Genomic DNA, 71,231 nt, shown 5'->3' on the forward strand with positions numbered 1-71,231 from the left:
ATAAACAAAATGTGGTCTATACATAATGCACTATTTTCCAGATATAGAAAGCAAGGAAATTCTGATGCAGACAGCAACATGGATGAACCTTGAAGACATTATGCTAAATGAAATAAGCTAGTCCCAAAAGGATAAACACTGTATGATTTCACGTGTATGAGGCACTGAGAGGAGTCAGATTTGTTGAGACAGAAAGAAGAATGGTGGTTAGCAGGGGCTGGAGAGCTTCCCAGGAAGTGCTAGCAGTAAAGAACCTGCCTGCCAATGCAAGAATCTTGAAGAGATGAGAGTTCAATCCCTGGATCAAGAAGTTCCCCTGAAGGAGGGCATGGCAACCCACTCCGGCTTGCCTGGAGAATCCCATAGACAGAGGAGCCTGGTGGGCTACAGTCCATAGGGGTCACAAAGAGTCAGACATGACTGAAGTGACTTAGTACACACACACACGGGCAAGGGCAGGGAATCGAGAGTGTTTCTGGCGGGTACAGAGTTTTAGTTTTGTGAGACAGCCAGAGTTCTCTGGATGGATGGTGATACACAGCAGGGCACGAGCAATTTCACAGTAATGAGGAGATACTTAACGGCACTGAACTCTGCATTTTAAAATACGCTTTATGTTATATATATTTATCAGAATTTTAAAAAATGAACAGTGAAAAAAAAAAAAACAGAACCCCTCAGTTTGTAACAGAGCCAGCCTGGTGTCCTGGAGGATGTTAGAAGATGGCCTTTGCAGATGTAACCAGTTAAGAGCTCTCACTGGACTTGGGGGCACTGGTGTGGAGCATCCACAAGCCAAGGAAGGCCAAGGGTTCCTGGCCTCTGCAGCAGCGAGGAGGGAAGGAGCACATGGAGCACATGCTCCCCCAAGCCTCAGGAGGAGCCGACTCAGCTGACACCTGGTTTCTGGACCATCGGCTTCCCCAACTGTGACAGCACACATTTCTGTTGCTTAAAGCCACCTGGCCTATGGTAGTTTGTTACCTGAGGAAATCAAGACAGGGTCAAAGCTTCCCTCCATCCCCATATGTTGACTTTTCCTCCTTCCATAAAGCAGATGGGATTAACAACTATGGCCTCTAGCTTGCAAGGAGATAGGCCTCAGCGTGCCTCATCCCAGAAAATAAGCCGTAGGTCATCAGTAAGAAAGGAGATGCATTGTTGGTAAAGTGTTAGTCACTCAGTCCTGCCTGACTCTTTGTGACCCCACGGACTGCCACCCACCAGGCTCCTCTGTCCATGGGATTTTCCAGGCAAGGATACTGGAATGGGTTGCCATTTCCTTCTCCAGGGGATCTTCCCAACCCAGGGATCAAACTCGGGTCTCCTGCGGTGCAGGCAGATTCTTTACCGTCTAAGCTACAAAGGAATCCCAGATTGTCGGTAAATTCCCTGCTAAAAAATGCTTCTGTGTTTAAAAACTGTGCTGGCTTCGCCAAGGAGGGAAAGTCGGTGGGATGAATTGGGAGATTGGAATTGACCCATATGCACTACTGATACTACATATAAAATCGATACCTAATGAGAACCTACAGGGAACTCTCTTCAGTGGTCTGTGGTGACCTAAATGGGAAAGAAATGCAAGAAAGAGGGGATAGATGTATATGTATAGCTAGTTCTTTACCGTCTGAGCCATCTAGTTTTGATCCCTAGGTCAGGAAGATCCCCTGGAGAAGGAAATGGCTACCCACTCCAGTATTCTTGCCTGGAAAACCTCAGGGACAGAAGAGCCTGGTGGGCCACTGTCCGTGAGTTGCAACTAACACTTCATGGCTAGTTCACTTTGCTGTACAGCAGAAACATGTAACTGTAAATCAACTACACTCCAATACAAATTAATTTTTAAAAATTAATCAAATATATAGTGGCTGGCCTAAGTCACTTGGGTTTAAAAGTTATGTAAACAACTGTTTCAGAGAAAGAGGGGAGGGGAGGGCTGTGCACACATGTCCCAGGTCACAGGCACACGGGCACTGGGAAGCCACATGGGCTCCAGCTGTCACCCCCAGGGGTGTTGACTCTATGGGGGCAGGGGGAGTGGCCTTGTTTTTTGTCCTGGTGAGTAAATAATCCTGTGTCATAGTTACAGAGATCTTGGTTGCCACCTTTGTTAAGTTACATGAAGCAGTGTCTGCTGAACCCAACAATTTGGGCTTCTTATTAATATGCCTGCACACCAAAAAGATATAAAAGCAACAATACTGCACCACGTTGGAAGTCTAAAGTCACAATCAACATACTGATACTTAACTCTGGGCTAAGCACAAAAGGGTACATTGCAGATACTGGCAGATGAGCCATGGCATTCATTCAATAAACTAAGCATATTTCATTTAGTTAGATCCACCCTTGTCTCTGACCCTTATGAAAGCATCCTGCCCTAGAATCACTGATGCCAACCTCCTCTTCCTGTTCTTCCTCCCCACCCCACCCCACCCCCAGGTTGGTTGACAATTTTTGCATCTGCGAAGGATACAGTGTGCCTCGCTGCCTCATGTATGAGATTTACGTGGAGACCTGTGGGCAGAATGCTCAGAACCAAGTCAACCCAGCCATGTTTGGGAAGGTCTGTTGTGAAGATAAAAATACAATGTCCACTGAGTAAAAAAGTATGCAAGTTATTAATAATCAATGAGGAAATGCTGGGGTTTATTTGGGTCTAAGTGGGTATTCTGAAGGAGATCAGCCCTGGGATTTCTTTGGAAGGAATGATGCTAAAGCTGAAACTCCAGTACTTTGGCCACCTCATGCGAAGAGTTGACTCACTGGAAAAGACTCTGATGCTGGGAGAAATTGGGGGCAGGAGGAGAAGGGGACGACAGAGGATGAGATGGCTAGATGGCATCACTGACTTGATGGACGTGAGTCTGAGTGAACACTGGGAGTTGGTGATGGACAGGGAGGCCTGGTGTGCTACGATTAGTGGGGTCACGAAGAGTTGGACATGACTGAGCGACTGAACTGAACTGAACTGAAGTGGATATAACCGGCCTCACCCTGGAAACCAGCCAGATGATTAGCCTACTTCCTCACACCTTCCCAAAGCCATCCCATCCTTTGTCCACACTTCATAGTGAGGGGCCAGGAAAGGGAAGGGTGGGGTTACATTCACCAGAGAGAATGCAGCTCTAGCAGCCCCAGAGACCCGCAGCGTTCAGCCAGGCTTGCCGGGTCATTGTTCCTGCATAGACATGCCACAGCTCAGGACGCCACAAGCACTAAGAGCTACCTTGTGAGGTCAAACAGCTGATCCTTCCCACAATTTGCTCATATCTAGAGAACTCTTGGGCTCTCAAAGGTTTCTTCTGGAGGTTAAGAGCTCTGCCAGGGGCTTTGTTTATACCACGCAATACGCAGCAAATGTTAGCACAAGGATGGCCCATCTAAGACCCTCTACATCCAACAAATATTCATTGAGCAACTGCTACTTCAGCACTGTTTTAGATGCTGAGAGTACAGCAATTAACAGAGAACAGAGAGAAATCCCTGCCTTCACTGCACTTATTACTTTTTTATTTAAATTTACTCTATTTATGTTTTTATTTTGTCTGCACGTGGGCTTTCTGTAGTTGCAGCAAGCCAAGGTTTCTCTCTGCTTGTGATGCTTGGGTTTCTCAATGCAATAGCTTCTCCGGTTGCAGAGCAGTCTCTAGAGTGCAGGCTGACTAGTTATGGCACATGGGTTTAGTTGGTCTGTGGCATGTGGAATCTTCCCGGACGGACCAAGGGTCAACCCATGTCCGCTACCTTGGCAGGCAGATTCTTAACTACTAGACCACTGGGGAAGTCCTGTATTTATTATTAATATATTATAGTTGATGGAGACAGATAAAGAATATAAAATATATAGTCTATTAGATTGTGTAAATGGAGAAGGCAATGGCACCCCACTCCAGTACTCCTGCCTGGAAAATCCCATGGACGGAGAAGCCTGGTGAGCTGCAGTCCATGGGGTCTCGAAGAGTCGGACATAACTGAGCGACTTCACTTTCCCTTTTCACTTTCATGCATTGGAGAAGGAAATGGCAACCCACTCCAGTGTTCTTGCCTGGAGAATCCCGGGGATGGAGGAACCTGGTGAGTTGTGTGTGGGGTCGTACAGAGTCAAACGCAACTGAAGTGACTTAGCAACAGCAGCAGCAGCAGATTGTGTAAATGCTAAGTAGAGTAGAAAGAGTAAAGGATCCATGTGTGTGTGTGTGCCTGTGTGCATATGTATATGGATGTGTGTGTTAGGGGAAGGGCTGTAATTTGAGGGGAGGCAAGAAGTAACTTTTGAGTCCAGACTTCCAGAAGATGAAACAGTGAGTATGGGGTTATATGAGCAAAGAGCAGAGCAGGCAGAGCCAATGTCAAAGACGAGAGGCAGGAGGGGGCTGACACAGAAAGGAGGCTGCAGTGGTTGGAGGGCAGAGACCAGGAAGAGAGGATCAGAGGCTCAACTCTGGGAGGTGGGAGAAGCCCAGGTGTGTAGGGGTCAAATCCTGGGTGTATTTGGAAGACAGCCAATAGGATTTGTTGACGGAAAGAATTATTAGAATCACAGAGCTTAATTGTTATTAAAGTAACAATAATAGCTTTCATATTGCATCATATTTACTTTCAGTCTGGTTTTCAAGAATAGACAGAATCCACTCAAAACAAGTTAAAAGGAGAATTTTTATTATTATCATTTTTTAAATTTTATTTTGGCTGCACTGGGTCCTAATGGTGACATGTGGGCTTCTCTAATCGCAGCACTCGGGATTCATTGCCCTATGGCATGTGGGATCTTAGCTCCTGAGCAGGGATCGAACCTTTATCCCCTGCATTGGAAGGTGGATTCTTAACCACTGGACCACCAAAGGTCTCGAAAGGAGAATTTTTTTAGAGGGATATCTCATTTAATCCAATGGCAAGAAGTTTGACTGGACCTCATAGAATCTAATCTAGTGCTGCCCAATAGAAATGTAACAGGAGCCAGATATATAATTTTTAAATATTCTAGATCCTCCTTTTCAAAGTTTTTAAGGTGAAATTGATTTTATAAATTTTAAATTTTATCCCAAATATTCAAAATAATGTTGTTTCAAGATGGAATCAGTATTTAAAACTCACTGAGTTGTTTTGTTCATTCTTCATGCTAGATCTCAAAGATCAAATGCATTATTTTACACGTTGGTTTTCAGTCACCTAGTCGTGTCTGACTCTTTGCAACCCCATGGACTGCAGCACACCAGGCCTCCCTGTGCCTCACTATCTCCCGTAATTTGCCCAAGTTCATGTCCATTGCATTAGTGATGCCATCCAGCCATCTCATCCTCTGACACCCTCTTCTCCTTCTGCCCTCAATCTCTCCCAGCATCAGGGACTTTTCCAGTGAGTCGTCTTTTCGCATCAGATGACCAAAATACTGGAGCTTCAGCTTCAGTATCAGTCCTTCCAGTGAGTATTCAGAGTCGATCTCCCCGAAGATTCACTGGTTTGATCTCCTTGCTCTCCAGGGTACTTCTAGGAGCCTTCTCTAGCACCACAGTTCAAAGGCATTAATTCTTTGGTGTTCTGTCTTCATTACAGTCCAGCTCTCACAACCGTACATGACTACTGGGAAGACCATAGCCTTGACTGTATGGACTCTTTACATGTACAGCCCATCAATCAGACCAGCCCATTTCAAGTGCTCAGTGGCCACTTGTGCCTGCTGGGTCCCCTCTCAGACAACCTAGACAAGATTCTGAGTCACCAGGCATCTCCTCTCTCCCTCTGGTGTGTCTGTAAACCACTGTGATGCTGCTTCTCTTGCCAGTCCTGCTCCAGGCCCATCCCAGAAGCCAGCTTCTTCCTCCAGTGTCATGATTTCCCATGATGGCTGCTTGTATGGTGCTTGCTTCCCAAGATGCTTCACTTGACCTTCTGCTCCAGGGCCTGACCCTGTAACGATCTGCAGGCAAAAGAGGCCTGCAGGAAGGATGGGTGGGTGGGAGGAAACAGTTGGCATCTTTAATGCTTGGTCTTGTGACAGCCATCCGCCGAGGCAGATAGCATTAAAAGTCAAGGAACGAACCATGAGTGACTAAGGTCAAGGTTCCCACAGCTTGCTGCAACGCTGGGGCAGTTGACTTCATTATGGACTTCATTCAACTGACTTCATTCAGACCTCTTTCCACCTGTTATTCCCTCAAAAGTATCCTGTACTCCCAAAAGACCTTGGCGGTCACTGGTCCAACTCCATATCCAATGACAAGCCCTTCAAAGTCACCTCCAGCTGGGAGCTTTGTATGAGAACAGAATGCCCTCTGGGGACAGACACGCCTGGGACTCAGAGCTGTGAGGGGGCAGCGTGTTTTTATGTCTCCGTTACAAGGAAGTGACTCTTCCCCTGGGCAAATAGTCCTCCCCCAGGATCCGTGCTTGGCAAGCAGAACACAGGCGGATGGAAAGCCGCCTGGCTCCTTGCAGGCCTTGGGGCAGCTCACAGCCTGCAGGATCAGACCCCCACAGGAGGCCCCTAGCTGGTGCTGAAATGACCTGGGAATAAGGAGCCTGCTCACGGGCCACAGAGGTGTCAGTCCAGCCTCCTTCCGGTTTCCAGTCTTTCTTCCCTTCCTGTCTGCTGCCTTTCTCAGTGTTCCTCAGTGGACAGAGTGGAACTGGTTCCTGACATGCCCTCAACCTTCCATCCACTCACGGCCTGATTCTCTCAGGTTCTTTTGTTCTTTTAAACAATATGATAAGCATCTGTGAATCCACCACCCTATAGGAACCATGTGGTCAGAAACCCCTCTCCCCGCCTTCCCCAGCTCCTGGGAACCATCAACCCCTTCATCATTATCTTGCCTTAAAAATTTTTTTTAATTTTTTTGGGCTGCATTGTGCATTATGTGGGAGCATTAGTTCCCCAACCAGGGATGCTGCCTGCACTGCCCCTGCATTTGCAGCGTGGAGTCTTAACCACTGGACCACCAGGGAAGTCCCTTTCTTGCCTTTTTAAAAAGAATCTTACTACATTTATATCATTTCTTTTTTTCTTAAACTTTTGATCCCCTTAACCCAATTTTGCCCATGCCCTACCCCTCCTGTGACCTCTGGCAACAACCAATCTCTTCTCTGTGATCAGTGAGTTTTTTTGTTTGTTTGTTTTTAGTTTTGCTTTTGTTTTGTCACTGTTTCTTAGATTCCGCATATAAGCAAGATCATACCATCTTTGGCTTCCTCTGTCTGACTTATTTTATAGATTGCATTTCTTTCAAAAAGCCCAGTTTTAATTTTTGTGGCTTGAATTTTTTTAGAAGGAAGATCATGTTATGTGTCATCTTTGGGGACTTGTTCCACTTACTCTTATATCAAGACTCCTCTACATTCATTTGACTGCTGTATAATATTTCAGTTGATTCGTTCACTCTCCAATTGATGAGCATTTGAGTTGTTTCCCAATTTTGCTGCTGTGAACATTCACATGTGTCTCCTACTGTGCACGTGGAGCTGTTCTCTTGGGCATGTGTCTGGGGGTTAATTTGCAAGCTGATGGGTTGTTTGACATCATTTTCTGAAATGATGGCTCCCATTGGGCTCCCAAGGGCAATTCTGTGAATTCCAGTGATGTTTCCACTGATACTCACTTCTCCACTGAATATTCTTGGCTCCCAACTTTTAACTTCCCTGCCCATTTGTTTCATTATGACTTCAATTTATTGGTGTTTCTCTTCAAAGACAGGTTCCCCAGGGGTACAACTCAGTGTCTCAGGAGGGCTCAGGATGGAGCTTTTATTTGTATTTTTTGTTACTTTTTTGAGTACTAACCTTTTTATCCTTCCCTGCCATTATGTTGGTTTCATTTAAAGCTTGTGGTCAGCAAAAGTAACCCTTCATTTTTTTTTTTTTTAACACATGAATTACAAGTAAGGTGGCTCAGTGATGAAGAATCCACCTGCCAATGCAGGAGACACAGGAGATGCGGCTTCAGTTCCTGGGTTGGGAAGATCCCCTGGAGTAGGAAATGGCAATCCACTCCAGTATTCTTGCCTGGGAAATCCCATGGACAGAGGAGCCTGGTGGGCTACAGTCCTGGAGGGTTGCAAAAGAATCAGACAACACTGAGAGACTGGGCACAGGCCTCCCAAAACTGCTTTGTAAACTGTAAAACACTCCAGATAAATAGAATATTTTATCCTTGTTATCAGATTGTTGTCAATGCAGATGGGTGTTGGAACCCAAGAGTGGCTGTTTCCTTATTCTAAGTTGCAGCTTCTTAGTTCCGACCTGCTGAATCTTCTACACTCAGAGTCATCTGCTGTCAGCTGCTGAAGCTCACACTTGGCCCTCCCTCAATAAATCAAAAGTGATGTGGGCGTGAATGAGGTGTTAGGCTCTGGAGCTCCCTGAATGTCTCTGGGTGAGGTCTTCCAACCCACCAGGAACTCCCCAGCTGTCTTATCACTCAGCCCATATTTTGCCCTTTCATCACTCAACATATTGATTGGGACACTTCCTCTAAGGCTTTTGAGTCTGGGCATCCTGGCACTACAGCACTTTCCTTATCTGGCAGCCTTATCAGATGGGAATGGGGTGACTTGAGCTTGACACATTTGGGCTCTGGATCATCCCTGCCTCCTTTTTTAAGAAACCTAAGGCTCCTGTTCAAAACCCATCTTCGATTTCCTTCTCAGTCGTTTCTCATCCAGGGTGGTCCCACTGCAGTGTTCCACAGAAAGTGTTAAAAAGAGCCTCCGGTATGATCGCGGGCATTTGTCCAGCGTTTTTGATCTTCCAACTTCCTTTCAAATCCATCCCCCAAGACACTGGGGTCCTGGCTTTCAGTTCCTGTTGGGAATTTGCCCAAAGAATGAGCCAGTTCAGTGTTGCTGGTCTTGGAAAGGGACTCTGAGTTGCTGAATCTGTGACTCAAAGAAGGGAGAGGAAGGGGAAAAGGATATGATCCCAAAGCTTGTTTACAAGAGAAACAACAAAATACCCACTTCTCACTTCCTGCCTCTTCCCCTGGGAATAGAGTTGATTCCAGGTTCCACACAAGTTCCTGTGCAGATGTTGGGGTGTTTCTTGCTCTGCTCCACAGTCCCGGGTACATGGCGGGTCATCTCACTCCCAGTGCAAGTAACAGGCTTACGAGGATGAGGAAACTTCCCAAACGCTGACTTCCTTTTTTTTAAAGTAGCATTTCCTGATGCTTTTCTGATTATGAAATAATACATTCCCTTAATAGAAAATGTGGAGATTCAAGAAACGTGTACAAAAGAAGAAGGCAAATGTTGGCCATGGCCTCATTGTCCAGAAATGCAGCCTGACCTCCCTAGAAATCCTTGGGTGATACAAAGCTCCATTGCCATTCTAGTTTACCAAAGGGTACCTGCCTAACAAGATCCAGCCCCACGTGACATCCACACTCTGAGCTGAGGTTAAAGTGGAATGATTTCCCCAATCCTCCAGCAAGGTTTCTCATGAGCAGGCTACTAGGAATGGGGACCTGCTTTTCCTCCCTCCCCTCTCCCACCACCTCTCTGGGTTTTGGGAGAAGTAAAAGTGGACGGAAAATTTCTACCACACATCTTCACATTTGGGGGCTAGGCAGACCCTTGTCTCCTGGTCCCCCCCCCCCACCTGTGGCTTCTGCAGGGCAACCCTTGAGAATGTTCTAGAATGCATCCCTGGCTTTAGTGAATAACTCATTCCAAAACCTGACTGCCCATCCTGGGGCCTTGCTAGGCAGAATCTGGGCCCTCTCACCTGTCAGCTTTTGTTTTTTTATGATTTTTTTTTAATATGGACCATTTTTTAAAATTTTCTTAAAAGTTTTTTATTGAACTTGTTACAATAATGCTTCTGTTTCATGTTTTGGTTTTTTGGCAATGAAGCATGTGGGATCTTAGCTTCCTGACCAGGAATCAAACCCACATCCACTGCATTGGAAGGTAAAGTCTTTACCACAGGACTGCCGGGGAAGTCCTCTACCTGTCAGCTCTTTACCACTTGTGGCCAGCGTCTGGGTGTGGAAACTTCTCAGCCATTCTTGTCTTGAACAGGCTGTGGGTATGTTGGAGCCAGGGCAGTGACCACAGTCCTCGGCCTGCCCCCAAGGCCACTGGCCAGCTGTCTCTCGTCGACTTGGAGTCTGGTGCCCAAGCCAGACATTGAACGCAGGGGCCTCAACATCAGTCCTTGACGCTAATTCTTGAATCTTCTTCCCCAGGGTCTGAGGTGATTGGACCACCCCATCCTACCCACTGTTCACAGGTCAAGGGATGATCTGAGGGAGTTCTGAGGGAGAGAGGCTCTGAGGGAGCTGTGAGCAAGATAAGGTCTGCAGGAGCGCTGAGCAAGCAAGGCTCTGAGGGAGGGAGGGCTGGCTGAGGGAGCCAGGCTTTCAGGGAGCTCTGAGTAAGAGGGTCTGAGGGTCTGAGGGGGCTCTGGTCCAGAGACTCTGAGGGAGTGCTGAGAACGGGAGGCTTTGAGGGAGCTCTGATCCAGAGAGGCTCTGAGAGAGCCCTGAGCAAGACAGGGTCTGAGGGGCCAGTGTGGGAGAGAGGCTCTGAGGGAGCAAGTCTGGGGGAGCACTGAAGGAGGGAGAGTCTGGGGGAGCACGGCTCTAGGGGAGCTGGAGTGAGGGATGGTCTGCTGGTCTGAGGGAGCTCTGATCCAGAGAGGCTCTGAGGGAGTGCTGAGCGAGAGGGGGTCTGATGGTCTGAGGGAGCTGTGATAGAGAGAGACTCTGTGGGATCTCTTAAGGAGGGACTTTTTTGAGGCAGCTCTGATTGAGGGAAGCTCTGAGGGAGCCTCGATGAAGAGGCGCTGAGGGAGCTCTGAGTGAGGAAGGGTCCTTGGGAGCTCTGAGTGGAAAAGGGTGTGAGGGTGAGGGAGCTCTGGAGGTTGGTGTGAGTTAGTTCTGAGGAAGAGAGGCTCTGAGGGAGCTCTGAGTGAGGGTGGGTCTGAGGCAGCTGTGAGGGAGGGAAGCCCTGAGGCTCTGAGGGAGGGAGCCTCTGAGGGAGCTCTCTCCTGTGGCTTATGTTTCGCGTCCCTTTCGGTTCTCCTTCCTTGATTTGGCCTCATGACTTTGATGTTAATTGTGCCAGACCTAAAGCAATTATACTCCAATTAAAATATATGTAAAGTAAATATGGAAAAAAAAAATAACATTCCAGACCTGCCCTCCTCTCCCTTTCTGTGCCTCCACACAGGGTCCGGCGGGGCGGGGGAAAGTGGGGGAGCCTTCCTGTAGGAAGAGGTAGGGTCTGAGGCAGGCAGGAGATATGTTTCATGACATCCAACCCTCCCACTTGGAAGCTGAGAATAAAAGAGAGAGGAAGGCAGACCCAGAGACGTAGAGAACATGGAAGAAATCATTACAGGGCCGCCTGGAACATCCTGCCCTCCTGCTCTGTAGTTTTGTAGTTTTACCAGGATACAGGATTTCCCTTTTCAACAGTCATGCACTTGGATACTATGTTTGTCACGGACCTTCAGACAGAACAGACTTCTGGTTTTTAAAAAATATAATTGGTCATAGATATCATATCAGTGCTAACAGAATGTACATCAGAAAGACAGTGGGTAGGGAGGGAGGTGGGAAGGAGGCTCAAGAGGGAGGAGATGTGTATACCTATGGCTGATCCATGTTGATGTTTGACAGAAACCAACACAGATACTGTAAAGCAATCATCCTTCAATTAAAAATAAATAAATTAAAAAAAAAAAAAGATAGTGGGGATGGGGACTTCCCTGGTGGTCCAGTGGTTAGGACTCTGCCCTCCCAATGCAGGTTTGATTCCCTGGTTGGAAAACTAAGATTCCACAGCCACTTGGCATGGCCAAAAATAAATAAATAAATGATGGGGAGATGAAACATTGAGTCAGAAGTAGCTCTCATTTAATATTTTGTAACATTTGCTAGCAAAATCTTTCAAATGAAAAGTAAATGAATACATTTTAACATGAAAATGCCAATCACATTGGAAAAAGGGAAGTAGCATGATGGACTGCTTTGCAGTGTCAGTAATGCCCTGTTTTTAGAGGATTTTTAATGACACGGGGAAATGTTTACAGTACAAGGTAGGGGGAAGAAAGTGGGAAGCAGAGCTGCTGACACGAGAATTGTGACGATGCCAGTATTTCCAGCGTAGACTTGCAGAATCCACTCGCACAGGAAGGCTTTGGAAAAAAGTCAGGAATGAACTGCATTGGAGTTTACATGGTGGTTCCCTTGGAGTGCTGTGTTTCCTTCTTTATACTTGTCTGATTATTCCAAATTTCATTTATTTGTATTTTCTTTATGATTAGAAAAGAGGGAATGCAGGTTAAACATGGCAAAAGATGAAGCTGAAAGTTCTATTTCTAAATTTTAAAATTGCAACTTTAAATCTAACTTATTCTTTTAGCTTGTGCACTTGGTTTTCCCTGATCTTGGCACCCGGAGGCTGGGAACGAGAGGCAGTGCCAGGTAGGTTGATCATTTTGGTTTTATTCTAAATGTTAAAAACATACATTTTGAAAAATCACAAAATGGATGACCAAAAAGTACAAAACTAAACAAACTATAAATATCAACTCCTCCCAAAGAATTCCCATAATTAAATGAAATTCCCAGTGCCTGATACAATTCAGGTGATGCCAGAACCGAATTTGAGTCTCTGTCTTCTCAAGAGATTGTGTTAAAGTACAAAAGTCACACTGTATTTTTCTGTTTCCACACTTTCAATGTTTAGACATGTAAATGTCTAATAGTTAAGTAATGATAGCCCTAGAACAATAAAACTATTTTAATTACTCTTTGAACTAAAATTGCTAAGTGTTCCATCTAATTCGCATATTTGAATTATATTCAAGAGACCAAGGTACCCAGGTGATATTTTTAACACAAAAGGAAATTCCAGTATTATCGGGTGTATCCTGTTATAATTATCACTCAGTTATCATTGTTACTTATTGTTTGTTTTAAATCAAGAAAAGTCAGGAGAAATCAGCGAGAGCAAGAAATCACTAAGAAGGGACAGAAGCCAAGTTAGGGAAGGACTTGCCACCCATGAAGGAGTTGAAGGCATGGGAAGTGTTTGCCAAGTTAAGCATTGGGCAATAGTTAATTTCAAAAAAAAAAAAAAAAAAATTTGGGCTGCTATGAGCCCATACAAGCTGCTTCCTTTCCTGGGCTTAGCAGAGGAGGAACCAAACTTCCTTATGGGGGTTTGAGAACCTGAGTCCATTCAGCAGAGGGAACACTGGCGTTGGTCTGCATTTCTTTGAGAAAGTTGATGGCAGAGACGACAGGAGGCTTTCCCTGTGGCATCTCTCATATTCAAGTGTCATAAGTCAGGAAAGCAGAGGAGGACATACGCGAGCTTGTTTCAAAGCCGATGCGTGTGAGATAGTATGAAATGGTCCACCTACCAGAGCCTGGTCAGGCTGAATGACTGATTAGCTTTTCCTGCTAAATGGGGTCAATGATGAACCCTAGAGAACAGCTCTAAGTCTTCCTTGGCTAGGCTGTCCTGTCTCTTCTCCCAAGCCCAGTTAGTGGTTTGACACCATCTTTAAGACCGTGTTTATTTTTCAGGTATCATTACGACGGAATCTGTATCAAGAGAAGTTCTTTCTTCTATGCCCAGTACTGCTACCTTCTGGGTGGAAAAAGGTGCACCAGGTTAGTACCTGTCACTTAGGTACTTTGGTCTTGGTCACAGCCTAGTTCATATTAGGACCGTTTGTACTTGCGTTGACTCGAACTGGCTCTTTGGCTGTTGTGCCATTCATCCTTCTTAAGGATGGAAACACGCACATCACATCAACACTCCTCTGACATGCACGTCAGTCTCTGGCAACATCGTCTGCCAGAGAAACGTGTACCACGTTCATTTCCTCAGTTACCACTCATTTTCATCATCATCTCAACGGCCAGGGCCATTTTGCACTGTCTTTGCTCTTCTCCTCTGTCAAATTTGACAGAATTGGCCATGTCCTGCTTGAACTTGCCTTTAGCCCTCAGGACTCTGCGTCATCCAGTCCCTTCCCTAGAATGAGCCCTTCCCTTCCCCACCAGGGCAGGCATCTCCCAGAGACCCGTCGCTTCATCATTAATGACGTTTCCTACACTTTGACCCCAGGACACCGCATTCTTTTCTGTCTCTCACCTGCCGTTCCCTCCACGGATGAGTCCTCCTCCTGAATCACTTCTCCTGCTCCTCGTCTCACCCACCCCCAGGGACGTTCTGTTGGGCCATCTCCTGGATGTTCCCATGCAGAGGACCCACTGGTCCCTCCCACTGAAGAGGTAGAACTTTAACTTCATTCGCTCCCTCCCATCACCTCTGCCTCTTGACGCCCTCTTTTCCATCTGTGATCCCAAGAGATAGAACCTATGCAGAGGATCACCCCGCAGCCCTCCCTGACTCCCGGGTCACAAGTCCTGTTAATTCTCCCCTCCTGGGTCTCCTGATGGCTCTTCCTGGTTACAGGTGTTTCCTGTATGTCCTCATCGTCTCACATCAAGATTATTTTCATGGGTCCTATGTAAGCTCCCTCCCTTCACCTCACCACTATCTGAACACAGCCATGAGACTAACCTGCCCCCAGTTCTTCAGTTTTTCTCTTTCTTGCTCGGAAACCTCAGGAGCTTGCTCTTACCTCCTGTGTAGAGCCTACAGCCCCCTCTTCCCAGACTGGTGACCGTCCCCAGCTCTTTCTATAGGCACTTCCCATCCACGTTGCCAGTTTCTCCCGAATGCACAGCCTTGGTTTCAGCCATGCTAGCTTTGCTCGGAGGACATCAAATGCGTGTCTGTCTTGGCTCCCCATCATCCCGTCCTTGCAAGACATCATTCCTTCTCTCTCAATCCAGCTATCAATCCAATTGCTTGGATGAATCCCCAGGGAATTACAGAGTGGAAAAAAACCATCTCAAAGGGTTCCATACTGTGTGATTTCATTTATAAAACATTTTGAAATGACAAAGTTTTTTTCCTTTCTAGTTGAAGGGTAGTTGATTCACAATGTTGTGTTAGTTTTCAAGTGTAGAGCAAAATGATTCACACACACACACACACACACACATACACACATATTCTCTTTCATATTCTTTTCCATATGGTTTATCACAGAATATTGAATGCAGCTCCCTGTGCTCCACAGCAGGACCTTGTTTATCCACCCTATGTATAACAGATTGCGTCCGCTAACCCCAGCCCCCAAATCCATCCCTCCCCCACCCTCCTTGCCTTTGACTACGTCAAGTCTGCTCTCTATGTCTGTGACCCTGTTTGTGTCTTGTAGATTGGTTTGTTTGTGTCATATTTCAGGTTCCACAAATAAGTGATATCACGTGGTATTTGTGAAATGGCAAAATTTCTGGAATGGAGGACAGCTTCCTCGTTGCCGGGAGTTAGGGGCGTTGGGCTGAGGGAGCAAGAGATGGTGCAGCCGTGGTCACCTTGTGATAAGACATGCACTGTGTCCCAGCCGTGGTGCTGGATGCAGGCATTTCCACAGGCGAGCTACATGCCCACATGCAAAAATGAGTTTAAGGAAGGCTTGGGAAATCCGAGTGAGATCAGTGGATTTGTATCAGTGTCAAAACCAGATTGTGATATTGTACTAGAGTTTGGCAGGATGTCACCATTGGGGGAGATCAGGCAGAGGTAAAATGGAGCTCTCTGAATGATTATTTTATTTTTTATTGGAGTATAATTGCTTTATAATGTTGTGTTGGTTTCTGCTGTACAATAAAATGAGTCAGCCATAGGTATATGAATACCTATATCCCCTCCCTCTTGGACCTCCCTCCTTTCCCCTTGCTCCATCTCCACCCCTCTAGGTCATCAGAGAGTGGATTCTGAAAAAGAAAAACAAATATCGTATATTAACGCATATGTGTAATCTAGAAAAATGGTGGTGATGAACCTATTTGCAGGGCAGGAGTAGAGACAGACATACAGAACAGACTTGTGGACACAGCAGGGGAAGGTGGGGTGAATTGAGACAGGAGGATTGACATATAGATACTGTATGTGTGTAAAACAGACAGCTGGTGGGGGCCTGCTGTTAGCAGGGAGCTCAGCTCGGGACCCTGAATGATTTCTTACTTCTGCTACCTACATTACAAATGAATCAAACCTCACCCTTCAGTCCAGGAAAACATGTGATGACAGGTCCTAGGAAATGGCCAGTCTTCCCCTGCCGACGTCTTCTGCTGGCATCCATCCCCCCTTTGGCAGTTAGAGTCTGGATTGTCCCTGAGTCTCAGAGCCCTCCTCACGCTGGCCTGTGTGCATGTGTGTGTGTGTGTGTGTGTTGGGGGCCGGGGGGCTGGACAGGTAGCACACGTGTTCACACAGTGTCCTAACCAAGCACCTCCCCCTGTCCTCACACACCGAGGAAGGCAGGTGGCTGTGTCCGCCCAGGGCACACCCTCAGGTCCCGCTGTTACAGGCTCACTAGCATTCAGAACCCGGAGGGGATCCCCCAGCCAACCACAGACCAGCATCTTCCTTGTTCCCCAGAGTGACAGCTCCACTGAGCCAGGCGCTTCTCTGAGGGTGCAGCCAACTGAGGTCTGATTAGCACTTTCCTGCTAATATTTGCCTCGGGAAGGAGAAGGCATCTGGATTTTTCAAGGGCATCTTGTGTGTGTGTGTGTGTGTGTGTGTGTGTGTGTTTTCTGGACCTCATGTTAAGGAAAGAAATGGAAACCGCGGATGAGAGCATCAGGATAGAGATTTGGCTGGGAGCCAGGCTAGTGGCTTTAAGGGACTCTGGGGGTTTTTTGCTTTCTCATCACTGCCACCACCAGGCACTGCAGAAAAAGCAGATAATCTAATTAAAATCAGTTTAGTCTTGAGATAAGCCCCTGTCTCCTCCCTGTCTCCCCATATTGTCCCTCGGAGCCCCTTCAGAGGAGAAATTCTACTGTCAGCTCTCTGCCACCATCCACCCCGCCCTCTCCTGACGCCAGCAGCTTAGCAGGAGGACAGGATCCCTAGCCTGGGACCTCTTTCACTGGACTCCTCACAGGTGGCCCAGGAGCAAGCAGACCCGGATCCCTGGTGTCAGAGCGTTTGTTTTCCCTGGAGGTGAGGGAGGGGGCGGGGTGGACGACCGTGTTGTGGTGGATCCCACTGAAAACTGCTGAGGCAGCATTTCCAAGGAGAGACCAAGATTTGATTTGCAAAACCAACGAGCAGCTTGAGGCTTTTTTTTTTTTTTTTAAGGAAAATGACTATAAATATGCAGCGTGTGCCAGATGCAAAGAAGCCCTTTCCCAACTCCAGGGCATTTCTTGCCTTGCTCCCCTCTCCAGGGTAACATCTTTATACAGGGAACAGACCTTCCCAGATCCCAGTCTTGTTTAGCTGGCAGCCGGACTGAGCCCTGGACCAGGGTCTAAGCGCTGACCTAGAAATTCTTGGTGAATGGAGGCCAAAGTATAAAATGCTCTGTTATTGTCAGGGGAAGGAGAGGGAAATGGAGAGAGTGTGTGTGTGTGTGAGTGTGTGTGTGGTTGTCACATCTAGAGAAACAGCTCTGCTTAACATGTTTATTCTCCACCTCGTAAGCAACATTCCTGGCTGACATGTCACAAGGAAAACGTTGTCATTTTCCAAATAGATGAGTCCCTGGTCTATCTAATGTGACTTCTGAGATTAGTGGGACGGAGGCCCAGGTTTCTCTCAGGACATATGAAAACTAGCCCTTGCCCTTATCCGTCCCCCAGTCCACACGCACGCACACACACACACACACACACACACTCACTCAGCTTTTCCAACTTAGCATATTAAAAGCCTGTAAAAAGCTTCTAAAATCGGGCCTTCCCAAGTCACGCCTGCCTTTGTTCTCTGTGCGTTTGTTCCTCTGCCAGCTCATGAGCTCAGGGGGCTGCCTGGCAGCCCGCAGAACCCAGGACCTTGGGTCCATGGCTGGCTGGTTGTGCCCAGGGGAGCAGAAAGGCTCCAGTTTATCTTTCACATTCATCACCCTGGGAGGGCGAGTTCAAGGGAGCTGTCAGCCAAGCAATCGTGGGCACCGCAGACCCAGAACATCTCGGTGTCTTTCCCACGGAGTCCACGTGGCCCCACTGCCTGCAGGAGGTAAACCCTCCTGGGGCCAGCCCTCCCCCGACAGCAGGGCTCTGCTGCATCCCGGGCGGCCTCCTTCTCAGGTATAATCAGGGGTCCAAGTTGCAACCCGCACTTGGGCCGTGTCCACCCTGTGCTTCGCAAGGCTGGTTGGAACTTGTTAAGGTGTGTTTTGTTTTTTTTTTAAATAGGCATTACCTGGTTGTTGTCTAGCAGCTCACAAAACATAGGTGTGGAGGGTCCCGCCCTGGACTGCACCCTTGCTGGGGGGAGGTTTGAAAAGCAGGTGAAGCTCCCAAACCATCTCACCTGTTCAAAGCACCCCTCACATCCTCCTCTCCAGCCCAGACGCCCAGACGTGCCGTCTGTCTGCCGAGGAGGCCTGGCTTCCGGTTGCCGTTTTCCCTCGGGAACGACAGACTTTCAGCAGTTTCAAAGGTGTCCCGTTAGATCATCATTTTGCAATTAAGTTGCTCATAAAAATCTAATGGGGATAGAGTTAAGCAATGTAAAATCAACAGCCCCCAGCACAGAAAATAAGGAACCCACGCCCCTCAGCCACACTCAGCCAATCCAGTTTAAAAAGAAGGCTGTTCTTCCTAATGGGAAAAGAATGAAAAAGAATAGATATATGTATGTGTATAACTGAATCACTTGACTGCACACCTAAAACTAACACAACTTTGTTAATCAACTCTGTGCCAATATAAAATAAAATAGATAACCAGCGAGGACCCACTGTATAGCACAGGGAGCTCTGCTCAATATTCTGTAATAAGCTAAATGGGAAAAGAATTTGCAAAACAGTAGATAGATACATGCATATGTGTATATAACCACTTTGCTGTATACCTGAAACTAACACCACATTGTTAATCAGCTATACTCCAATATAAAATAAAAATTTTAAAAGTTGTTCTTTTCCACTTTGTTTCAAAACCCTCGCATCTTCTTTGCCCTCCTCGTGTGCATTCTTTATTATCACACATACGTGTGTCTTACAGCAGTGGTCCCCAGCCTTTTTGGCATCTTCCTTTGCCCTCCTCGTGTGCATTCTTTATTATCACACATACGTGTGTCTTACAGCAGTGGTCCCCAGCCTTTTTGGCACCAGAGAGCAGTTTCGTGGAAGACAGTTTTTCCATGCCCTGGGGTGGGAGATGATTTCGGGATGGTTCAAGGGCGCTACATTTCCTGTGCACTTTATTTCTGTTATTATTGCATCAGTTATACCTCAGGTCATCCAGCATTAGCTCCTGGAGGTTGGGGGACCCCTGTCTTAAAAGACGAAAGAGTGGAAGAGGTAATAGTGATGAAGATGTGAAGTCAGAGCTGGATTTCTGGCTCTGTGAATTGTTTCTTGTTTCCTGTACATAACTGGGGAAAATAATGAATTACTCTCCACTACATAATGGGTTGTTGTGAGGAGTAAGGGGGAGTGAATAAGGCACTTAGCAATGGGCAAATGCTCAGTGTATTTTAACCGTTAGTGTCGTGTGTGTGCTTAGTGCAATCAAAAGGATATTAAATAAAGCTTTTTGCAATCATAAGACCTACCCTGATATGAATACATACATTGACTATTTAACTTGAGATGTAAAAGTATCAAGTTGATAAAAAATAAAATGGGAAAAAAATATATCAAGTTGAGAGGCTTCCCTGGTAGTCCAGTGGTTAAGACTCTGAGCTCCCAACGCAGGGAGCACGCGTTCAGTTCCTGGTTGGGGAACTAAGACCCCACATGCCGCATGGCACGGCCTAAAATTTAAAAAACAAGTTAAGGGTGTCTTAACCAGATTCATTCCCTGGGTCAGGAAGATCCCCTGGAGGAGGAAAATGGCAACCCACTCCAGGATTCTTGCCTGGAAAATCCCATGCGCTGAGGAGCCTGGTGGTTGCAAAGAGTCAGACACCACTGAGCAACTAACACACACTCCTAACCAAAAACAGAGTCGTTGATTCATGTTCTTTGAGTAAAAATGGAAATGAAGTCCATCAACGGTGAGAAGATGAAACACCTTGCCTCCACAGTCTGAGGCTGAACACGTCCGGGACGTGAATTCTGTTTTATTACATTTTTATCTTCTTACCTTTGTAATTGCTTCACGTTGTTGTTTCACTGCTGTTAGGATGATTTGCAAGGGCAAATGATGATGCCAAAATGATGCAAATGAAAGTCTGGATTAATGACAAATGATGTCAGAACCTGAGAATGTGGATGCAAATTGTAGTTAAGCTAGAAGAAAGTTATATGCCAGAAAGCATATTCAGCTAACACAACACTTTCGGGAAAAGGAAAAAAAAAAGGCTGAGTCGTGTGGCATATAATCATGTCCCAGCCCTCTTTACGCTGGACCCTTTTTAGCCAAATTGATCATAAAAGCTAATGAAAGTCAAATGTGTTTTTTATGTGTCTACACTGTGCTGAGTGAAGCAGACAGTCTGCAGGACCCAGAAGGGACCCTGACCTTCCTCTGACCCCCTTTGTGAGGCTGGGAGAATCTGCTAACCTTCATGCACACCCTGGAGACTCTGAGCGAAGGTTACAGGCTCGGGGGGTTGGAAAAGTTCTTTTAGTGGTGGGAGATTGTTATTGTTTAGACGCTCGTTGGTATCCAACTCTTTGCGACTCCATGGACCATAGCCAGCCATGCTCCTCTATCCGTGGAATTCTCCAGGCAAGAATAGTGGAGTGGGTTGCCATTTCCTTCTCCAGGGGCTCTTCCCAACTAAGGGATGGAACCTACCCCATCCTTCCCCTTCGTCGGGTGGAAAATTGAAGCTCTCAGAGCTCAAGCGACACAAATAAGAGCAGCCAAGGATGCCTGTTCTGTTGTGGAGTTAGCTGCCACCTCCTTCCCAAGCTGCCCTTCCCTGTCCCCCAGCAGTTAAATCTTAACCGCCTGGGCCCTGCCTGTGGGGCAGGAGCCAAGGGGACAGCCCCCATGGAAGCCAAGTGACCTCTCCGAGCCGACTCACCTCCAGGTAACTCCTGTGCCCTGGCTTTGTTTCTGTTGTGGTCATTTGACAGCTTTTTTGTTTCTGTTTAGTCACTAAGTCATATCTGACTCTGCAACCACATGGACTGTAGCTCACCAGGCTTCCCTGTCCTTCAGTATCTTCCAGACTTGGCTCAAATTCATGTCCATTGAGTCAGTGATTCTATCTAACTGTCTCATCCTCTGTCGCCCCCTTCTGCTGCTGGTGAGTCAGCTCTTTGCATCAGGTGGCCAAAGTATTGAAGCTTCAGCTTTAGTATCAGTCCTTCCAGTGAATATTCATGGTTGATTTCCTTTAGGATTGACTGGTTTGATCTTGCTGTCCAAGGGACTCTCAAGAGTCTTCTCTAGCACCACGGTTCGAAAGCATCAGTTCTTCAGTGCTCAGCCTTCTTTATGGTCCAGCTTTCACATCCGTACATGACTGTTCGAGAATGGACTGACCCAAACCTAAGGTCAAGGGAGAGCTCCTGGGACTTTAGAGAGGCTTGAAGGGGATGAAGGACCTTCCTGCATGAGATGAAAGCCATTTTCCTCCACTTCCTTCTGACTACCACCATCCCAGGCCATCCCTGCCTTGAAGACCTTGAACTTGCATCCAGAAGCAGAAGCAGAGTGTTGGTCTGCTACCTCACACCACGTGCACAGAACTGAATCTACTCTCCATGATGACATGTGAACCCACATGGTGTGCTGACATGGACCTTACATATTATTCCTTCGCAGTTTCCTTGTTCTGTGAAAGTGCCCTGCCCCATCCATTGACTCACAGGATATTATTATCATTTCTGAGTTGATCATTTTCAAAGCTCTAAATCAGAAAATAGAAGACTTCATCTGCATGATGATTTTTCTTTTCTCACCAGAGCAAGTTCTAACCATGAGGACATCATATTCTTGCTTCTGAAGGGAATAAACTTTTAAAAATAAATATGTGATTGTCACAGTTATACAATGAATTAAAAAAAAAAACTTTAAGCAGGTGATAATCAGCAGTTGTGGAGAGAAACTTGGAGGAGGGTTTTGAAATCAAAGTTGTGTGTGTGTTTGTGTGTGTGTGTGTGCTGAGTCGGTTCCGATGCAACCCTATGGACGGTATTCCCCCCACACAAATAACCTCACTGCAAAAGAACCTTTATGCCTGAGCTCAGAAATAGGGGTCTAACTAAAATTATTTCTCTCTTATCTGTTATGTCACAGTGGAGACATTGTTGCCTTTGAAAAGTCTACTAATTATAACCGCATTCTCCAAGAAGAAGGAGCAGTGAGTGTTGAATAAAATAGATTTGCTATGATAGACCCTGAAATACTCAGTAATTGTTGAATTAGATGCAATTATTTTCCTGTGTATAATGTTATTATGGGCAGCCCTTAGCCACTCACCCCCTGATCCTCAAGGCAATGCTGGCTGATAAAGAGGGAGCATCAGGTGAGGAGGAAGCTGGTGGCTGCTCTCAGTGAGCGCAGTGCCCGTGGGACACAGTTGGGGTGGCACTCCTAGCCCTCTGGGTAGGGCGAGCAGTTCAGAAGACCTCTCTGTCCTCCTGTGGCGTGTAGACAAGGGCCTACTGCAAACCCACATGAACGATCTGCTAAGCAAATTGAGTAGCTCAGAAGTGAATAGCTCGGTGAGAAGCTTAGGAAGGCTCAGAGTGCAGAATGAGAAAGCCAAGGAGGATATACTGACCCTGGAGCTGTGCTGCCACAGAGCAGGCCATTAGGTTGGAGAGGATGAGGGGGACTCCCCCGACCCTGGTGCAGTCCAGCAGGGCAGGCTCTGGGGCTCAACTTCCAGCTTCCCAGGAATGCTCTCACCTACTCTATTAGAATGGAAATTATTCAAAAGATGTCAGGGAAATCCTGAAGAAATCATCTGAGTACAGTCCTTCATGCAAATCAGGAGCAGCCATGCCTCCCCTTGCTCCGGGGTGGGAGTAGGGCAGGGAGGTGAGCAGCAGGATTGTTGAGTTCACTTTCTGCCGCATGGCCTTTTTCCATTCTTAATGAAAATGTTTTATATTCTGTAATCTGTTCTTCGAAAGGCAAGTCAGTGCCCCTCACTTTCCTTGTTCATTCGGCCCTGAGATTTTATATATGACTGACCATTTCTGTAATCCAGGGATAGTGACCCAGACAGGAGATGGTTTTAGTTCAAGGGCGGACAACGGTGTAGACAAGCATTGTAGAATGTGTTTATGGCATCGGGTTTTTCATAGGCAGGCTTTTTGTTGTTATATTCAGCATCTGTGGGCTTCCCAAGTGGCACTAGTGAAGAACGCACTTGCCAGTGCAAGAGATAGACGTGGGTTTGATCCCTGGGTCGGGAAGGTCCACTGTAGGAGGGCATGGCAACCCACTCCAGTATTCTTGCCTGGAGAATCCCATGGACAGAGGAGCCTGGTGGACTACAGTCCATAGGGTCCCAAGGAGTTGGACACGACTGAAGCGATTTAGCACGCACACACACATACAGCATTTGTAATGCAAGGTCATTTTGAAATATTAAATATGTAAAATATTAAATCCTAATTGCTCTCTGGTGACTAGAGAGTATAGTCTTATAGAGGAAGGTTAGTATCATTTTCAATGAAACAAGAGGAAATAGTTGCTGGGATCAAGAAAGTGCCCAGGGGTGTGGATGAAAGATTAACCTATAGTAGCAGTGAATAATTATTATCTGACTTAAAGAAATAATCTGTGTGAAAATGGTTTTAGGGTGACAATCATTCACCGATCAAGACAGAACCCATTGGATCCCCTTTGTCTGAATTCAGGAGATGTCCATTCTGGGAGCAGGAACTGGCAAAGAAATACTCCTACCACGTGGTAGGCTTGGGACTTCCCTGGTGGTCTGGTGGTTGAGAGTTTGTGCTTGCATTGCAGGGGACATGAATTTGATCCCTGGTTGGGAAGTTGCACATACTACACAGGGTGGGGAAAAAATTTTTTTAACAGTAAGATTGCACACATCAGGGAGACTAATGCTCCGTGCCTTGCTGCCTAGGGCAGTAAATGGCTTCTTAGTCTGCCAGTGATCACAGTTGTACAAAATGAACTAAGATTTGCCTTCTGCCAGGCCCGTGAGGACTGTCATTCCCTCCTGGGCTGGGTGATGGTCAGGAAATTCAGGGCTTCTCCTCACACCCTATAAAAAGACTCCACCTGGGATCATGTCACATTCTAGAATGAGGGTCTCCATCACTGAGCAAGAAAGAGGTCTGTATATTTTCTAGCAACTGGGTCTGGGGGCATATGGAAGGGGAAATTGGGCTTTAGAGGGAAAGGTGGCAAAGATCGGTGGTCTTTAGAGTGGGTGGTACAGACCCAGAAATAAATGAGTTATGGCATCAAAAACGAAGTGACTTCAATTTTAGTTGAAGTTATGCATTACCCCACATGAAATGAAAATGTCGCTCAGTCAGGTCCGACTTTTGTGACCTCGTGGACTGTACCCTACCAGGCTCCTCTGTCCATGGGATTCTGCAGGCAAGAATACTGGAGTGGGGTACCACTTCGCATAACTATCAGTAAAAACACACGGCCCCAGGAAAGAGTTTGGTTGATGCCACAGCCAGATGGTATTATTATAGGGCCTGCAATGCAGGAGACCTGGATTCAATCCTTGGGTCAGAAAGATCCCCTGGAGAAGAACATGGCAACCCACTCCAGGATTCTTGCCTGGAGAATTCCATGGACAGAGGAGCCTGGTGGCCTGGAGGCCACGGGGTTACAAAGAGTCAGAGCCAGCTGAGCCGCTGACACACACTAGGGCCTCGGCAAGGTCTGTGAGAAGCAGGTAATTCTAGAAGTGGGCTGCCAGCCGAAACGACTCTCTGTATCCTCCTAGGTGGCCTTCCTTGCTGATGAATACTGCAACTGTTGTCAAGACATTCTGCAACGTGTGAGGAACCAAGAACTCGAGAGGGTAGGGTTTTATCTACAAAACGCAAGCATTTATGACTTGTTCTTAACCTTTCGGCTTGAAAAGACCCCTCAAGGGATGTGGAGTAGGAATTCATCGCACTAAAGTGCTTAGAATGCAGCTGTTTTATAGTCAGTGAGCTCTTGAAGGTGATATTTTTATTCAGTTTAATCATCTGGAAATTTTCCAAGGTGCTCATATGGATAATTTTACGCTTTAAATATAAACTCAGCTATTTTTAGATCCTAATTCCAGCTGATCTGGAATAAAGTACTGATGGCCCAGTGGTAAAGAATCTGCCTGCCAATGCAGGAGACGCAAGAAACATGGGTTCTATTCCTGGGTCGGGAAGATCCCCTGGAAAAGGAAATGGCAACCCACTCCAGTATTTTTGCCTGGGAAAACCCATGGACAGAGGAGCCTGGTGGGCTACAGCCCATGGATTCCCAAAGAGTTGGACACAATTTAGCGACTAAAGAACAACAACTTTATTTACCCTGGGATTCTCAGAGATGGTTTTCAGAGCTGTTATTGATACATGCTAATGCACAAGACGGAGAAGGCAATGGCACCCCACTCCAGGGCTCTTGCCTGGAAAATCCCATGGACAGGGGAGCCTGGTGGCTGCAGTCCATGGGGTCGCTAAGAGTCAGACACGACTGAGTGGCTTCACTTTCACTTTTCACTTTCATGCACTGGAAAAGGAAATGGCAACCCACTCCCGTGTTCTTGCCTGGAGAATCCCAGGGACGGGGGAGCCTGGTGGGCTGCCGTCTATGGGGTCGCTCTGAGTCGGATACGACTGAAGTGACTTAGCAGCAGCAGCAGCAATGCGCAAGAAGCAGTTTGAAGCAGGGTGCTCTGACATGGGAATCATCAAGAGTGGATTGTATTCTAGAGTTGGCCATGAAAGGCATGAAGAAATCTTTTAACCATTCTGAATTCTATCTTTTACATATAAAATGAAACTCCAGAGAAGCAAGTGCACATTTAAATGAAAAGTCTTCTGAGGCTTCAGTGTTCTAAGCACTTCCGCTTTGGGAGATAATATTTACTCAGCATGAAGGCATTTCATGCTTTGTAGAAAACATTGGCCTGAGGGAGGGACCAGGCTGTCTTCAGAGTGACCCCTGGCCTATTAACACCATGTTATAAACACCCCCCAAGTTGAATATCCAATCCACTTCTTCTTGTCTACGATGCTTCATCAAGTACTAACTGAATACTTACCCTGTGACCAGCACCATTTCCGGAACAAAGAGGGTATTCCCTTGGAGTCTTGAGAAGCTGATAGTGTGGTACTGAAAGGAACAGTGTAAGCCAATGAGTGTGATATGGTATGGAAAGTTCTAGAACACAGTGTGATCGAACTGTTCTCGGCTCCCAAGAGAAGAAAAACAGAGACGCCTGGAGAAGTTTCCCCGGAAGAGGCCATGTTGCGGGCGAGTCTCATAGAAAAGCAGAAGTCCAACAGACGCTACATGGGGGAGAAGAGGGATTCTGGGAGGAACGCATGGTGCAGGCAGAGGCAGAGGGTGGTCACAGGCGTCACAGGACAGGAAGGTGGCTATGACCGGATTTATGATCTCACCGGCCCCGTGGGAAACCCTGACTTATTGAGAAGGTGGTGGGTTGGCAGTGACATCAGATGCCATATTATGGGAGCAGAGGGTGGGGAGGAGGCTTTGCCACAGTCAAGGTGACAAGGAAGGAGGGCTGGGTCTGGAACAGTGACAATGACGTCAGAGAGAAAGAGGGACAAATCAGAGAAATATTTCTGTAGCAGGCGAATCGGGATGGATGACTCGGAACGTGGGAGGCGGGACGACGGGTGGGCCGAGACAGTGCTCTCTCATCCAGACCCATGAGCCCCAGAAGCCTCCAGCCTCGGAGTCAAAGGATTCCTCCTCCCTGCTCAGGCTCTTGTTTTTATCATTAAATACCAGAGTCTCTTTGGAGATGTCTTCTTTTGAAGAGAAATCTGAAGAGATTTTCAAATCCGGGGTCAGCACTCACAGCCTACACAGAAGAAACAGCTTAAGAGTCTGGGGTTCTTGGAGTACCTGGAGTCAGTACTGTGTTGCCTCAGGATATCTGAGCTGCAGAAATCTCAGAAGGCGAGAGTCTTCATGAGCTGGCAACTCAGATGGGCCACCAGGTCCACATGGGAGGAGATAAAGAAAGGGCCCTGCCATTTTGTTTCTCAACAGAAGTCTTTAAAGAAGGCTCCTGAGGCTCGGGGAAGAATGGACACATGTATATGTGGCTGAGTCCCTTTGCTGTCCACCTGAAACTATCACAGCACTATTAATTGGCTAGACGCCAATACAAAATAAAAAGTTAAAAAGATGCAGCTGGCTTTCAGGAGGTACACTCAGAATAAAGTGGCAAATACATTATGGAATTATAGGCTCTTTTACCAAGGTTTATAGCATTAACCCAGTTCATGATAAAATGCTATTTCACTTTAAAATGAATAAATATTTTGCTAATAATAAAAAGAAGTACCCTTTGTAGAATCACACTGGCTCCCTTTAGCTGGCACTGTCCTTAGTCAAAGCTATGGTTTTTCCAGTAGTCTGGTATGGATGTGAGAGCTGGACTATAAAGAAAGCTGAGTGCCAAAAAATTGATGCTTTTAAACTGTGGTGTTGGAAAAGACTCTTGATAGTCCCTTGGACAACAAGGAGATCCAACCAGTCCATCCTGATGGAAATAAGTCCTGAATATTTTCATCGGAAGGACTGATGCTAACGCTGAAACTCCAATACTTTGGCCACCTGATGCAAAGAGCTAAGTCATTTGAAAAGACCCTGATCCTGGGAAAGATTGAAGGCAGGAGGAGAAGGGGACAACAGAGGATGAGATGGTTGAATGGCATCACCGACTCTATGGAGAGGAGTTTGAGTAAGCTCCAGGAGTTGGTGATGGACAGGGAAGCCTGGCGTGCTGCAGTCTGCAAAGAGTTGGACACGACTGAGTGACTGAACTGAACTGAACTGTCGTAGGTGAATTCCAACATGATGTCAAGGAGGAGGCAATGTATCTTCGGTTATATGTGGTTACATGTCTTCTTGAGCTGAAAATAATTGAAGAGGTCAGTCAGTCACTGAAAATGCATTCTGAACTCTGGTTTGTGCCCCAGGGCCCGATCTTCGTCCTACTGTAATCAGTAGAGCCCCCTTGTTATCATAATCAGCCTTCCTTCTAGAAAACTGCCTCAGGACCAGTCTTCCACCCACCCAGCAGGTGCCCTCTGATGGATGTAAAATCACTTCTAAAATACAGCTTGGGAGACCTTCCTTAGTGCTCCAGTGGCAGACTCTGTGCTCCCCAGGCGGGGGGCCTGGGTTCCATCCCTGGTCAGGGAGCTAGATCCCACAAGGCACACTAAGAGTTCAATGAAAGTGAAAGTGTTAGTCGCTCGGTCATGTCTGACTCTTTGAGACCCCATGGGCTGTAGCCCGCCAGGCTCCTCTGTCTGTGGGATTCTCCAGGCAAGAATACTGGAGTGGGTTGCCATTCCCTTCTCCAGCGGACCTTCCAGACCCAGGAATTGAACTTGGGTCTGCTGCATTGTAGGGGATTCTCTAACATCTGAGCCACCAGGAAGCCCTAAGAGTTTGTATGCTGCAGCTGAAAGATCCTGTGTGCCACAACTGAGACCTGGAGCAGGTCTTAGTTATATTATAGATAAATTTATTATTTATTAATAAATATCATTTATAAAGCATTTATTTATTAATAAATAATGAGATTTACTTACTTAGATAAACATTTTTAAAAGTAAAATACGATACATTAAATACAGCTTGGAAAAGCCGACAGGCAAAGCTTTCCATGGGTTGGAATGAAATTCATCCAGTTACCGTTCAGGGTTGATGAACTGCCTGTGGGGGACTGGTCTCACCAGGCACAAAAGCAGGGCTCAGAGCTATGTTCTGTCCCTCACGTCAGGTGGAGGACTTGCTGATGTCCTTCTGGAAGTCTCTGCAGCAAGACACAGTGATGCTCCTGTCGCTGCCCGACGTGTGCCGGCTCCTTAAGTGCTACGACGTGCAGCTGTACAAGGTAGGCTGTTCCTTCCAGGTGCTGGCTTGTGTCCTGTCCAGAAGTTGGTACCCAGTGCTGGGGGCTTCCCAGGTGGCGCTGCTGGTACAAACCCGCCTGCCAGTGCGGGAGACGCAGGAGAGGTGGGGTTGATCCCTGGGTTCAGGAAGATCTCCTGGAGAAGGAAATAGCAGCCCACTCCAGTACTCTTGCCTGAAAAATTCCATGGACAGAGAAGCCTGGCGGGCTACAGTCCATGGAGTTGCAGAAAAGTTAGACATGACTGAAGCGACTTAGCATGCACACACTGGGGTTAGAGCCACAGCCCTCACATTCTGGGGTGTCCATGGATCTCAGATCTTCTGAGAAATCAGTGGTGGAGCCAGTGGACCAGGAGCCTTAGATCTTTTCCTCAGACTCAGTTTTCCTTTCTGAATTCACTGAGAATCCAAGTGACCTCGTGTAGAGAAAAAGCCAGTGAGTGTGATACAGTCTGGAAAGTTCTGGAACACAGTGTGATTGCACTGTTCTGGGTGCTCAAAGGAAGAACAGAGATGCCTGGAGAGGGCTTCCCAGAGGAGGCCATGTTGCTGGCAAGTCTCGCAGGAAAGGGGAAATTCTACGGACTCAAAACGGAGGAGAACACACGTGCAGGCAGGAACACGTGGGGCAGGCAGAGGCAGAGAGTGGTCACAGGTGTCACAGGGCGGGAAGGCCGCAGTGACCGGACTTACTGCCTCACTTGCCCTGTGGGAGACTTGGGACTTCCTGAGGAGACGGTGGGTTGGCAGTGACATTGATGCCATATTATTGGAGCAGAGGGTGGGGAGAAGGCTTCGCCACAGTCAAGGTGACAGGGGAGGAAGGTTGGACTGAGAGATCCGATGACACTAGAGAGAAAGAGGGACAAATTAGAAAGAGGGACAGACACAGGGTGACCGGCCGAATTGAGTCAGAGTCCTTACTCTGATGTTTCAACAAAAGAGGACTTTTAAAAATAGGTAATTGGAACCGTTGCTTTGGATTGTACACAGCTTCTGGGGTTTGTAGGTTTGTTTTTTGAACTCTGTGTGTAGAATGATTAATTGTGGTTTGGGAGTCAATTATATGTAATTTCTGGAGTGAAATGTGCTTTCCTTAAGCTTGTCATGAACTTTTACCTTTTATTTTATATTTTTTTTTTTAGGGAAAAAAAAATATCGGGCTTCTAAAATTTTTAACATAAAGGTTGAAAACTTGAGGCTGGGTTCAGCCCTTAAGTATTTTGGTTTGACCTCAAAACCAAAACCAGTCTCAGCCAACATTCATGTTGTATACACTTGTGAATCTGTCCTCAATATTTTGAAATCTTTGGAAGAGTTCTGATTCCAGCCTCTGCAGCCTGCTGTCCTGCCCAGGGGGCAGCAGCCAAGACTCCGTGGTGGCTGCGTCCTTAGCTGGGTGGGGGCCCCTCTCTCGGGCTGTGGCTCGCGTGACCCCCGGCCTCTTGTGACCGGAGGCTGCCCACACTGGCTGGCGGCCATCTGTCTTGTCATTTCTGTTGTAGGGAATTGAGGACGTTCTCCTCCATGACTTTTTGGAAGATGTTTCTATTCAGTATTTGAAATCTGTCCGGTTGTTTAGTAAGAAATTCAAGCTGTGGCTCCTCTCTGCTCTGGAGGGCTTTCCAGCCCTCTTACAGATCTCCAAACTCAAAGGTGGGTTTCCATGGAGAACGTGGATTCTGTGAATGCAAGTGCAGCATCTAACTTTCCACGTGGAGTAGGTCGTCTCCCCTTTACTGCAGCCTGAGGCATATAGGATCTTAGTTCCCCAGCCAGGAATCAAACCCACACCCCCTGCAGTGGAAGCATGAAGTCTTACCCACTGGACTGCCAGGGAAGACCCCTCTCCCCTCTGGTGTCTCTTTGCCTTCGTGCACTGAACTGCAGTCCACAAGTCCTGGCCACTTCGGCTTTCTCAGCTTTTCCTTTAATGCCCATAAGGGAGGCGTGTGTTGATCCATCCACACCCTCTTGCCGATTCCCCAAGCAGGGCCAAGGGGGTGGGGAGGTAGAAAAGGCAAGGGAGAGGCCAACCAGCTCTGCCATCCTTGGCTCACTGCCCACCCAAGCAGGGCCAACAAGGGTCTTGGACCCTCTGTGCTCTGCTCAGGCCCCACGAGGCTCCAAGAGTATCGCTCCCTCCTTAGAAATTCCTCCCAAGGCCCAACTTGCCCACACTCCAGGCCTCCGGACATTCACACCCACGTGGAGTGTGAACACAGGAGGCTGTTGGTCTGCTCAAGCCTGCAGCGGCCGCTCCAGGCCTTCCTGAAGCTGACTGTTGGTGTCCCTCTGACGCCGTGGTCCTCATAAACTCCAGCACACGCCCACTGGACGGACAGTGTCTTTTACAGTCCTGAAAATACCCTTGTTTCCCGCTCCTGCCTTTGTGAGGTTCTCCATCATCGCCTCTAGCTCTCCCCGCCCAGCCCCACCCTTCCTGGGCAGCTCAGGCCTCTCCCGGCACCCAGCCCTCCCCACCTATTCCCCTCCGCCCTGCAAGTCCGCCTCCCTGGCACCCTGTGTGTGCCATCTCCCCCGAGGGCCCACAGAATGGGCCATGCCTTATCTTCAACCCCTGGCACCCCCAGCACCCCTGGCTAAAATCGATCCCTGTTTGACCCATTTGGAAACTCCCAGGCCCAGGGTGTGTGATCACCAGTGAGGAATGTGCCAGGAAGGGTCCCCCAGAGAGAACCGTGAGGTCTGGTGCGTGCTTGGAAAGGGGACCTAGGACAGGGGTCCAGTTTTCCATGGCCCCTTCCCCACCTGCTCTCATCCTGCCCTCCAGCTCTCATCCCTTCCCCTCCCCAGGCTCTTCAGTAGCTTCCACACTGATGGTTCTGCCTTCAGCCTCACTCTCCTTGGTCACACAGCCCTCCCCTCCCATCTCCCCAGCACCTGTGGCTATGTTGATCCCTCTTTGACCCACTTGGAAACTCACAGGCCCAGGTTGTGTGATCACCATGTCCCTGTTGTGTGGGTGGGCCACGCTTCTTCACTGCTTGACCTCTGACCCATCCCCGCCCACCTGCCCCCAGGGACCTCCAGCACCCACTGGCGCTCCCCAGAGACTCCTGACTGGTTGTGCCCAAGAAGCCCTTGTTCCTGCTGCTGTTTGTACCCCATCGGCCTTCCCCAACCCCTTGCCTGGCCAACTCCTACTTACGTGTTAAGACCCAGACTGAAGATCCACTTCCAGGTGGAGCTGCTCCCGACACTTTCTGCCCCAAGAAGCCTTCGCTCCTTTCTCCCTATGGCTCATGTTGCCGGGAGCGCTTGCCCTGCTGGTGGGAGACTGTGCCTTGGTGACCCGTCCCTAGCCGGAGCCCCTGGACAGTGGAGGTCCCTCTCCTTCCTCCAGCCGTGCAGGTGCTGGAGGGAGTATCCCCATGAATGAACACATGAATGAAATGAGTGAATGAACCCATCCAGGAGGGCGTCCCCCTCTCTCATTTTCGCATTTCTGGTCATTTCCCAAGGAGAGCATGCAAAGATGTGGAAGCTGGAGGAACTCAGAGTTCCTGGGCAAAATGGTCACCTGTACAGAGCCCACGAGGCAGGTGCTGCTGACACCATTTTTCTAGCATTGGGCGGGGGAGGGGGTTAGTCACCTTGCCCCGGAGGATCTAGAGCCATGTGGGAAAAGGCAAGGGAGGCAAGGGTACTGGGGGCCTGGCTGTGTGGGGCAGGCCGGCGGCTGTGCCATTCTGGGCAGACAAGTGTGCCAGCTGTGGGCACCACCTGTGTGCGCCTCCTCTCCCTGCCTGCTCCCTTCCCCACCCCGCTCCAGTCAGTCATGTGAACTTGAAGTCATAGGATCAGTAATGGCCATTTGTATTGCTCTTGACAGAGGTTACTGTGTTTGTCAAAAGGCTAAGAAGAAAGACATACCTTTCCAACATGGCGAAGGTAGGTTTCCTGAGTGTCCCCCGGGCCCTGTCCTGGCCCCCCACCCACCCAGGTGTGTGTTGGGGCCACCAGGTTCTGGGCTCTGACCTTCTCTGTCTTGAGTGACCACACAGCTTCACTGTTAGAGGAGGGGAGGAGAGGGGCCAGGGAAAAGGTTCTGGACTCTGTGCTGAAATCCCATGGCAGCAGATGGGGACAGAGCCTGAGACAGTCCTCTGCCCTAAAGCAGCCCCGGCCAGGGAGGCGTCCAGCCAGGCCCGCCTCTGACAGTCTCCATCCTCCCGGCGCAGAACTTCTCCCCCAGACCCAGCTCCTCCAGCTGGTTCCCCCTTCTGTGCTCGAGGGCTGATGGCCATGACTTTGCAGCACAGCCTCCATCCTGACCCGTCTGCAGCAGCCACCTCAGGCTCCAGAGCCAGCCCTGCTCGGAGCCAGCCCTTCAGTATTGCCCTGGGGGTTTACTTAGCACCCAAGGGCCGGTTTCCTCTCCATAAAACTGAAGTGACTGTAGCACCTGCTCCTGGGGCTGGGATACGGGTGACCCACCTCCCGTCCTACAGACCCTGAGTGTGGAAGGGATTGGATTGTCCCCTTGGGTGTACATGTGCGTGCTCATTCGTGTCCGACTCTGTGACTGCATGGACTGTAGCCTGCCAGGCTCCTCTGTCCATGCGATCCTCCAGGCAAGAGTACTGGAGTGGGTTTCCATTCGCCTCTCCAGGGGATCTTCCTGACGCAGGGATTGAACCCATATCTCCTGCGTCTCCTGCATCTGCAGGCTGATTCTTTACTGCTGAGCCACCAGGGAAGATCCCCTTGGACACTGGAGGCCAAATTCACTGCCCAGGGCTCCCAGGGGAAGAAAAGACATGGCTTCTGAGTCCCCTCGGCCACCCTGTAGAGTCCACCCACCTTTTGCTTTTCCAGAAACACACTTGCCTTGTAGACCCCGAGTCACCCACTGGTTCTCTCTCTGGAGCATTCAGGCTCCTTGCTGGGGGCACAGAGGATAAGGAGCTGGGAGAGGAGGCACCACAGGCCCTGAGACCCCACACCCACCTGCCCCCAAGCAGAAGTGTTCTAAATGCTGCATTTCAGAAAGGCAGTTATAGAATGTGGAAAATTTAGACATTTTCATTGTCAGCTGGGATTCCATTTTAGTGGGCAATACCCCCAATCCAGTTTTCTTTCTCTTTGATAACTACACAATCATGGTAATTTGGAGAGGGGGGCATCAGGCCACAGTAAGATGATGAGATTTCAGTAAGTGTTGTGTGTGTCCTTTGTCTTCAGACCATGAGGATGGTGCTGAGAAACAGCAGGAGGGTCAGCGTCCTGAAGTCGGATCTATGCACCATCTTCCATCAGGGCGTTTTGGATAGTTCCCAGAAAGTCCTGCCCAGGGACCTGAGCGGCGCCAATGTCCTGGGAGAGAACACAGAGATGAAATGTAATCCTCCTTCAGCCTCTGCTTTGGGCAGTGTTTGGTATATGATCGGGGCTGGCATGGCCATCCCCAGTAAATGAATCTGATCCTTCCCTGGTGGCTCAGTGGTAAAGAATCCATCTGCCAATGCAGGAGACACGGGTTCAATTCCTGGGTCAGGAATATCTCCTGGAGAAGGAAATGGCAACCCACTCCAGTATTCTTGGCTGGGAAATCCCATGGACAGAGGAGCCTGGCGGGCTTACAGTTCATGGGGTTGCGAAGAGTCGGACGTGACCTAGCAACTGAACAACAACAGTCTTGATAAGTAGCCCCTCCCCTACCGCTTGTCTGTCCCTTGAAGATCTCCCTGCTCCCCACTACCCGGCTGTCCCAAGTCCCAGATCCTCCCCCAGGAGACTCCCCTCCAACCAAACCAGCATCTGAAAAGCATACACCAAACCCAGTAGACCTCAGGGCTACGGAAACCCCGCCTCCCAGGCCACTAACTCTGCTAGAAATCCCAGGTGACTCCCCAAACCTTGCTCTCAACCTCAGCCCAAGCTCAGAGAGACCCAGGAGGTGTGAGTGCCTGCCAGCCTCCCCCAAGTGCCTGCCAGCCTTCCAGGGCCTCCTTGTGTGTCTCTCCAAGGGGGCACAGGTCTGGCAGGGAGACAGCCTAACAGGTGAATGCTCAAGACGTGCCTGGAAATACTTCCGGATGGAGCCTGGCGGTGCCTCTGCCAGGGCCGAGGCAGTCCACTGGGTTTTCCAAATCTTCCTGGCGTGTGGTGGCACTCAGCTGGGGGGACCAAAGGCTGTCCTTATGCCCTCTCTCCCCCACTGCTGCCTGCACAGGTGGGGGGGCCCCGGTCCCCCCATCACTTCCCAGCCTCCACCCCTCAGGTCTGTGCTGACAGAGTCCACAGCCCCCGGCAAGGCACCTAACATCCCTCAGCGGCTTTGATGTCCTTCATCCCCTTTATAAAAACAGCGGGGATGGGTGAGGTCATGTCTGTATCATGCAGTGAGCTCACTTGGAGCCGGGTTCTGCGTAATTACAAGGTGTAGTTATGATTTCAAAATCTTTCTTCCCATTTCAACAAGGAGCAGATGGGGTCACTGGAAGGCAAAAGCACAGAGCTCTGAACCAGACGACCTGGGGTGACACATCCCACCCAAGAAGGCAGCCTTTGTGTTCACAATGAGTGTGAGGCCCCAGGGGATGCCTTTGAACTGCTGTGAGGATGTGGTCCCCTAGGTTACCTGGTATACAAATACCTACTGGGGAATTCTGCCGCATGGCTCACCATCTTTTGGTTTGTTTTGTCTGTTGATAGGTTTGAGCAGTTTAATTTCTTTGCTGGGGACATCAACAGATCTCAGTGTATTCATGAATTGTCTGTCTTCGAATCTCCAAGAATTTGTCTTCCAGGTACAAAAACATATATTTTTTTTTTAAAGAAAAGAAGCAAGTGTTGGTCATTCTAGCTACATTATAGCACTGAGTGCTCAGGACCTGGTGCAGAGGGAAAGGGTTTTCTCTGGGGCTCTGGACAAAAGTGTGTCATGGTGGGGATGGTACTTCAGGATGGGGAAGTGGTATCTCGGAGGCTTGTACATCATACAAGTGTGTGTGTTTGCTTGCAAGTGCCACATGTGTGCATGGGTGAGCATGTGTGTGGGTGGGTGTAGGCAGGTAAGTGTGAGCACGTTTGCCCTTGTGAGTGTGTGAACACCAAGCAGGAGTGTTTAGGAGGGAGATAGGTTTGTCCATTGAGGGATATTGACTTAAAAATAAAGTTACAACCTAAAAGTTGAGAGTTATGTTTAATTCAGCGGAAGTTTTTAGGACTTGAAGCCTGGGAGACAGCGTCTCAAATGACCCTGAGAGAACTGCTGCAAGGAGGCAGAGGGAAGAGTCAGGTTATATAGAAATTTGCAACAAAGAAAGGGCAGGTAGTCTGAACATCAAAAGCATTTTGTGAATTAAAACCAGATATCCCAAGTTAAGCAATCTAGTGCTTTTCTGTGTGTGGAAGATGCAGGAGTCTGGGCTCTCTGAAGTCGTTCCTTTCATATGCATCTCAGCCATCTGGGGCCAGAATCCTGTGTTTTTCACACCCAGAGATCCTCAGGGCTCACCGTAGGGAATGGCTGCAGCCTGTGGGTGCCAGATTGCAGCTATTCTTTTCCTCCCTTGGTGCCCTGAGGGCTCAGGAATTCGCATTTGGAGGGCTGGGATCACTGATGACTGTGACGTCATTGTTTACTGATGTGCCAGGAGATACCCGATTTCTCAGGGAGAACGGTGCTCATATGGGGGTTTTACATACGGTCCCAGGAAAGTGTCAGGCTTGGGTTCATGAAAGCCAGGATGAATTGGTTTTGGATGTGGGTGGGTTTGGTCCTCCTGACAGACACGTCACTTGGGTTCAGTACACCCTTTGGCTTGATTGTCATCATCACCAGTATCAGAAAGTCGCATTACTGAATCAGGTTCAGCCGCTCACTGCTCAAAAATCAATACTGGAGTGAAGCACATGTTGGTAGACAAAAAAATTGGTTTTGATCAGAATGCTTGCAATCTGGATTGAGATGATGAAACTTGGTGTCCCCAAAACCACCTCTAGAGATTCTGCTTGGCCCTGAACATCTTTAAAGGGAAACGGGGAAGTGATCTCAGTTAATCACTGAGAAGAGGAGGGAAGGGTCCTCGCCATCCTCCACTGCATGCAGGCTTGTGTCCAGGCTTATCCACTCCTGGCAGTCTCTCTCTCTCTCTTTTTATTTTTTTTGTCATGTCTGCATGTGTGCTTCAGTTGTGTCCGACTTTTTGCAACCCCATAGACTGTAGGCTGGAGAAGGCAATGGCAACCCACTCCAGTACTCTTGCCTGGAAAATCCCATGGACGGAGGAGCCTGGTAGGCTTCAGTCCATGGGGTCGCTGAGTCGGACACGACTGAGCAACTTCACTTTCACGAGTTAGAGAATGAAATGGCACCCCACTCCAGTGTTCTTGCCTGGAGAATCCCGGGCACGGGGGAGCCTGGTGGGCTGCCGTCTATGGGGTCACACAGAGTCAGACACGACTGACGTGACTTAGCAGCAGCAGTAGCAGACTGTAGGCTGCCAGCCTCCCCTGTCCGTGTGATTCTCCAGGCAAGAATACTGGAGTTGGTTACCATTTCCTTCTCTTTAGATGCTCTCTTGTTCACACAGTTTGTTCAGGAGATTACTAAAGGGGAAGCTGGGAAAGAGATCTGGTCATCTGTTGATTCTTACTCTTCATTTCTACTTCTTTAATCTGCGGGAAGAAGCAATAGGTCAGGCAAAGCATTGCATGATCAAAAGGCCTGAAAGGTGTACTTGAGCAGGAAATGCGCAGGGCAGAGCCGGGGGGTGGTGGGGGGTGGTGCCTGGTTTGAGGTTAATGACAGAATGGAAGGGGCCTCCTCCAAAGAGCACCTCCTGCCAAAGGCTGCTTCCAGTCACCCTGTTGGAGCTGATGATGCTATTGGGGGAACCCCAGCACCAGGCCCCAGTGGACCCCAAACGCCTTCTGCCCTTGAAGACACCACCCTTTGAAAGCTAAGGCATCTGGGAATGGGCTTGACTGGGAGGTGAAGGGCAGGTAAGAGTAAATTAAGCTGAGAAAGGGAGGCAGCATTCCTGAGAGAGGTCGGAGGAGTGGAGTGGGCATAGGGAAAGCGGGGTACCAGTCTAGGGAAGAGGGGAGACATCTCTGCACCAGAGAGCCCTGGAGGGCCTGGAACCAGAATGTGACTCGAGTTTCCTCCAGCAGTCTCCAACAACAGGTCTTCCCAATTCCTCCCTCCCCCAGAAAGCCCAGGGAGGAGCTTGACAGCTGGGTTCTAAGCCTTTGCAGGTGTCTATTCTCATTCTTTGCTTCTTAGAAATAATCTTTTCAGATTCTGTGTGTTTTTTTTTTTTTATCATTTTATTTATCTGTTTATTTTTGGCTGGGTCTTCTTGCTCCGTGGGCTTCTCTCTAGCTGCAGTGAGCGGGGCTGACTCTTGAGTTGCGGTGGCTTCTCCTGTAGCAGAGCACTGGCTCTGGGGTGCACAGGCTTCGACACTTGCAGCACGTGGGCTCAGTAGTTATGGCTCCCAGATTCTAGAACTCTGGCTCAGTAGTTGTGGCACATGAGCTTAGCTGCTCCACAGCATGTGGGTCTTCCCGGATCGGGGATCGAACCAGCGTCTAGGTTGGCAGGTGGTTCTTTACCACTGAGCCATCAGGGAAGCCCTGCCGCGTGGCTTTGATTTCTCCTCCTTGGTCCTTGGCAAAGCTCACTTGTGCCAGAGGTCACGTGCACAGTTGCATAGCTGTGGAGGCTCCGATTTGTTCAACAGGTTGAAGCTCTCTGTCCTCTGGTCCTCGGTTCGGGCACTCACGCAGCCTAGCTGTACCCCAGCCGAGCCCACTGAGACCACGGGTACCAGTCCTGCCCCGCAGCAGCACAGGCCCAGCCTGCGTCCGAGCCCACGTGACATGGTGTGTCCACCCTCACCTCCACAGCCCTCATGAATGAGACATCTCAGGAAAGCGGTGGTTTTGTGTCTGCCTGCATTTGATGGGGTTGTTTTTCTAAAACAGCTTGTCTGATTAAAAAAAAAAAAGACTACTGTCAATAAAATACTCAGGCTGTTAAAATGTGAAGCCTCCGGCATGTCCAAGATGACTAATCATCTCAAGTTGTTAGCATCTGGAACACAAGGAGACGCTCAGCTGTGTTGTGTTTCATTTGGTTCCCCCAGTTCTCGTGCAGTTTGGGCCCAAGAGGAATTTCTAAACGTGGGAACCCAAGGCGTCATGCTACTGGCAAGAGGGGGAAAGCTCGGGGATTGGGCTGAGATCGCCCACTGCGCCTTCTCTGGGTGGTTTAGGCACATCTTTGTGTGTGCTGAACCCCAGCAGGGGTCCTCCCAAGAAACCCCCTATCCAGGAGGTCCAGAAGCATGCGGAGAGGATGCCCCTGCTAAGGCAAGTCTGTTACCAAACCCAGGTTCGTGTTCAGGATGCACTGAGAAGCCGAACAGACTACAAGGTCAGAGGTTGGAGCAGAGAAAGGTTTATTGCAGGGCCATACAAGGAGAACAAGGGGCTTATGCTCAAAACTCCCCAGAGGCTTTCAGCAAAGCATTTTCAAGGGCCAGGTGAGGGGGAGGGTCTCGGGGTGTGTGATTAGCTTTGCACAGTTCTCTGATTGGTTGATGTTGAGATAACAGGGCAGTTAACGTTACTGATCCTTAGACACTGGAAGGCCTGCGGGCTGTGTGCTCCTGATCATTAAGTAGTTTCTTCCACTTGTTGGTGATGTTTAGCATTGGAAAAACTCAGGAAAAATACAGAAGATGCTATCATCTGGGTACTTCAGCGAGGAGCCCCAGCAGAGGATATGGGGGTGGGGGGTGCCTGTCCCAGGGAGGCCCCCCCCATAGGGTCTTGCTTGGTTACAGGTCCACACCCACCCAGAGCCCCGAGTGGTCCTTTGGGGGTTCTCGGTGGGGGCTGAAGCTAAGCAGAGATGGAAAGGCACCTCTTTATTCCTGGCCAGTCACCACTCTCTTCCTTGGAGACTGTGGTTGAGACTGTGGTTGAGGCTGTGGGTGGTCCCCACGCAGGGGAGGTTCAGGGGGTTCACCCCAGCCTGTGCGGGGGAGCTCCTGCGGCTCTGTCAGTTTGTAATTCACCAGAAGTGCAACCCAAGGCTGCTTACTGTCGGTCTGGCTGGGGAGTTCCTTGGTCTGCACATACAGCATCCCCCAGCACCCAGTTTAGTGCCACTCAGGCCATCGGATGACCACACAGGTGGACCTTCCGGGCCTCGATAATTCACCCAGTGCAGCAGCCAGCTTGGTGCTTTCCAAAATCGGCCCCCTTCCTCCCATCACTGTGGGATTCTGGGCCCCTTTATCACAGCATCAGACTTGCCAAGTATAAATTAGCCCCCGATGTCCCCGATGGCAACTGCCAAGGGGGCCTCAGTGGGACTGCCCTGCAGGGGTCACTCTGAAGGGGTCCTCACAAGTGACCTCTTTTTAAAAAATTGTGGGGATTAAAAAAAGAAGTAGGCCCCTCTCCCACCTCCTGCCTTCTCTCCCCGCACTTCAAAAGGTCTTGCCAGGAATCACCCCCGACAAGGGATGGCGAGAGACCAGGCCTGGGCCTCCCACCCTGCCCTTCCCGCCTCCTCTCCCACTTTGGCCACATCAGTGTCTGCACCCACCGTGGGCGACTTTGACAACATGCTCGCCTCAATTTTTATCATAAACCCCAGCATTTTTTTTTTTCTTTCTAAAATGTAACAGCCAAGCAGAAGCAAAGAGGAATTTCTCCAATTGGCCGCCAGCTTCCAGCTGAGGTGGAATTTCCTCCTCATGGCAGTGAGCAAAGCCATGACCCTCTGTCATAGAGACAGCTTCGGTAAGTCCGAGAACGCAGTGCTGTGCAGTCTACCTGCCACAGGTGTGGTTACAGCTAAGTGCTTCCCATATGGCTGTGTGAAACCCACTCACCATCTTCTCGCCTTTCTATGTAAAATACAACGCGGACACAGAGAATCACACAAAACCATGCTAATCTTTTTATAACAACACCACGATGATTCATCAAATGGCTGGACCCTGCCTCACTCTCCTGTCCATGAAAATAATCAGTAAACAATCAAAAATAAGAACAAAGTTTTACTTGAGCCAGACTAAGGACCAGCCCTCGCAGGTAGCCCTGCTGGTAAACAATGCTCCTGTCAATGCAGGAGTTGTGGGTTCAATCCCTAGGTCAGGAAGATCCCCGGGGGGAGGGCGTGGCAACCCACTCCAGTATTCTTGCCTGGAGAATCCCATGGACAGAGGAGCCTGGCGGGCTACAGTCCATGGGGTCGCAGAGAGTCAGACATGAGTGAAGCAACTTAACACACACGCACTATGTCTGGCCCACAAGCCCGCTCTCCAGATGACCCTGAGAAGCTGCTCTGGATGCTCTGGAGAGCAGCACAGTTTCATATCTTGTCAGAACAAAGAATATTAAGCAAGTCATTTCCTCAGTGTTTAAAAAAAGAGAGAGAGGCCTTGGCACCTGGAAGCGGAGTCTTATCATTGAAGGAGGACCAGCGTTGGTGTCCCCAGAAGGGAGGCGTTTAATCTTTGTTTTCAACATGGACGTTCTTTACTTCTTGTCAATATGTCCTTTTCTCTAACAGTCAAAGCAGAAGACCTGTGTAGGGTTGATAGGCCACAAACTTGATACTATTTTCGTTAGCATCAGAGTCAAGTTCCCTCATGTATAAAGCCAGATGCCTCCTCTAGAGTTCAATATGTGGAAGTTTCTTTTATCATTCCCCTGCTGTCATTGTCAGATATGCAGGAAATCTCCTCTGACTTTTGAATTATCTGCTTTGGGACATTCTGAGAAAAGAACCAGGCACCCTCTTTTACTCCCAGCTGAGATGGAGGAAAAAAATGGGTTCTTTGGGGCACCTGGATTTAACTTCCAGGAATAACAATTGATAAAGTTCCCCCTGTGGGCTTCCCTGGTGACTCAGACCGTAAGGAATTCACCTGCCCATGCAGGAGACCTGGATCCAATCCCTGGATCGGGAAGATGGAGAAGAGAATGGCTACCCACTCCAGTATTCTTGCCTGGAGAATTCCATAGACAGAGGAGCCTGGTGTTACAAAGAGTTGGACACGACTGAATGACTGACACCACTGTGTGCAGATGGAAGAATAAATCAGAGTCTGTCTTGCAGACTTTCTTGTCAAATGGATGGTCTTCCTGTTCTGGGGAGGTCTCACCTGTCACAGCTGTGGTGCTGATGCACAGGACAGGAGAGTCGTGGGGAGGGACAGTCATCCCTGAGGCCTGCGGCCCCGTGGAGGGGATCACTCATTTCAGCAGATATCTGTGCATCCTGTAAAGTCCCAGGCTCCTTCCTGGACACTGGACACACAGCCATGGACAAACAGACAGAGCCTCTACCACACGAGCTCGCACACCAGTCAGGGTGAGGAACCCCTGCCCCAGGGCTGCCAGAGGCCCTTGCAGCAGGTACGGGGATCAGGAAGAGCGGACAAAGAGCAGACAAGCCCCAGTCTAGACCGTTCTGCAAACTCTGGGTCTCTTTGGAGGGTTTCGGCTGTAAGCAGCCACACAGGTGACACCCATTCATCATGAGGCTCTGCCCATGAAGGTCAGGACAACGGGCTTAATGTTGGTGCTCTTCCAGGGCAGAGTTCAGGTACAACCACAAAAGGAAAACCAGCCCTTTCAGCAGTTTGTACTGCCGACTGAAAAAAATGCACAAGCTGAAAGTTGAGTAATGTTTTATTTAATGGACAAAACTGAGGACGTAAGCCTAGGACACAGCATCTCAGGTAGCTCTGAGGGACTGAAGAGGTGAGGGGCGGAGCCAGGATGTACATGAGTTTTTTGCAACAAAGACCAAGTAGTGGGAACATCAAAAGATTGCTTTTAATTAAAGAAAACCTGACATCTCAAGTTAAGGAGTGTGTGTGTGTGTATTAGTCCCTCAGTCATGCCCGACTCTTTGAGACCCCGTGGACTGTAGCCCGCCAGGCTCCTCTGTCCATGGGATTTTCCAGGCAAGAATACAGGAGTGGGTTGCCATGCCCTCTTCCAGGGAATCTTCCAGACCTAGGAATGGAAGCTGGGTCTCCTGCATTGCAGGCAGATTCTTTACCATCTGAGCCACCAGGGAAGCCCTAAGGAATTTAGTGCTCTTCTGTCTGTGGGAGGATGCAAGAGTCTGGGCTCACTGAAATCATTCCTTTGATATGCTTCTTGGCTCTCCAGGGCCAGTATCCTGTGTTTTCTCACCCTGAATCTCCTCGGGGGGTGCTGCTGGGACGGCTGCAGCAGCTGATTACTAGACGCGGGGTGGACACCCTGCCTCCATCCCGAGTCCCCCCAGGGCTCACTGTCGGGGCTGTAATGTGATGGCTTGGAAGCTGCAGCATCCTTTGATAACTCATAGAGCGGGTGCCCTCCACCTTCTTGGACCTTCATATGAAATCAGAGTACTCACACCACCCATTCTTTCTCTGCACACGGACCGCGGTTTCACAAAGTGAAACAAGTGAAGAGTTGTTTTGGGGTCAGACTTATTCCAGACCATGTCATGTCACAGAACCAGGCTCTCTCACCCAAGACCTAACAGAAAAGAGTGGACCTTGTGCAGAGCTTTGAATTGCACAGAAAGGGTCCACACGCCCTTCTGGGGTTGGTGCCATCGTTCATGGTCTGAGTTATTTTACAAGTCTTGTAAATTGTATCAAACAGGTAATATGATTCTCCTGCCCAGAAATGCAAACTATCATGTGTCAGGTGGGTACAGCTGAGGACAGCTGTGTGGCATCTCTTTGTAAATTAATGTCAGTGGCATGCTTTACTGTCTGTGTATGCTTAGTCCTTTGAATTCTCTCTTTTTTAAATTTATTTTTTATTGGAGTATAATTGCTTTACTATTATACTGGTGGTTTCTGCTGTACAACAACATGAATCAGCTGTATGTATACATATATCCCCTTCTCTTGGGCCTCCCTCCCACTGCCCCATCCCTCCCCTGTAAGTCATCACAGAGCACCGAGCTGAGCTCCCAGTGCTATAATCAGTTGCAGCAGCTTGCTATTTCTCTCATGAATTGAGTCCCATAAAAATCTTTGAAATGCGTCCATTCTACATCTGTGTGAGAATCACGGTTTATCTTCATTAAAAAATTACTTTTTGATATGTGGCAGAAACCAACACAATTCTGTAAAGCAATTATCCCTCAATTAAAAAATAAGTAAATTTAAAATAAAAAAAAAGATTTTTAAAGATTAATTTAAAAAATTGTCTTTTAAGAACTGTTCTAGGCTAGATCTCCTCCCACCCCGTTTCTCAACTGAACGTTAATTATCCTTTTGTTTTCTGGAGCCAGAGGCCTTGGGATTCAGACCACTCAGCTGGCCCTTGCCCACCAGCTCCCTAAGGACAGCCCCTGTGCCCCTCACCCGTTTCCCCCCAGGAGTTGCAGCCAGGTAGTGGGTAGTCGAGGGGCACTCTCTCCACCTCTGGGAAGGGCACCCGTTTCTCTGCAAGGTGGCCCTCCTCCCATGTCACAGCAGCTGTGTTGATGTTCCCTGTCATGACTCAGCTCACTGAGCACCTTGTGCTAAAGCCACCTTCTGGGGTCCTCTGGGTGTGGGATGCTGCGAGGGTGATGGACGCTGCAGGGACTCAGGCTTTGCCAGGAGGAGTGAGGCTCTAGTGCACAGGAGCTGAGAGCCCTGGAAAAGCTGTTGGTTCCACGGGGATCCGTTTACCTGTCCATCTGTCTGTGTGCTTATTCACTGGGGGTTGTTATTTCATGTAGGCTCCTGGCACCTGTTTCACTTGCTGCTTTCGGAATATGTGATTCACATACTTCAGTCGTGCATTGAGGAGGAAGAGGAGGAAGACAACGTGGGAAGTCTCAAGGAGATACTGCCAGATGACCAGTCTCCTGTCCAGCCAGACCATGAGCCCCACCACCCTCCAGACTGCCCCCCAGCTCAGGAGCATGAAAGCCTGAGTGCGGATCCCCCCCGGGTGATGCTCAGATGCAAGGGCCAGAGCCCCGGTGCCACGGCGGGGAGCAGTGTGGTGGTCAGGGTACCTGGCTTCCTCGTAGACACCGTCACGGGCAACAAGGTATGTACACCGTGGCCCAGCCTTCCATCCACCGGTGTTCTCAGGAAGTGAGAACCCAGAGGGCTAGGAGACCCACGTGCTGGGCGTAGTCGCTCAGTTGTGTCTGACTCTTTGCAATCCCATGGACTGTAGCCCATCAGGCTCCCCTGTCCATGGGATTCTTCAGGCAAGAATCCTGGAGTGGGTTGTCATTCCCTACTCCAGGGGATCTTCCCAACCCAGGGATTGAACCCAGGTCTCCCACATTGCACGCAGATTCTTTACCATCTGAGCCACCAGGGAAGCCCTAAGAAACCCATAGAGGGGGTTATACATTGTCCAAACAAGGACACAGGATTCTAGACTCATCTCTGCTATAAGCGATTTTGCCAGTGTGTCTGTTGACCACTGCTTAGCTCCAAAACATGCCTGGTCTGATGAGAGCTGTGCAATATGGGGACTGCTCTCCCCTGGCCCTCCCAGAGCCTGCCTGGCATGAACAGACTCACTGAGCAGCAGATCACTACAGCTACGAGGAGTGACATACACTGAAAAAGCCTCTGGCAGCGTTTAAAGAAAGGAAACACTGCACAGTCTGAGTACAAAGGATTTTTGAAAGGGTAGAATTGGGGTCCATCTTGAAAGATACAAAAATAAGGGTTGCAGGAATTCTCTGGTAGTCCAGTGGGTAGCACTCTGCGCTTTCAGTCCCAGGGCCTGAGGCTTGATCCCTGGTGGGGAAATTAGGATTCTGAAAGCCTTGCAGCATGGCCAGAAAATTAAAATAATGAAAAGTAAGGCAATTTCTCTGGTGGTCCAGTGGCTAAGACTCCGTACTCCCAGTGCAGGACGCTGGGGTTCGATCCCTAGTCAGGGAACTAGATCCCGCATGCTGCAGCTAAGACCTGGGGCAGCCAAGTAAATAAAAAATAAATACATATTAAAAAAATAATGAAAGTAAGAATGGCTACCTATCGAATATACTGTGCACACTTGATATATATTGTCTCAAAGCCATACAACCCTGCACAGTATCTGTTCTTATCATTTTCATGCCATGCATGAGGAGACAGAGGCTCAGAAAAGCTAAGCGGAGGCCCAGAGTCACACAGCAAGTAAACTGCAGAACAGAGGCTGACACCCTGGCCTGCTTGATCTCATCATTCTTCTCCTACAGTGCTAGATGGGAGGAGGATGGTCCAGGCCCCCAGAAGACTAGGACATAGGATACAGAGATCTGAGATGGGGTCTTGAGTGCCAGGGAGGGGAGGCAGATTGAGCAGGAAGTTCAGCTAGATGCGAGGCAGGGGAGTGGGCTGGTTGGGGGAAAAAACCCTGACAACACCTGTCAGTAGTAATTTCTAAAACTCCTGCACACATGTTTGGAAGCTTGGCCTCTTTACCTGGCGTTCTTTTCACATCCACAAGTTCCCCTTCTGAGTAGATGAGGAGTCTACTTAGGAGACCACTGAAGGCAGGAGTGTGACCTCAACCTGGATGAAACATGGTCAAAGCCATGTGGCTGAGTCATAGCTGGAACTGTCTGTGCCCTGTGTGCATGCTAAGTCGCTTCGGTTGTGTCCAGCTCTTTGTGACCCCATAGACTGTAGCCCACCAGGCTCCTCTGTCCGTGGGATTCTGCAGGCAAGAATACTGGAGTCCATTGCCATTTCCTTCTCCAGGGGATCTTCCTGACCCAGGGATCGAACTCGTGTCTCCTGCATTGGCAGGTGCGTTCTTTACTGCTCACGCCATCTGGGATGCCCGTCCATGCCCCGCAGCCCTTTCCCATTCCAAGCACGCAGAACCTCGGCAGACTGTTACTGAGCTGGACTGGACGAGACACCCACTGGCCTGGACAAATGAAACAGGAGCCAAAGAGCCAGTTCTCACAGTCACCAGCCCTCTGTCTCCATCAGGCGTTCATTTGCTGACCTTGAGACAGTGAATTCAACACCCGGTGCTTCTGTGCTAGAGACTCTAATGTGAATCTGTAAAGAAGAAACTCATCTCCCCTGGGAGTGTGTATATGAAGCCAACAAGACAGAGGAGACCGGGAAACAGGAAAAGACTGGCCCCCAATCAGGACTGGTGAGGGAGGAGGGGTGCTGGGCCACTGAGAGAAGGAGCAGATGGAGGCGGTTCAGGCTGCACTCACTGAGCTGGTGATTCAGGGCCGTGGGCAGAGAGAAGGCCCAGCTCAGTCTGGAGAAGGGACAGGTTGGCCAGACTGTGCCCTAGAGAACCCTCTCCTGGCTCCTGACCCTCTGGAGAATACATCCTGTCCTGGGTGACAGGACCCATCCGGGGGGCTTACCCTAGTCACTTGGGAGCCCCAACAGGATGCGTGTCTGAGCTGGATGTTCAAGTCTGATGATTTGGGAAAATATCTGTAGCCTACTGTGAGCAGTTCTGGTACATAACTTTTTGGGTTCAAATCCCACGTCTTCCACTTAAGCGGGTTTCCTAGGTGGCTCAGTGGTAAACTGAGCCCTGCCAGTGTCCCCCTGCCAGTGCAGGAGACATGGGTTTGATCCCTGGGTCGGGAAGATGCCCTGGAGAAGGAGATGGCAACCCACTCCAGTATCCTTGTCTGGGAAATCCCATGGACAGAGGAGCTGAGAACGTTGGGCAAGTTGCTTTATTTGTCTGCTCAGCTTCCTCTTCTACAAAATGGAAATAAAGACGTCTAATTCCATAGGCTATAATGAGGTATAAATACGTTAATTATTTGTAAAATTCCTAGAAGCATAAAAAGTACCCATAATCCTAGTCATTGTTATTATTTCTCCAACAAAACCTCCTAATCTGAACACCTTTACAGAACACTCTCTACCCAATCCACTAGTCACTCTGAAGTTTATTGCAGTGGGTGTATTCCACCTATATTTAATTGGTGGCAACAGTAGAGAGAACATTAAATAATTGAACAACATAATAAAGCAATACAAGCAGATAAATGTCAGATAACCCAAGGTAATATGCATTAGAGATTAATTAAGCCTGCTTGTGCGCGCGCGAGCCTGCCAATTTAGCTATAATGACTTAGACACTCCAACACTGAAAAGTTAGGCTCGCCTAATTTCCATTGCCCTCACTAGTCAGCCTGTGCACTTGTCCTCAACAAAAAAGCACACGCTCGGGGTCCCATCTGCTTTCATCTGCCACGAGCTAACACCTGTTCAGCTGCACCCCTGGGGCTGACCCCCCTGGACAGTTCAGCTCAGTCCCTGCATCTACAGCAGCAACTCAAGTCAGCAATCCCCACCGCCACTTCCATCTGTCGCTCTTGTCCATTCTCCCGATGCTCAAAATAGTAAGATGCCAAGGCATGTCTTAAGAATAAAGGGAAAATTATACTGATATTAAATAAAGGCCATTCTCCTTAACCTGGCAACCAGTTCCAGTATTCTTGCCTGGGAAACCCATGGACAGAGGAGTCTGGTGGGCTCCAGTCCGTGGAGTTGCAAAGTCAGACACAGCTGAGCATGCACACGTGCACACACACACACACACAGTTTTCAGTTTAGGTCATATACTCAAGCAGGAAAGCAAGGCAAAAATATTTAAAAATAAGTGACTTCAGCCAAAAGGTAAAGATGAAGACAGATGGTATTTGTTTTTTTGTTTGTTTGTTTTTTTGTTTTGAGAGAAGAAAAACATCTTTTCCTTGGTTGGTGATGGTTATCATTGAATTTATGGAGAATGGGTGAGATATGTACTTTCATTAACCTTGTGTTCAAAGTCACCTTTTGCACATCTTTGTCAAAATATGCTAGCTTATGGGGATGGAGGGGGCACTGTTGAAGAAATCAGACCAAGAAAATACATCTCTGTCAGTTTGAAAGTAATCATATCCGAGGATTTGCCCATCTTTCGAATACCCTTGGAGCTGAGGGTGGCGTATTATCCTTGTTTCTCTGATAGGAAGGTTTGCTCAGGCAACTTGATGACTATCTGAGAGCCAACATCAGAGTCTGTGAATGTCTCATGTCAATTACTACCCTATAGAGTGTTAATGTACGGAGAAGGCAATGGCACCCCACTCCAGTACTCTTGCCTGGAATATCCCATGGATGGAGGAGCCTCGTAGGCTGCAGTCCATGGGGTCACACAGAGTCGGACACGACTGAAGCAGCTTAGCAGCAGAGTATTAATGTAACCCATGAGAGTCTTCACAGACTTCCTCCTTTATATACTGGTCTATTTGACCAGTGGTGGAGGGAGGGTCTGCGTGGGAACTTGAGCCAACTGTGTCGGCTCATAGGGTCAGTATCCATCTGGAAAGCAGCCAAGGTGACGAGCGTTACAGCTGCGAGGTGACCCGTGGGCACTTCACAGGCTCCCTCCTGATTTTCACAACTGATCCAGGCTCTCTGCGTCTGTTTTAAGTTTTAATTTTTTGGCCGAGCTTCATGGCATGAAGGATCCTAGTTCCCCAACCAGGGATCGCACGCACACCTCCTGCATTGGACACACAGGATCTTCACCCCTGGACTGCCAGGGAAGCCCTCCCCCGTGCCTTTAAGGGCAGTGTCGTCCCTCTCTGGCCTCACAAACACCTGCAGTGCCCCCGTCCTTTTCCTCAAGGGAGCCACCCACTCCCACTCTTGCGCCAACCCCCAACACCCTCTCTTGTGCCATCCTGGGTTTGAGATTCCTTCCACAAAGTCTTTAGCAGCCCCTGAGTGCTCCCCTGGGAAGTCGGGGTCCCCTGCACTAGGTCCAGGGTGAAATGAGCATGTGCTAGCAGAATTCAAATGGTGGGTCCTGAAATGGAAAAGCGTAACTTTCTCTTTTCATCTTTTCTTCTAAACACCGCCTCCCTGCCCCACCCACCCCACAACAGCTCATCCAGGTATTGTTGGAGGATAAAGCCACAGAAAGCACCATCAAACTCACCCTTCCTCTGGGACAAGAGACCCTCATAACCCTGACAGATGGACAGAAATTTGTGATCCACATATCAGATGTATCCCAAAGCTCTGAGGATGTTTATCTTACGGAAAGTAATGCTGACACGGGAGATTATTTATTGGACTAGGACCTGAGAAAGCATACATTTTTTTTTCATTAAGGATAGAGTAAATGGTAACACTTTCGTATTGGTGAGAAAGAAGATTCTGTGTAAATGATAGAGGTAGCACTGTTTTCTGTTTATATGTATTTCAAGGAATTGGTTTTGATGAATCATATAAATTGATTTGGAGAATAATTTTTGCCTCTGTTGCCTTTATTCAGGGCTTTTGCAGTATTTCTGTGGGGACTTGAGAGAAATTTGAGAAATCCTGTTGGTAATAAAAACATGGATCATTCTCCAGTGAAAGATGAAGTTTGTAGAAGAGCAAGTAGTACAAGCAGTCAAAGGCCCCTCATAATATTTTTCGTCCCCTCAGGAGTACTCTAATCAACATAGAGTTTGTAGAAAGATCCCTTCAGGCCTTGAGGAAGAGGGGGAAAACTCCATTATTTGATAGTGCTGTTAGAGTTACTCACTGCTCCAATATAGCAGGGGTCCCCATCCCCCGGGATCTAATGCCTGATGCTCTGAGGTGGAGCTGATGCAATAACAATAGAAATAAAATGCACGAGGGATGTAATGCACTTCAGTCATCCCCAGGCCCCCAGTGTGTGAAAAAATGGTCTTCCAAGAAACTGGTCCCTGGTGCCAAAAAGTTTGGGGACCCCCGCTAAGGATCCCACCTTGGCTTCGTTCACATGGCTCTTTTCTTAAAGTGATACAGAACTATGAACCCAACGGTGGCTGCCACAAATGTGGATGTCCTGCTGATGCTCTGTTCCTCTCTAGCACAATCCCAAAAAACCCTGACACTGAGGTAGATCCCTGTTAAACCAGACCATTTTTATGTAACCGATTATGATACTTGAAAGGAATTTAACAATTCATGCTTAACAATGTCTGGTAGCAGTGGAAATAAGGGAATGTTTTATTGATCTCCTATTACATAAGAAATGAATTAAATTTCTTGAAATGCTTGGGAATTTTAAAGAAACATCAGAACTCTAGATCACTAGATTCATTAAGAATTATTCATCATTATGGTTTAAAAAGTAATCATGTTTTAGAGCCTTTACTACTACATTGAATATGTGATCTAATTTCTTAAGCCATCTGGGAGCAGTTATTTGTCAAAAAAAAAAAAAACACACACACTCAGAGGCCTGCATCCTTTGGCTTACTGTTCAGTGACTTCACGTATCCTTTGCTCACATCTAAGCGGACAGGTAATGGGCTGAGTCAGGGAACAAAGGCAACGATAAGCTGTATGGGTCCGGGAACAGCTAATTGTGTTTGCATACTTTGGGGTAAACTGATTAGCTGAGAGCTGGCAGAGGGCATTCATCCTTGAAAAGACCATCCAGGCAATCAAAGAAAATTCCACTTATCTGTTTATCTGCAGGGTTAGGATAGGGGGTGGGGGGGCGGTGAGTAACAGAGAGGAGAGGAAGGGGCTTCTGGGGCCCTCATCTGCTCCAGCTCTTGGTCTGGGGGTGGCCCTACGGCATGTTCGCCTTGTAAAAATGTGTTTCAAAGCTTCACATTTGCTTTGATTGCTTTTCTGTTTATGTTCTATATGACAATGTACTTTTTAAAACAGAAGTCTGTGCACGTAGGGAGAGGGTGGGGGAGAGAAGGACAGGGAGTTTTGGGGTTAGTGAACTCTTATAAACTACTACAGTGAGGGCTGAGTGCTCAGTCACTTCAGTCGTGTCTGACTATTTGTGACCCTATGGACTGTAGCCTGTCAAGCTCCTCTGTCCATGGGATTCTCTAGGCAAGAATACTGGAGTGGGTTGCCATTTCCTTCTCCAAGGAATCTTCCCAACCCAGGGATCGAACCTGGGTCTCTTAAGGCTCCTGCATTGCAGGTGGATTTTTTACTGCTGAGCCACCAGGGAAGCCCATAAACTACTACAAAATACACATAGATATGTTATACTACTGTTATATATAGGATCAATAAACAACAAAGTCCTACTAAATAGCATAGGGAACTATATTCAATATCCTGTGATAAACCATCATGGAAAAGAGTATTTTAAAAAAGAAAGTCTATATATGTATGGCTGAGTCACTTTGCTGTACAGCAGAGATTGGCATGACATCACAGATCAACTGTACTTCAATAAAAAGTTTACATTAAAAAAAAAAATCAGTGCGCACATTGTAGGAGAGAATGAGGCTTAGAAGCACACAGGAGGGTTTGGAAAGCAACGAGGGCCCTCTATTTCTCATTCTCCATCATCGTCAGGTGCTCGGATGGTTCTGCTAATCTGGACTTGGTGAACCTGGGCTGGGCCCACTCAGCCAGCTGCTGTCCCTGACAGGCTCGCGGGGGCCGGCAGGTCTAGGGTGGTCTCCCCTGGGATCCCTAGGCTCCTCTCCCACATCCCTCCAGCAGCCCAGCCCGGGCATGTTCTCACAGCAGAGCTGGGGGCCAAGGAAGCAGAAATAGAAACAGGTTTTCATGCTTCTGTTTGCATCAGTGCCTGCCCCATGTTTCAAAGCAAAGTGGAGACGGTTCTAGGAAAGGGTGTGCACACAGAGGGGATGTCGAATGGGTGGATTTTTCCAATCTCCCATATCAAGGTCAATGCTAACTGCTACCCGCTACCCAAATCATTATCCCAGATGTTCGATTAGGGAGACAGTTTTGCAGGAGAATGACCTGCTCAAGGTCATTTGGACAACAGTGAGAACCTGATCATCAGAACAGGGTCCACAGTCACCCCATGGCATCGACCACTGTGACATTTTGACAGCACTGCCTTCAGGCAACATAACCTGATAAGAAACAGACATTAGCTCCTTAGTGCTTCGAAGAGCCCACAGTAGTTTCCGAAACAGTCACTTTAAGTAGGAATAACAATGAGAACTTGTGCAGATGGAAATCTCCCCAGGGCACATCACTGATTGTCAGTGTGGTGCCTACAGCGAGAGCAGCACATTGAATTTTCTTCACATAATAATCATAACTACACCCACGTAGATCTTGGAACATGAATTTTCACTCATGATGATGGTGAGTTGGAGGCCTGCTAACACTGTCAGTGGATTTTTCCGAAACCAGAAATTTGATCTAAAATGTACAGTGATGTGTCCCAAAACTGTCATGCACTCATTTACCAGGTCCTTTTTAAATATGGGGGATCATCAAAGAACAAAAGAGGCATCTCCCTGCTCTTAGAGGATGAAGAAGTTCAGAACAAGCCTCCCCAGAATGTTCCACTTTGGCATGGGGATCCTGCAGGCTTCAAAGAAATATATTCCCTCCCATGACTATCTATACTTGACTCTTATACTTGGGCCACCTGATGCAAACAGCCAATTCGCTGGAAAAGACCCTGACACTGGGAAAGATTGAAGGCAAAAGGAGAAGTGGGTGGCAGAGGATGAGATGGTTGGATGGCATCACCGACTCAATGGACATGAGTTTGAGCAAACTCTAGGAGATAGTGAAGGGCAGAGAAACCTAGTGTGCTGCAGTCCAAGGGGTTGCAAAGAGTCAGACACTTTGCAACTGAATAACAACAACTTTGACGACCTAAAAGAATTTAAAGCCAAGAAGAGAGTCCTCGCCAGATATCTGCTGGCCCCTTTATCCTGAACTTCCCAGCTTTCAGAACCATGAAAAATAAATGTCCTTTTTTGAACCACCTAGCCTATGGTATTTTGTTATAGCAGCCCAAACAGACTAAGATAGGCCTTTGTCCCACTTTGAGTGACATTAAGAACTGAGACTGGTCAGTGGACTCGGGTGTGATGCGGACCAGGCTGATCCTTCCATTACAGGATTCCACATCAATATTTCATTTAATAATTTTTACATAGATTATCGCTGCCTATACTGACTGATCCATTCAGTTCTGTTCAGCCACTCAGTCACGTCCAACTCTTTGTGACCCCCACGGACTGCAGCACGCCAGGCTTCCCTGTCCATCACCAACTCCTGGAGCTTGCTCGGACTCATGTCCATCCAGTTGGTGATGCCATCCAACCATCTCAGCCTCTGTCGTCCCCTTCTCTTTTCACCTTCAATCTTTCCCAGCATCAGGGTCTTTTCCAATGAGTCAGTTCTTCGCATCATGTGGCCAAAGTATTGGAGTTTTAGCTTCGGCATCAGTCCTTCCATGAATCAGTTCAGTTCAGTCGCTCAGTCATGTCCGACTCTTTGCGACCCCATGAATCGCAGCACGCCAGGCCTCCCTGTTCATCACCAACTCCCGGAGTTCACTCAGACTCACGTCCATCGAGTCAGTGATGCCATCCAGCCATCTCATCCTCTGTCGTCCCCTTCTCCTCCTGCCCCCAATCCCTCCCAGCATCAGAGTCTTTTCCAATGAGTCAACTCTTCGCATGAGGTGGCCAGAGTACTGGAGTTTCAGCTTTAGCATCATTCCTTCCAAAGAAATCCCAGGGCTGATCTCCTTCAGAATGGACTGGTTGGATCTCCTTGCAGTCCAAGGGACTCTCAAGAGTCTTCTCCAACCACAGTTCAAAAGCATCAATTCTTCGGTGCTCAGCCTTCTTCACAGTCCAACTCTCACATCCATACATGACCACAGGAAAAACCATAGCCTTGACTAGACAGACCTTTGTTGGCAAAGTAATGTCTCTGCTTTTCAATATGCTATCTAGGTTGGTCATAACTTCCCTTCCAAGGAGTAAGCGTCTTTTAATTTCATGGCTGCAGTCAACATCTGCAGTGATTTTGGAGCCCCAAAAAATAAAGTCTGACACTGTTTCCACTGTTTCCCCATCTATTTGCCATGAAGTGATGGGACCGGATGCCATGATCTTAGTTTTCTGAATGTTGAGCTTTAAGCCAACTTTTTCACTCTCCACTTTCACTTTCATCAAGAGGCTCTTTAGTTCCTCTTCACTTTCTGCCATAAGGGTGGTGTCATCTGCATATCTGAGGTTATTGGTATTTCTCCCGGCAATCTTGATTCCAGCCTGTGCTTCTTCCAGTCCAGCGTTTCTCATGATGTACTCTGCATAGAAGTTAAATAAGCAGGGTGACAATATACAGCCTTGACGTACTCCTTTTCCTATTTGGAACCAGTCTGTTGTTCCATGTCCAGTTCTAACTTTTGCTTCCTGACCTGCATACAGATTTCTCAAGAGGCAGGTCAGGTGGTCTGGTATTCCCATCTCTTTCAGAATTTTCCACAGTTTCTTGTGATCCACACAATCAAAGGCTTTGGCATAGTCGATAATGCAGAAATAGATGTTTTTCTGGAACTCTCTTGCTTTTTCCATGATCCAGAGGATGTTGGCAATTTGATCTCTGGTTCCTCTGCCTTTTCTAAAACCAGCTTGAACATCTGGAAGTTCATGGTTCACGTATTGCTGAAGCCTGGCTTGGAGAATTTTGAGCATTTCTTTACTAGCATGTGAGATGAGTGCAATTGTTCGGTGGTTTGAGCATTCTTTGGCATTGCCTTTCTTTGGGATTAGAATGAAAACTGACCTTTTCCAGTCCTGTGGTCACTGCTGAGTTTTCCAAATTTGCTGGCATATTGAGTGCAGCACTTTCACAGCATCATCTTTCAGGATTTGAAATAGCTCAACTGGAATTCCATCCCCTCCACTAGCTTTGTTCGTAGTGATGCTTTCTAAGGCCCACTTGACTTCACATTCCAGGATGTCTGGCTCTAGGTCAGTGATCACACCATCGTGATTATCTCGGTCATGAAGATCTTTTTGTACAGTTCTTCTGTGTATTCTTGCCACCTTTTCTTAATATCTTCTGCTTCTGTTAGGTCCATACCATTTCTGTCCTTTATCGAGCCCATCTTTGCATGAAATATTCCCTTGGTATCTCTAATTTTCTTGAAGAGATCTCTAGTCTTTCCCATTCTGTTGTTTTCCTGTGTTTCTTTGCATTGATCACTGAGGAAGGCTTTCTTATCTCTTTTTGCTATTCTTTGGAACTCTGCATTCAGATGCTTATATCTTTCCTTTTCTCCTTTGCTTTTCACTTCTCTTCTTTTCACAGCTATTTGTAAGGCCTCCACAGACAGCCATTTTGCTTTTTTGCATTTCTTTTCCATGGGGATGGTCTTGATCCCTGTCTCCTGTGCAATGTCACGAACCTCATTCCATAATTCATCAGGCACTCTATCTATCAGATCTAGGCCCTTAAATCTATTTCTCACTTCCACTGTATAATCATAAGGGATTTGATTTAGGTCACACCTGAATGGTCTAGTGGTTTTCCCTACTTTCTTCAATTTAAGCCTGAATTTGGCAATAAGGAGTTCATGATCTGAGCCACAATGAATATTCAGGACTGATTTCCTTCAGGATGGACTGGTTGGATCTCCTTGCAGTCTAAGGGATTCTCATGAGTCTTCTCCAACACCACAGTTCAAAAGCATCAACTCTTCGACTTTCAGCTTTCTTTATGGTCCAACTCTCACATCTGTACATGACTACTGGAAAAACCATAGCTTTGAGTAGACGGACCTTTGTTGGTTTTTTAATATGCTGTCTAGATTGGTCATAGCTTTTCTTCGAAGGAAGCAGTGTGTTTTAATTCCATGGCTGCGTCACCACCTGCAGTGATTTTGGAGCCCAGAAAAGAAAGTCTGTCACTTGTTTCCACTGTTTCCCCATCTATTTGCCATGAAGTGATGGGACCAGATGCCATGATCTTAGTTTCCTGAATATTGAGTTTTAAGCCAGGTTTTTCACTCTCCTCTTTCACTTTCATCAAGAGGCTCTTTAGTTCCTCTTTGCTTTCTGCCATAAGGGTGGTGTCATCTGCATATCTGAGGTTATTGATATTGCTCCTAGCAATCTTGATTCCAGCTTATGCTTCTTCCAGCCCAGCATTTCTCATGATGCTTAAGTTAAATAAGCAGGGTGACAATATTCAGCCTTGATGTACTCCTTTTCCTATTTGGAACCAGTCTGTTCCATGACCAGTTCTAATTGTTGCTTCTTGACCTGCATACAGATTTCTCAGGAGGCAGGTAAAGTGGTCTGGTATTCCCATCTCTTTAAGAATTTTCCACAGTTTGTTGTGATCCACAAAGTTAAAGGCTTTGCCGTAGTCAATGAAGCAGATGTTTTTCTGGAATTCTCTTGCTTTTTCTATGATCCAATGGATGGTGCAAAATGATGACTTTTTCAATTTTATAATTGTTTCTAACGTATTAGCTGGAGTTCACATAGAAAGCAAATTTTTTCCTCATCAACAATTTGGTTGTTGTTGTTGTTCAGTCCCCTAGTCATACCTGACTCTTTGTGACCCCGTGCATTGCACACGCCAGGCCTCCCTGTCCCTCACCATCTCAGGAAGTTTGCCCAGGTTCATGTCCACTGCATCAGTGATGCCATCCAGCCATCTCATCCTCTGATGCCCTCTTCTCTTCCTGCATTCAATCTTTCCCAGCATCAGAGACTTTCCCAATGAGTCTGCTGTTTGAATCAGCGACCAAAATACCGGAACTTCAGCTTCAGCATCAGTCCTTCCAATGAATATTCAGGGTTGATTTCCTTTAGGATTGACTGGTTTGATCTTGCTGTACAAGGGACTCTCAGGAGTCTTCTCCAGAACAATTTGGTTACCTTGAAGTATAATTCATAGAGGGAAGGCAGGATCAATGCTTGAGTTATTTTTGCTTAAAAAAAAAAAAAAAGTGGGGGAGGGATAAATTGGGAATTTGGGATTGACATATTCACACTAGTGTACATAAAATAGGGAACCAACAAGGACCTACTGCATAGCACAGAAAACTGTTTTCAATATTCTGTAATAACCTAAATGGGAAAAGAATTTGAAAAAGCACAGACAGATGTGTGTGTATAACGAAATCACTTTGCCGTACACCTGAAACTAACACAATGTTGTTAATCAATTGAACTCCAATATAAAATAAAATTTTTAATTGTTTAGAATTATCTGGAAAAAGAAAAAGTTTTTTCAGATTAAGTTGGATGTCCTAACAGTTTCCACTGATGACTAATGAGGGTTTGTTTTCAGTTGTTTCTAATCATTATTAACTCAGAGACGTGTGCACTCTCCACCCAGTTTCCCCCATACTAATTTACATAATTAGATTATAACATCAAAAGCCGGAATTTGCCATGGTGCCGTCTGTGCATATAGCTCTGGGACTTCCTCTCGCCTGTGGGCAACAAACCCCACAGTCAAGAAACAGAACTGTGATTCCGCAGAGCTCCCTCATGCTACAGCTGTTTACAGCCACACACCGTCACCAACCCTCAGCAGCCCGCTGTTTCCCACTCCCACCATTTTGTCCTTTTGAGAATGTTACGGAAATGAAATCACACAATACGTAACCTTTGAGACTAGCTTCTGTTCTCGGCAGGATGCTTTTAAGATCCATCCAAGTGGTTGCATGTATTAATAGTTTCTTTTTAATGCTGAGGGGTATCCCATGGTATGGATACACTGCTGTTCATGCACTTATTGAGGGATATTTGGATTGTTTCCAGTTTGGGGTTATCGTGAATAAAGCTGCTCTGAACAGTGGTGTATATAGGGTTTTGTGGGGAACATTTTTCTATTTCTCTGGGATAAATGCCCAGGAGTGCAATTGCTGGGAAGTATGGTAAATTGATAAATGTAAGTTTAGACTTTTTTTTTTAAAACTGCCATTGTTTTTCGTTTTGATACTTATATTATTCCATCTTTTCCCAGTGGAATATCTTTCAAGTTGCCTCTTTGACATGTTCAATTGGTCTTTTCTAGCTGCTGTTTCTTGAACAAGAACAAGAAAGAAATGTTCTTGACTCAAGAAAACATCCCAGGCTCCTCTTGTAAATCTCCAGCCCCAAACTTTAAATTGTGCTTTGTTACTTTTGACTGTGTGCCTCTTATTGTCCTTAACAAAGTATTCATTAATGGCAAGTGATGGGTAAGCAGCAGACCTACAATCTAATTTCTCCTATTACTAGTCAAATCTGCTTGTAAATATACCAAGGACCAATTTCCGGCAACCAAACCTCACATTATTTGCTAGTAGGGGAATACTTTTCTATAACTACACATACATGATGGTTCAGGATTGTTTACAATACACAAATCTGAAACCTGTGGGAAATGTTACTAAACCACGTAACTGAGCTCCAATTCCATATAGCTCCTTTGCATCATTTAGCGACCTCATGGAGTCATATATTCCCAGTAGGACTATAACATGGCACACACACACACAAAATCACTTTGGAAAATGGTTTGAAAGTGTTTCTTTCTGCTTGGGCTGTCATAACAAAATGTCATAAACTGAGTGACTTAGAAAAGAAATATCTGTCCCTCCTGTGGAGGCTGGAAGTTCAGAGATCGAGGAGTCAGGTTTCTCATGAAGGCTCTCCTCCCGTTTGCAAATATCTGCCTCTGGCTGTGTCTGTACATGGGCTTCCCCGGAACATAGAGTGAGGCAGGGGTACGGGCACTCTGTCTCTTCCTTTTCTTAGAAGGCCATTAAACCCATCACGACCTAATCTAACCCTGCTGCTGCTGCTGCTGCTAAAAGCCCCACTTCCAGATACCATCCCATTACGGGTTAGAACTTCAACATATGAAGGTGGACACAAATATTCAGACCAGAACAGAAAATTCTGTATACAATTAAACATATATCTATTCTAGGACCCAATGATTTCACTCCTAAGTACTTACCCAAAGGAAAGAAAACACATATTCACAAAAAGACTTGTAAAGAGGGCTTATAGCAACTTTAGTCATAATAGATAACACCTGAAAACAATACTAATACCCATCCATTGGAGAGTGGATACGCCAGCTTCCGTGTATTTATGGTATTCATCTAATATACCAGACTGACGGCTTAAACAACGGAAGTTTATTTTCTCATAGTTCTAGAGCCTGGCAAGCACCAGACCAGGTACCAGCTGGTCTGTGAGGCTTGTGGGCTCTCAAAACTGACAGCTGACAACTCAAAGGCTGGAGAACCAGAGGAAGCAATACAGTGGGTCCCAGCCCGAGTCCAAAGGCTCCAGAACCACGAGTGTCCATGTCCAAGGGCAAATGCACATCCCGATCAGGCCGAGAGCAGATCGGTCCTCCCCCTGCTTTCTGTCCTGTCCAGGTCCTCAGTGGATGATGCCCACTGCATCAGTGAGCGCGATGCTCTTTATCCAATCTGATTCAAATGCTAATCTCTCCCAGTAATACCGACACAGCCAGAAGTAACGTTTTACCAGCTATCTGGGCATCTCTTTCTCCAGCGGAGCTGACTCATGAAATTAACCATCACCACAGGCCAAAGACAATTTGTAACACAACACCCAAAAGCGGGAACATACATAGGAAATAAAACAAATTCTTATGAATCAATACAAGAAAACACAGACAACCCAATAAAAACAGATAGGAGGTATTGACAGGCATTTCAAAAAATGAGAGTATCCAACTGACCAACACATGTATGAGAAGGCAATGAGCCACATAAGCCATTAAAATAGAAATGAGTTATCAGGGACTTCTCTGGTGGTCCCAGGATTAAGACTCCACCCTTCCAATGCAAGGAGCACAAGTTCAATGTCTGGTTGAGGAAGGAAGATCCCACATGCTGTGTGGCACAGCCAAAAACCAAAAATCAAACATTAGAAAAAAAAAAGAATTATCATTACTCATCCATAAATTGCAGGGGGCGGTTGAGAACCTAACAGTATATATGCCGATGAGAATATGGAGCAGCAGAAACCACCACACACTAATGGTAGTGATAAACTGATACAACCGTTCAGGAAATCAGTGTGACGTTATATAATAAAGTGAAACACACTCGCCTAGACCGCAACTCCACCGCAAGATACGTTCTCTAGAGAACGCTTGTGTGTGCGCACCTGGGCCTGAGCTTGGCTTCCTCCTAGGAACTGAGTCTAAGAAGCGGACTTGACGTAGGTGCTCGCTTTGGGATGTGGTTCTGCAGAACTGCAGTGGAGGGCACTGGCCAGAATTACGGGGATATGGCGGAAGGAGAGCCACTCCAGGGGAGCATCACTGAGCCGCTTACCACTGTGCGGAACCGGGGCTCGGCCCTGTTGGAGACCCTCCAGGAAACTCTGTAGCGTGACCTTCAGAATCATCCACTTGCATCTTTTCATGTGTTTGTTAGCCATCTGTATGTCTTCTTTGGAGAAATGTCTATTTAGATCTTTGGCCCATTTTTGATTGGGTCATTTATTTTTCTAGAGTTGAGCTGTAGGAGTTGCTTGTATATTTTTGAGATTAGTTGTTTGTCGGTTGCTTCATTTTGCTATTATTTTCTCCCATTCTGAAGGCTGTCTTTTCACCTTGCTAATAGTTTCCTTTGTTGTGCAGAAGCTTTTAAGTTTAATTAGGTCCCATTTGTTTATTTTTGCTTTTATTTCCAATATTCTGGGAGGTGGGTCATAGAGGATCCTGCTGTGATGTATGTCAGAGAGTGTTTTGCCTATGTTCTCCTCTAGGAGTTTTATAGTTTCTGGTCTTACGTTTAGATCTTTAATCCATTTTGAGTTTATTTTTGTGTATGGTGTTAGGAAGTGTTCTAGTTTCATTCTTTTACAAGTGGTTGACCAGATTTCCAGCACCACTTGTTAAAGAGATTGTCTTTAATCCATTGTATATTCTTGCCTCCTTTGTCAAAGATAAGGTGTCCATAGGTGTGTGGATTTATCTCTGGGCTTTCTATTTTGTTCCATTGATCTATATTTCTGTCTTTGTGCCAGTACCATACTGTCTTGATAACTGTGGCTTTGTAGTAGAGCCTGAAGTCAGGTGGTTGATTCCTCCAGTTCCATTTTTCTTTCTCAAGATCGCTTTGGCTATTCGAGGTTTTTGTATTTCCATACAAATTGTGAAATTATTTGTTCTAGCTCTGTGAAGAATACTGTTGGTAGCTTGATAGGGATTGCATTGAATCTATAAATTGCTTTGGGTAGTATACTCATTTTCACTATATTGATTCTTCAATCCATGAACATGGTATATTTCTCCATCTATTAGTGTCCTCTTTGATTTCTTTCACCAGTGTTTTATAGTTTTCTATATATAGGTCTTTAGTTTCTTTAGGTAGATATATTCCTAAGTATTTTATTCTTTTCGTTGCAATGGTGAATGGAATTGTTTCCATTCCATTCCATTCCATGCTCAACATCACTCATTATCAGAGAAATGCAAATCAAAACCACTATGAGATACCATTTCACACCAGTCAGAATGGCTGCGATCCAAAAGTCTACAAATAATAAATGCTGGAGAGGGTGTGGAGAAAAGGGAACCCTCTTACACTGTTGGTGGGAATGCAAACTAGTACAGCCACTATGGAGAACAGTGTGGAGATTCCTTGTAAATAGAACTGCCTTATGATCCAGCAATCCCACTGCTGGGCATACACACTGAGGAAACCAGAAGGGAAAGAGACACGTGTACCCCAATGTTCATCGCAGCACTGTTTATAATAGCCAGGACATGGAAACAACCTAGATGTCCATCAGCAGATGAATGGATAAGAAAGCTGTGGTACATATACACAATGGATTACTCAGCCATTAAAAAGAATACATTTGAATCAGTTCTAATGAGGTGCATGAAACTGGAGCCTATTATACAGAGTGAAGTAAGCCAGAAGGACAAACACCAATACAGTATACTAACGCATATATATGGAATTTAGAAAGATGGTAACGATAACCCTGTATACAGACAGCAAAAGAGACACTGATGTATAGAACAGGCTTATGGACTCTGTGGGAGAGGAGAGGTGGGAAGATTTAGGAGAATGGCATTGAAACATGAGATGCCAGTCCAGGTTCAATGCGATGCTGGATGCTTGGGGCTGGTGCACTGGGACGACCCAGGGATGGTATGGGGGAGGAGGGAGGAGGGTTCAGGATGGGGAACACATGTATAATTTTTTTAATTAAAATTGAAAAAAAAAAAGTCAAAAAAATAAATAAAATTAAAAAAAAAAAAATTATAGTACCATAAATTATGAATGAAAATTAAACAGATCTTTGGAACAATGTTTTTTTTATTACTTTGTAGAAATAAGATAGTAATTCTGAATCCTTTAAACATGTAAATATTAATCATTTAAATTAAGTATTTTTCCATTGGAACACATTTTTAAATTGTAAGTCATCCAAAACATCAATGACTATCCCAACCATTGTTCTTGAAACTTAACAATTATTGCATTAAAAATTCTAGCTCTTTAGTGGATATTGGGGAGATCAGGTTTTGAAAAGAAGAAAAAAAAAAAGAATCATCCACTTGCAACTTGGAAGTGGGGCGCGTTCATCCTCTGGTTCCTCAACCCACTGGTCAAAGGTTGTCCCGGTGGGGATTAACGTTCTGCAACTGTGTGTCTCCACGTTGCTCAGCCGAGCCCTACTGATGTTCCATGTGGCAGTTGGCACAGAGGCTCTGAGACAGAAAGCAAGGGACATGGACCGCTGAGGCGACCTGATGCTGTCTGTACCCCATTAAACAGTCACCACAGCAACAACCGGAGAAAACAAAGGGGCTGAGGGAAGTGAGAAAGGGTGTGGAAGAAGCCGACACACTGGCATACATGACTGTTCATAGAACTCTGTTCCTGGAAACAAGTCAAATTCCCATCCACCAGTTGTTACGCAGTCGCTCAGTCGTGTCTGACTCGTTGTGACCCCACAGACCGCAGCCCACCAGGCTTCCCTGTGCTTTCCTATCCCCTGGAGTTTGCTCAGACACATGTCCATCAGGTCAGTGATGCCACCCATCAGTCAGAGACTGTTGTTGCATAGTGGTCCTCTCATACAGTCCTCTGTCACACCATCCTGGCCACATTCTCTCCGGCTGCAGGCATTTATTCTCCTTCTATCGGACTGTGCCAGGGTCTCAGTTGACCCACGAGGGATAATCGAGAGTTCGCATGCTCGGTGAAGCATATGAACTTACAGTTGAGACATGTGTGATCCAGTTCCTCAACCAGGGACCAAACTAGGGCCCCCTGCATGGGAGCTGGAAGTCCCAACCACCAGACCCCCAGGAAAGTCCCTCACCTTCATTTTAGTGTATAAGTGCAGGGGTTAATAGTCAGCCGCCTGTTGCTCTGGCTGCCGCTGCTACTGCTAAGTCGCTTCAGTCGTGTCCGACTCTGTGTGACCCCATAGACGGCAGCCTACCAGACTCCCCCGTCCCTGGGATTCTCCAGGCAAGAACACTAGAGGGTGTTGCCATTGCCTTCTCCAAAGCATGAAAGTGAAAAAATACAGTGAAGTCGCTCAGTCCTGTTCGACTCCTAGCGACCCCATGGACTGCAGCCCACCAGGTCCCTCCATCCATGGGATTTTCCAGGCAAGAGTACTGGAGTGGGGTGCCATTGCCTTCTCCATTGCTCTGGCTAAGCCTTGAGAAAATCACCATGGGAAAAGAATGAAAGCAAAATATAGCAATACAGCATAACCCAAATAAAAGTACATCGGGTTGATCAGTTGGGGTCGGCATACCCTGCTAGGCTAAGGAAAAACATAGTGTGGACCTTGGGACGCCGGGTCAGCGTAAGTTCAGAACATTGCTTGTGCGCACACTAAGATGTTTTCCCAAGGCGTATGCAGGTTTATGACCTCCAGCTAGGTGAGAGCCCTTGTACAAGAAAATAACAAAGATAGTTTAAAGTAATCAATAAAATGGGAGATGTGACCGGGGACACAGGAAGCTGACTTTGTAGCACAACAGATACTTCCTGCTTGCCAAGACACTAAATAAAAATGATGTGGGCCCGAGGAACAGGGCTCTGGACCCAAGAGGTCTTGAGTCCCCTGGTCCCATCTTTAAAACTTTAATTCTGTCTCTAGTTTCTTTTCCCCAAACTGTGCGTCGACCACTTGCAATCCCTATCTGCTGAGCTGGACACAACATATAAGTAGTGAGCAATTTGATTATGATTTTAGATGCCCTGCCCTGTGCTCAGTCGTGTCTCATTCTTTTCGACCCCATGGACTGTAGCCCGCCAGGCTCCTCTGTCCATGAAATTCTCCAGGCAAGAATACTGGAGTGGGTTGCCAGTGCCCTCCTCCGGGGTATCTTCCTCACCCAGGGACGGAACTTGCAGGCTCCTGCAGGTGGGTTCTTTACTTCTGGGAGTTTTAGATGAACTGGTGGCAATGCTCTCCTGTCACAGCCAAGTGTAAGACGACCACGGTGCTTACAGAGCAAGAGGACAGGGCCTTGGCCTCAGAAGACTTGGTAAGACTAATCTTACCATCCCCCTTCGCTCAGCTTCCTCCTGGACCAAACGACAACCACCCCTGCCTCTTGTCTATTTCACAGCACGTAGCGCTTGCTTCACGCCACACACTGGCCTAAACCTCTCCAAACATTAACCGCTTTCATCCTCCCATCCCTCACCCCCGCGATGGTAAATACTGTTTTCTGTGTTTCCTAATGAAGGAACCGGGCACAGAGAGGTTACGTGACTCGGTAGGGCCGCACAGTTGGTGAGTGGAGGGGTGCGCTGAGCCGGGACCTCAACGGCCCCGCGTCTGGCTGGAGAACGCTGTGCCATCCACCCGGAAAAGAAGCGCAGCCCAGGCCAGGCGCGCAGGGAGGACTGCGCACCGCGGCTGCAGTGCGTGCGGGAGCCCCACCTCCCAGCGCAGCGCGCGGCTGCGAGGACCGCCCGGGGCCCCACCCGGGCACCTGCGGCGGGGGCCGCGCGTCCCTCTCGGGGTCCCCGGGGCCCCGCGCGCTCCGCAAGATGTCGCGGCGCCGCGGCCGGCGGCCCGGGCCCCGCCTGTCCTGGCTGCTGTGGTGTGGCGCCCTGCTGTCCCCGGCCGCGGGCTACGTGATCGTGAGCTCCGTGTCCTGGGCCGTCACCAACGAGGTGGACGAGGAGCTGGACGGAGCCTCCACGGAGGAGACGCTGCCCGCGCTGCTGGGGGACTCGGGCAGCCTCTGGCAGCGGAGCTTCCCGGCCTCGGCGCACAAGGAGGACGCACACCTGCCTCCCCCGGAGGGCGCCGCCCGCGCCAGGTCGCCCCCCGCGCCGCCCGGGATGTTCTCCTACCCGCGCGAGGGCGGCACGAGGCTGCGCCCGGGCATCGCCCGCTTTCTGGCCCACGCCAGCGCCTGGGGCTGTCTGGCCACCGTGTCCGCCCATGAGAAGGTAAGCCGCCCCCGCCGGAGCCGCGTGCAGGGGAGTGCCTGGCGCGCCCAGGGGACCCGGAGAGCCTGGGGCCACTCCCGTGCTCCGATCCAGGTCTAGCAGACGCCAGCGGGGGTCTGGATCGGGGTGGACAGCGTGTAATTAATGAAAGCAGATTTTGCTTCGGTTACCCGGGCAAACCGGGGGCGGGGGCGGCGGGGTGCGAGAGGAAGGACGACAAGCAGGCTTCCTGCCAGGTGGATGAGGACCGAAGCGCGGTCTTGAAATGGCCAAAGAGGGGGTGCAAATCACCACGCCTGACCAGAGACCTGGACAAAAGACGCCAGAGCCGCCTTTGGCATCACCAAGCCGCACAGCCAGCCCCTCCCCGCATCCAGCCCCATTCCCGCCCACCGACCGGAATTGCCCTGTCCCCTGCTGACGCCAGAACAGTGGTTTCGGTGGAAATTTACATTTAAAACAATGGCATTCGAGAACCGTTCTGGAAAGGAGGCTTCCTGTGCCGAAGCTGTGAGTGCCGGAGCGACAGCGCTGTCACCAGCTGCAGCTCTCCTCCTTCAGTTCACAGGCTATTTTATTCACCTGTTAGACATGATTCCACCTGAAGCTGAAATAACATGGACACTTGATGAGGATGTAGCGTTCCTGCGTGAGCACCCTCCGTAAAGCTTTTAGGGCTGTTGAGATAGATGTAAGGAGTCCAGTGGTGGTCCAGTGGTTGGGACTTGGCCTTCCCCTGCAAGGGGTGTGGTTCCGTCCCTGATGGGCAGCTAAGATCCCACCTGCCTTGCGCCCAAAAAGACAAAAAACCGAAGTAATATTGTAACAAATTCAGTAAGTAAAAACGGTCCACTTTAAAAAAAAAAAAAAAAACTTAAAGAGACCTATGGCAAAAACGATCACAATATTGTAAAGTAATTATCCTCCAATTAAAATAAATTAATACAATTTTAAAAAGAGATAGTTGTAAGGGTTTTATTACAGGGCAGTAATTTGAACCCCTATTTATTTAATGCAAAAAAATTTATTTTATTATGACATTTGTAGGTCATGGGGTAGGGCAGCGGGGGAAGGTTCTGGGCCCAGATCCGGGTCTCACCAGCTCTGAAACTGTGACTAAGTCACTGGGTCCTTCTCTTCGCTTTTCTCATCTATGAAAGTGTGTTGGACTAGGTAGTTCTGAAGGTCCTTTTATGCTTTGGAAAAAAAAAGAATCTAAATGACAACTTTATTCTGATGATGGAGATGATCTTAACATCTCTCGCAGCCTTCAAATAGTTTTCCACAGCAATATCTTATGCTCCTAAGACACACCTTCAGAGGATATGAAGCTGATCTTGGTTTAAAACATAGATCCCTCCCAACAATTAAAAGTCTAATGCCAAAGTATTCAAAGATATTATGACTTTCAACATCCCTTTTCTTAGCCTTGTTAGTAGTTCCCTTTTCCACTATTGACATTTACACCAAGCCCAATAAATTCAGAGAACTTTCACTGCATGCCTGGCATGTGTGCCCAGCATGACCAGCCAGTGTGTGAATCAGTTCAGTTCAGTCGCTCAGGTGTATCCGACTCTTTGCAACCCCATCACAAAGTTTGTGAATGACAGCTGAAAACAGGATCTGGTAATGACATGTTACCATTTTGTAGGATTTCTTCAAAGGTTAAAGCCACCCCTTATCATAATTCTACATACTGTTGTTAAGTGATACTTCAAAGACAGCCCCCGAGTGCTGAGCTAAGTAACGATGAGAATCACACTCTATAAAGGGTAAAGGTCGTGATGCTGGACCCAGCAGGGCTTGGGAAAAACCTGAGAAATATTTGTGTGTATGTCTGAGAATCTCACCTGCTGTACTGAATGATCGTGAACAGAAATTGCTTTTGCATGCTTCTGTGTCTCCCTTGAAGCTAATAGGGTAAGAAACAAATTCCCTTAAGTTACTGAATTATATGACTGAAATATTACTTACTACAATAAAATATGTGAGTGATAAGTGAGGAAGTGGTAGAACCCTAAAGGAAACTATAACAGAAAGTTCCTGAATTCCAAAGACCAGGTAAGATGTGAGGTTTAAATTCTATCCCCAGAGTTGCCAAAAATTTGGGGCAGGTGGTGAAGGCAGTGGGATTCCTGGGGCAGCTTGTGAGAAAGGTCTTTGGTAACCCTCCACCCCTCCATGAATTTCATTGCCTTTCCCCCAAATAACTTTCAATTTAATAGAGTGGTTTTTTAATTAGTTTTTTATTTTGTCCCTTAATTTTTTGGTTTGTTTTGGGCCATACCACATGGCATGTGAGATCTCAGTTCCCGGACCAGGGATCGAACCTGGGCCCCCATGTGGAAGCATGGAGTCCTAACCACTAGACCACGAGGGAAGTCACAATACAGTGTGTTTGCTGTTTTTCTGAAGCTTCAAGAAGAATTCCCTCACCACTCCCCATCCACAGGCGCCACTGCTAAGCTCCTCTGTAGAAATCATGAAGCCATCAACGGGTAAAGGGGATAGATTGGGAACCACTCTGCCTGGGTTTATGACCTGTCAAAACCGTGGTGATGTCATGCTGCTGTTGCATCCCCGATGCTCTGTTTTCTGGTCAGAGACACAGACTTAGCTCCCAGCTCAAGTCAGTCCACAGCCCTGTATTGAAAAGGCCCTTTTTTTCCCCTTGATGTTTGTTAGATCCCAGGCCTGCCATTTGGGACCTGCCTGCCCATCAGTGATGGCCCCTTCGACAACAGTACTGGGATTCCTTTCTTCTATGTGACACCCAAGGACCTCCTGGTGGCCGATCTGATGAAGAACCCCATGGCCTCGCTCCTGCTGCCAGAATCTGAAGGAGAGTTCTGCAGGTAGGCAAGGGCCTGGCCTCCGTCACCCAGCTCCTCTACACAAGGCAGGGAGGTTGTGGCGTTCATGGGGCCCTGAGATGCAAAGCCATTCCTCACCACTCGGCCAGGGCTGTTTCTGGTCCCGGCTCTGGGTCTCACCAGGCTCCAAGACTGGCCGAGGCCCTGGGGTCTCCATGCTGCTTTCATCATCTACGGAATTAAGTGATGAACTAGGTAGTTTCGAAGGTTCTTTTTTGTTTTGAAAAAAATTATCAAAGCAACAGCTTTATCCCGAGGATGGCAGTTATTGTAACCACTTAGGCAGCTCCCAAATGGTTTTTCATGTTTCTGTTTTATGTCCCTAAGACACACCTTTGGAAGACATGAAACTGAAATGTGAAGCTGATCTTGGTTTAAAATACAGATCATTTCAAGCAATTAAAAGTCTAGTGCTGGGGGGATTTCCCTGGTGGTCCACAGGCTAAGACTCTGAATTCCCAATGCAGGGGGCCTGGCTTTGATCCCTGGTCGGGGAACTACATCCCACATGCCACAGCTAAGACCCAGCACAGGCAAATAAATAAACAAATAAATAAAATATTTTAAAATATATATTTTTAAAGTCTAATGCTAGGGACTTCCCTCGTGGTTCAGCGGTTAAGACTCTGTGCTTCTAACACAGGGGGTACAGTTTGATCCCCAGTTAGGGAACTAAGATCCCACCATGCCAAGGTGCACGGCCAAAAAAACCTATAAAAGTCCAGTGCCAGTGTGTTCCAGATACATTGGCAACATATGTTGTAAGAACGTATTATAAGCCGTGGAATCAGATGGATAGAATTCTGCCATTCATGTGGTGTGTGATTTGGGGCACAAAGTTATTGAACTTTGGGAGCCTCCATTTCCTCATCTGTGAAATGGAAATAGCAATTTCTACCTCCTAGGGTGATGGGGAGGGTTGGAAAGATTTGAGTGTCTTGCACACCACGGCTGAGTAAATGATAGCTCTTGTTGTGATGGCAAAGGTGGAGGTGGGGAGGAGAGGGTGGGGAAGGAAGAGCCAGTGGTTTGTTCCCCAGGAACAGCCTGCCTGAAGTCTATTTCGTGTTTTTCTACCTGCCCCCATGAGGTATGCGCGATGAAGACCCAGAGTCCCTAAAATCACTTTCTCAAAAACTTTCTAGGGACTTCCCTGGTGGCCCAGTGGCTAAGGCTCTACACTCCCAGTGCAGGGGGCCCGTGTCTGATCCCTGCTCAGGGAACTAGACCCCACATGCTAAAACGAAAAGACTTAGCACAGAGGAATAAATAAATAAATATTTTAAAATAAATAAACACTTCTTTTTTAAAAGACAACTCTCTAAAAGAAAGGACAGTTAGGCAGAAATGGAACACTGTAACACCTTTGTCTGAACTAAAAATGTGGTGCTGCTAGGGAGATGTCTGCACCCAGCTAGCTCCTGGAGGGTGGTGCATGGAAGGGACACCCCCGCAGGAGGAGCAGAGGTGGCGGGAGACCTCGGGAGAGTCCCTTTGCCCCCGGAGCCTCACTTGTCTTCACCTGTAATGTAGTGATGCTTTGGGAACTCAGGTAAAATTCCTCCCAGCTCCAAAATGCTGTACTTCTTTATGCAAAGCATGAAAAACATACTAAGTGAACAGATGTCAGTTCTTAGGGGGCATGCTCAGTCGCTTCATTCATGTCTGACTCTTTGGGACCCCATGGACTGTAGCCCACCAGGCTCCTCTGTCCATGGGATTCTCCAAGCAAGAATACTGGAATGGGTTGCCATGTCCTTCTCCAGAGGATATTCCTGACCCAGGGATGGAACCCGAGTCGCCTTCATTGCAGGAGGATTCTTTACTGCTGAGCCACCAGGGAAGCGCTTCTTTGGGTGAGGGAGGTCATAATAATCAGAGCAACAATGCGCCATAAAATGCAGCCTGGATAAGGCTCTGTTGCTTACACCTCCCCCACCACCCTTCACCTCCCCCAACCCGGCCCCGATCCCTGCCCCCACCCCGCTCCCCGCACTGGAGCTGACAGTGGAGATCCATCCATCCAGCCGGAGGCAGTTCAGCTGACCCAGTGCTCTACCTGGGCATCTTTCAAAACCCAGACAAGATCCACAAGATCCTAA

At 47.8% G+C, this 71,231-nt stretch overlaps 2 protein-coding genes across 2 annotated transcripts in view; both read left to right on the forward strand.

Annotated features, from left to right (window-relative positions):
- Nucleotides 1-2,494: 2,494 nt before the first annotated feature.
- RFX8 (regulatory factor X8) lies at nucleotides 2,495-50,144 on the forward strand. The gene is made up of 11 exons (XM_014477162.2): nucleotides 2,495-2,566; nucleotides 23,765-23,875; nucleotides 24,897-24,950; nucleotides 28,929-29,042; nucleotides 30,568-30,718; nucleotides 32,919-32,977; nucleotides 34,271-34,427; nucleotides 35,744-35,838; nucleotides 40,741-40,855; nucleotides 44,805-45,121; nucleotides 49,950-50,144. The coding sequence occupies exons 1-11, from the start codon at nucleotides 2,495-2,497 to the stop codon at nucleotides 50,142-50,144; spliced, it is 1,440 nt and encodes a 479-aa protein (XP_014332648.2).
- A 15,606-nt stretch (nucleotides 50,145-65,750) lies between these two features.
- The window catches only part of CREG2 (cellular repressor of E1A stimulated genes 2), a 22,381-nt gene continuing 16,900 nt past the window's right edge, over nucleotides 65,751-71,231 (forward strand). Inside the window, exons 1-2 of the mRNA XM_005900705.3 lie at nucleotides 65,751-66,256; nucleotides 68,942-69,111. Of these exons, the coding sequence (XP_005900767.2) occupies nucleotides 65,849-66,256; nucleotides 68,942-69,111 (578 nt within the window). The 5' untranslated portion in view covers nucleotides 65,751-65,848. The remainder of the gene's footprint in view (nucleotides 66,257-68,941; nucleotides 69,112-71,231) is intronic.

This window comes from Bos mutus, chromosome 11 (assembly GCF_027580195.1).
Source record: "Bos mutus isolate GX-2022 chromosome 11, NWIPB_WYAK_1.1, whole genome shotgun sequence".
Classification (NCBI taxonomy): domain Eukaryota; kingdom Metazoa; phylum Chordata; class Mammalia; order Artiodactyla; family Bovidae; genus Bos; species Bos mutus.

Excerpts from the sequence above, each read along its gene's own strand:
- RFX8 (XM_014477162.2), top strand. The coding sequence starts at position 2,495 with ATGTATGAGATTTACGTGGAGACCTGTGGGCAGAATGCTCAGAACCAA. Across the intron at positions 23,876-24,896 it reads AGAAATACTCCTACCACGTG|GTGGCCTTCCTTGCTGATGA; the intron begins GTAGGCTTGGGA and ends GTATCCTCCTAG. Across the intron at positions 24,951-28,928 it reads GTCAAGACATTCTGCAACGT|GTGGAGGACTTGCTGATGTC; the intron begins GTGAGGAACCAA and ends CCCTCACGTCAG.